At 42.1% G+C, this 60,948-nt stretch overlaps 1 protein-coding gene across 1 annotated transcript; it reads left to right on the top strand.

Annotated features, from left to right (window-relative positions):
- The first annotated feature begins 278 nt into the window (after nt 1-278).
- On the top strand, nt 279-40,544 carry cyribb (CYFIP related Rac1 interactor Bb). Its single transcript, XM_085418973.1, has 12 exons — nt 279-420; nt 14,950-15,038; nt 24,855-24,937; nt 27,029-27,150; nt 27,864-27,969; nt 32,160-32,299; nt 33,718-33,795; nt 37,428-37,544; nt 37,686-37,765; nt 37,846-37,972; nt 38,050-38,120; nt 40,337-40,544. The coding sequence occupies exons 3-12, from the start codon at nt 24,865-24,867 to the stop codon at nt 40,398-40,400; spliced, it is 978 nt and encodes a 325-aa protein (XP_085275099.1). The 5' UTR covers nt 279-420; nt 14,950-15,038; nt 24,855-24,864; the 3' UTR covers nt 40,401-40,544.
- The last annotated feature ends 20,404 nt before the right edge of the window (nt 40,545-60,948 follow it).

Raw genomic sequence — 60,948 nt, 5'->3', positions numbered from 1 at the left:
TAGAGGCGCTATGCTAGTTTATTGCCCAAGGGCACGTCGGTAGAAAGGCTTCAGCTTTGATGTCCGATTGAAGAACTAAGTGCAAACACTGTCTACTGTCTAATAAGACCTAACTTACGCGGCGGTGGGTTCCATTAAATCTATTTTAGTAGTGATAAGTGGAGGTGACCGTTGACACAGCATCGCGCGTGTCCGCTGACCGGGCGCATCTATTTTCAGTTCTGGAGGGGGAGGAAGGTGTGCAACTCACCCCCATCCGCGCTCAGAGGTGGGACAAACCGAACTCCCCTATCGTTTGACGCTGGATAGCTAACCCGGAAACAGCGGCAGCAAATCGCTGTTCCCTTTCTTTGAGCCCGTACCGCTGCTTGTAGCGTGGTGTCCAGCCGACGGTTGCCGTGTTTCTCCGCGAGCATCAAGGTAAAACACAAAGAAAATACTACTTTATTCGCACTCTTTCTTTCCTTTCTGTTAGTCACCTTCGCTGTCCGCCGTATGCCATTCATTGAAGCTTGCTCTGAGTGTTAGACTTTGCTCCTCGAAGGCAAAACTGTTGAATTAAAAAAAAAAAATCAGGTAAAATCAAACCTAGGTAGGGTTAAGTTGGCGTTAAAGTAAAAGGAGGGGTAAATGCGAGCATGACGGTGTTACATCCTCGGTGTACCGTTAACTTCCCCTTTCAGAACAACGGACTGGTTCTCAGACAGGAGGCATTAGGCTCCGATGCTTAGCAGGATTTCCCTTAATTTATCCACAGACGCTGAGCGATACATGCCTGACCCACAGCACTTCACCGATGACCAGGCTATCAGCTGTGTTTGGCGTGTGTGCACAGTTTTAAACGGACCGTATGGCTGTGGATTAGGACTGCGCGCTTGCAGGCAGCAAATGAAGCTTCATTAAAGGAAATGCACACACAGTGACAGATGGGGCAGCAGGTTCAGGGCTGGGTTTGTCTTCGGTCATATTTTTATTTTAAAAGCTGTGGCTTGATTTCAAAGCGCTGGGAGTTCATATAAAGTGTCAGCAGTAGCAGCCGCAGAGTATACACATACCTGCAAAAGTCCGAAATTAGACCTGCTGTTGGTTAATTGAAGTCACCGCATGCTTTATATGCTCTTTATAGAGGTTTCTTACATGAATAGTTACTACAGTTGCCAAGTAATATCAAGTACCTGAAAATGAGGACCCTTTTTTTGCAGTCCAGCACTGGGATTTCTGTAGACTGCATGCTTAATCTTTGCATCAGTGTTTCAGTATAACCACAGTATATAATTTCCTGTCTGCCCAGAAGTGGAAATGAAACATCCAGACGATTTGTTGACAGTGTTTGGAAAGTGCAATGTCCTACTTCAGATTCGTCTCAAAGGTCTCAGGCTCGCTCCTGCTGCAATTTAGGAACCCCTGAGTGTAGTCAGACATGCACAAAGTTACTCCACCATCTTTAAAGATGGCTCAAGTCACTTCAGTGCGTCGCCCGGATATTGCAGACTCATACTTTATTTCACAATTGCTTAGTATCACTTTCCCCTCCATGTGTGGCTCTAAAAGGGAGTGGAGATGGGAGTGTTAGGGCTTTCTCAATAAGGCTTTTTCCAGTGTGTATTAAAAATTTAGGCCTTCAATGTGATTTATTTATTTATTTTAAATGACAAAGGAAGGAGTAACCTGCACAGACTTCTGTATAGTAACGTTTTCCTACAGGCACATTTTGAGACAGAAAAAGCCCTTCAGCCCATTTAGCTGAGAAGTAAAATATTTGCATCCATTTTTCAATGCCGCCGCATATAGAAAAGGCACTGATAAATGTACAATTTCCTTTCCGCTCAAAGTCTACCGAAAGTGGAAGTGAAACGTGTGCAGACGGATGCATTTTAAATTTATCTCAAAGGTCTCACTCCTGCTGCACATTAGAAACCTCCAAGTTTAGTTAGACATGTAAAACGTTGCTCCACTATCTTTTCAGATGGCACCAGTCATGCATACCAACCGGATATTGCAGACTCATACTTCAATTCACAGATGTTTACTGTGACTTTTCCCCTTGTGTCAAAAGCACCTCAGATGTGGCTTAAAAACAAGTATATGATGTCGAGAAGGGATGGAAACTGAATCAAGTATCGCCTCTTTTTATGTTTTAGACCTCTAAAGATTGACTGGAGGACGCAACAGTACCCAAGTGTTGCCACAGTCAGTTGTGAGATGTTAGACGAGGTGAAACTTGTTGCGCCCTGTCTCCTTCCCTTGCTGCTCTTGTGTGAACAGCTGGGATCATCGCCAGTTCCTCCTTATTTTTATTTATTTATTTATTGTCTTGATCTTTCTGCTGTCACAAAAAGTGTAAAAGCGGGGAGAAAAGACTGCTTGCGATAACAAAGTGAAATGTTGTGTGGAGGAAGTTGTTTATGTGAGCTTTTTAATTTTTTTTTAAATGCTCACAGTCTTGAATGAGAAAATATGGTTGACTTGGCCGCGTGTTTTCCCTCATAAATCCTGCAGGTACGGGCGTGCAGGTGCGCTTAGGCATGACCTTTTCTTAGAAATCAAATGTGGGCTGGATACTGTGACGTGTCAGCAGCAAATCGAACAAATGTTAGGAGCCCTGGGGGTGACTTTCGCGGGTTTAATCTTGTGTTAATGGAACAATAGGCATTTGGAAAATAATGTAGTTTTGTAGTCAACAGCAGCAGATAGCCTTAGAATATAATAAGACAAAGATAAACAAAGCCTGCATAAAAGAAGTGCACGTTTCTCCCGTGAGGAGAGATTTTCCACGTTTTCTCCGGCAAATGTTGTTCGGATAGTTGTACACGGTACAGCTGGTAGAGAGAATGTAATGGTGGTCAGTTTTAATTATTTATAATGTTTCCAGGAGTCTTCCCGAGCTTTTCAGTCATCACACAGACCGACCTGCACTCAAAGCCAGGGCAATATTATATATTTTATATTTACTGTTCTGATAGCTTTACATTTCCCCACATTGTAGAGCTCACAGGACCCACTCCCTCAAACACACCTGTTGGCTTCAGCTTGGGTTACTGCAGTTATTCTCAGTATGCTGACACTCGGTCTGTATTATATAGAGTGTCTCTGATGGTGAGTGGATCGTCTCACGCTGAACACACTGAACATCTCCTCATCTTTGAGTCATTGTTGTAACACGTCCAGCTCATGTACCATTGTGTGGTTTTTGCAGCAGTGTTGTGACATTACAGGCAGCCCAACACATGTTTATTTACTACACAGTGACAGCTTGGTCCGAGCATTTTTCATGTTTGCTGTGGCCACGTAGCCAAGCGGCGCAAGATTATTTTCTGGTTTGGTAACGTAATTTAAGCTTAAAGGAGGCAATGACCCAAGCACTTGTGCAACACCACACAACCCAACGCAGTCCCCTCAAATAACCGCCAAAAACAGTCCCCACAGAAAAGATTCACGAGTATTTGCCTGTTTGCCGTGCTGTTCGTCTTATTGTGTCCAGCACTCGTTTTTAAAATAGCGCAGCGAGCACGGTTGGCAGAAAAGCGTTGTATTGATCCATTTCTCTGGCATTAAGCTGTTTGTGCAGTTTTTGGGATTAACTTCCTCAAACTCATCTGGCATGTTCAGCATTCAGCTCTAACACCATTATCATGACATGGCCTTAATCCAGAGGAGCCACAGACTTCAGCATTTCAATTTTAAGATTGTTCCCCCCCCCACATATGTGTTTAAAGACACTTAAATTATAAATCCAACATTCTTACACCATGCACTTTGTTTAAAAGTTGCTCGGATCACTGCGTAGGTTGGTAACCTGCCTAACATACGATATTATCGCAGTTTTTGACATCTTAAAAAAAGCTGAGTATTGCAGTAATATGTGTTGTAATTTATCAAATTTTTGCAAATGCAAATTCTCCTCAAATTTAAACTTTGTCAGTATTTTTAGTCCAATAAGCTAAAGTTATTTGCTTGAGTTATTTTTTTGCTACAAAATAAGACTGTCAAGCACACCAACACAGTGTTACTGTTGCCTTAATACGAGTCAGTTTGCAATTGGATAGGCTTAGTTAGCAATTACATGCAATGTGTTTCTAATAATAAATCATAAATCATCAAATATCACGTATCTGTTGCTGTCTTCATGGACAGAAGTTCACATGTAAATATTAAATTTGCACTCAGTAAACTTCCTGTTCTTCAGGAACCTAACCAGAACGCAACCAGCTGGCAACTGGTTTAGTCGAGTTGTGCTTGTTCGCAAAGACTCATAACATGTTGGCAATCCGTCTGCATTTATAAATTAGAACGCATGTATTCGCAAACCTTCTATAATCGCTCAGAGCGACTGCAGTCGGTCCAAGTCAGACTGTGACTGTTTGCAGAAAGGTTGCCGCCCAGGTGACCTGTGCAGCCACCTTGCGATAAAAGTGGTTGTCAGTGCGCAGCACCCTCAAGCTCTGGGCGAGCATTTAGTTACCACAGTCTTTCAGAATGTGAAAAGATTCAGTAGAAACACCAATCAGAGGCAAGGTTGCTGTCCTATTTTTATTTGTGTGACTGAGCTGTTAGCTTGCTCTGAATTAGGAGGTAGCTTTGTTGAGTTGAGTGTGTCCAGTGTTGGATGGTTTTCCGGTTGCGCTGACTTAATGTACGTTTGCTTGGCTAACATGATCTCAGGATGGCGGTGCATGAGATGGGCCCTTTTTCTTCATCTTATTCCCAGGGTATTTTCATTTATTTAATAAAATATCAATATTTTGTGTCCCTTTATCAATACAATATCGCCACGCACTGTATTGGCCCCATTACACTCAGTGTTTTCCTCCATGCAGCTAGAAAAACCTGACACCCTCTAAAGAGTTTTTGCTCTTTCACTGAGGGAAAATAGTCAGGACTGCCATTAACAATATATTTTTGAATATGCATTTACTTACATTTACTCAAGCTTACAATACATCTTTGTTTATCAAATGTTCAAAGGAATATCAGAAAAAGACATCAACGTCTTTTAACTGCAGTAACTAGCACCTTTTGCATTAATTACATGTGGGGCCAATTGTGGTTGTGTGCACAGGCACCTCCTCACGCAGGCCACATGGAGCCAGGAAAAACCCAGACTGTTATGACTAAAATGGGTGAAACCTTGTGGTCCTTCATGCTTCTGCATCAAATTTGGTAGAGAATTCTGACTTAGCTGACTGGTATTCATTCTCTAAAAAGTGTAAAGGTTTTTCCAAATCTCACACCGTTCTGATTATTCTTTTTATATATATATATATATATATATATATATATATATATATATATATATATGTATATGTATTTTGTTTGTTTGTTTTTTTACAATAACATAGGTTTAAAGGATTTTTTTTCAATTTGGGAATTAACAAAGAAAGGACTTTTGTGATAGCGGTTGTCTAATATACCCTCTGATCACACGTGATTGTATTCCTCCCTTTGCATGCCGGCTCATGTCCTTAGATTTGAACTGTCGACTTATTTTGAGTCATTTACTAGTAAATCCTAACTGTAATGCCCCCTCATTCAGAGCAAGATCTAAATCTATTTTTCTTGCAGTTGTTTGGAACTTTATCTCTACTGTTTTGTGGTCTGTTCTTTTGAAACCTCTTTGTTTCTTATGCACTTCCTGCTGCTGTGTTGGCCAAGACGACCTCGGCGAGGGACTTCTCCTGCCTAAATAAACTATTACAAATGATGTTAAAGGGCACTGCATGCTCCCTGCTGTTCAGTCTGCAAACGGATATATTTAATAGTTTACTGATTAACACACGCTGACTGTATTTCGCATTAAATGAGCACAGAAAGGTGGTCTGAGGCTGCGGTGGTCCTCACTCTGGTTTGTGTTTGTAGCTTTTGGCGGGGACGAGTAATATGCTTTTGATATGTGGCTCTGATGTTTATGAGTCAGTGTGTGTGTGCCAGTTTCTAATCTGCAGGGCTGGCTGTGCTGGTAGACTTGAGCATTCCTCTCAACTTTCTCACTTCCGTCTGTGATCCTGCTTCATCTGAAGCCCAAAGCGTGCACATAATGAGAAAAGAAAGCAATCTTGTTTCTTTTCTTTTTCTTTTTGCTCTTGTAAGCAGGCATCTGACGGCCTTTAATGGGATGCTCACTATTTCCTGCTTGGTGTATGCACCAGCAGCAGCATCTCCAATGGAAATATGAAGCGAGGTGGACTTTGCCATGAGAAACTGCCGTTTAAGTGGTCAAGTCTTCTCAGTATTCTTAGTTGTGTTTTTGGACACAGACTTTCAGATGTATGATTTGTTTCCAAGTAAAATTTTCCACTGTTAAAGGGCAAAAAGGTCACATTTGAGGCCTGAGGGGGACGGTGGTGTGTGATAGCTTTCAGTGCTCAAACCAGAAACCACAGTTTGAGTCATACAAGGAAACGATTTTTACTCTTAGATTTGTGTTATTTTAAGTGTTATTGTCACCGGAAAGGAGTCGGTTAAGTTTAGGGACTAAAATCGACTCAGGTTTAGGAAGGAAAAACTACTCGTTAGGTTTAGGCACAAAACAGCTCGGCTAGGCTTAGGCATTAAATGGTTGTTCTAGACTTAGACTTAAATTGCTCAGTTAGGTTTAGGTTTTATACTACTCAGCTAGGGTAAGGCATTTAGGAAAGGAAAACTATTAAGTTAGATTAAGGCATTAAATTATTCATGTTGGTTTAGGCATTAAAATAGACTTGTTTAAGTTAAGGTATTGAAAATGACTTTAAGTATAGGCACTCTGTTGGGTTTAGCAAAAACTAAAAGTCAGTTAGGTTCAGGTATTAAATTATTTGGTTAGGATTAGGTATGAAAAACTACTGTTAGGTTTTAGCAATAAAAATGAAACTAGCTGATTAAGTTTGTAAAGAGCTCGTGGTTTGGGTGAGACTACCGTGGTTCTCACTTTTTCAAAGCTAGTTTCATCGGTTGCCATGGTGACAGGACCTCTCTGAGGAGTCTGGTGTCTTACATGGTGCAGAAGCGATAGACTTCCCCTTACAATACATTAGTTTCCTAATTGACATCTTGCCATGAGACTGGGCTGTAGTATACCACATTAAGACAATAAATATCACTGCTCACTCAATGAGAAGGAAAAAACACTGTGCTCCTACCCCCACACTCATGCACTGAAAACCCCTTCAGGCTCACACTAGAGAAAATCTACTTTCACTTCATCCTGCTGCATTGAGAGAAATATTCACTCATGACAAAAGCCACAGTGGGGATTTTTATTTTATTTTATTTTTTTGTGATAACATGTCAGATTCAACAGGCATGAGATTCTCATGCGGCTGCCTACATTTTCAGCAGACGCTCAGAGCAGACGTGCTACCACAGATGGCAAATCAGCATGGTACAAATCCAGTTTTTGCATGAAAGTGTTGCTGTGCTGCCCCCGCACCAAACCTCCCATTTCACATAGTATTAAAGCTGTTATATAAAAACGAGTCGCTCCCACTTTCACCCCAATTGCCTGTACATTGTGTAGTCAGGTCTAGAATTTCCTGCTTGCTTCAACCTGATGTAGTACATCTGAATATACATCCTTATGTGAAATAATGTAATGGTGCTTAATATTTTGTTCAGCCAAAATACTCTATTTAGTCCATTAGTCAACAAAAATGATTTTCTCAGTTTTATGGCATTTTAAATTGAATATTTGTGGTGTGGGGCTTAAAAGGAGTAATTGGAAGATGTCCCCTTGGATTCTGGGTAAACTGTAATGGACATTTTAGAAATTTTATGACACTTTATTGATAATAACCAGGGTTTAATGGGATTTGGCATTAAACCCTGGTACTTAGAAGTACGCTTAGAAGTATATTTTGTTAGGTATACCTGTTTAACTGCTTATTAATGCAAATATCTAATCGGCCGGTCACATGGCAGCAGATTTAAACTGAGCATCAATTGGCATGGTTGTTGGTGACAGATGGGCTGGTCTGAGTCTTTTCAGAAACTGGTAATCGCCTGGGATTTTCCCACTCGACAATCTCTCGGATTTACTGAGAAATATCCAGTGAGCAGCAGTTCTCTGGGTGAAAGTGGCTTGCTGATGCCAGAGGGCAGAGGAGAAAGGCCAGACTGGTTTGAACTCAGTTGTAACATAATGTTTAAACCAAGGTATGCAGATGAGCACCTCTGAACACACAGCACATCGAACTTATAGCAGCAGAAGACCACACTGGGTGACCCTCATGTCAACTAACAGGAAACTGTGGCTACAGTTTTCACAGGCTCACCAGAAATGGTGCAAAGGACATGAAAGCATGCTGCCTTTGATCAAAAGTTCAGGCTGGTGCTGGTTGGGATGTACGCAGTCCAATAGAACATCTCTGTGATGTGATGAGACAGAAGATTCTCCTCCAGGATGTGCAGATGATGACAGCAACTTTTTAAAATTTTTTTTATTTTTTATACCATCTTGTACCACCAGCTTTTTTAAAATTAAAATTCTGGCTTTCAAGTATTATGTTTAACAGTTCCCTTGTTAACTCTTTCAAATCAAATCTATGTTATTTTAAAAAAAAAATCACAATCTAAGTATCTTCTTAGTATCAAAGACATTTATAATGGATCTGTGTGCCAGCGTCTGGTTGCGTGATTGACTGTAGATCCCTGGCACGGTGTAAATATTCCTGTCCAGCAGAGAGGAACGAGCCCTAAACAAGCATTTGTTGTGTCATTTCAGTTCAAGCATCTCCGGCCCGTGTAAGCGATCTGTGGGAGATTGCTTAATGAAATGATTTTCCACAGAGGCTCCGCTGTGCTCTGCGGGCTTCAGTAATTTCAGTCACACAGCCGATATCCCTCGTCAGTCCTCAGCTCTCGCTCGCCAGAGGGGAAAGGGGAATACAAGTAGTCATGACAACCCAAGTTTTTATGGAAGATTTATTCAGAGGTGTCGAAACTAACAGCGTGAGGGACAGTTTTAAGTCCCAGTGTCACTTTCTTCATTTTGGTTCTGGAGATGCTCACAAGTCTTTTGCCGCTCTCTCTCTCTCTCCTCGACTGCACAGCCAGCATTTTCCATCTAGGCTCCATCATCACAAGAAAACATCCGCCTTTGAAGTTTCATTCATACAGCTGCAGTATTGTAAAACACACTACACAGGTGAGATTGGAGGTGTTGTCAGTTTTGGAAAGAAAGTTGGAGCTTATGATCACATAATGTCGGTGACCCAAATGTCATGTTGAGTGTAAATGTTTAAAATCTCTAGGTTTCTAAGCACATCACAAGTTGTGTGTTTTGTTTTTTTTTTGTTTTTTTTTTAATCACTCTGTATTTAAAAAAAAAAAATCCCCATTTAAGTCCTTCAAACAGCTGTAAGTATTTAAAAATCCATCTACACCTTGTTAACTTTCCATCCAACTTCTTAAGCACTTATTCAGTTAAGGGTTGCAGGAGTACTGGGGCTTATCCCCGTATGTTGTTGGGTGTGAGGTGGGGTTACCCAGTACAGGTCAACAGGCAATCACAGGGCCAACACACTCACATTTGCACCTACAACCGACTTAACCATTTAACCTAACATGCATTTCTTTGGTCTGTGGGAGGAAGCTGGAGTACCCTCATGGAGCCCATGAAGGCATGAGGAGAACATGCAAGTAGAGCAGGGCGATATGACCAAAAATATTTATCATGATAGACATTTGAAAATTTGTGATAACGATATAACTGACGATATAATTGACACTAGAAAAAATACTTTGCAACTCCACAACTTTATTAGTGCACCCCCCCCCCCAAAAAAACCCCCATCAATGTATTTTCACTTCAACAAGCAGCTGTTTTTTTATGTGCATTAAAGTTATATAAAAATTTAAGAGTGAAAATGCAAATTCCTCGCTGACAGTTCAACCAAAAGGCATTTTCAGTGGAAATTGGCCGACATATCCTCAGCATAACCATGTATAATATCCACAAAACTTAAAAAGAGGTTATACACACACAATACTGTAATACTATATTGAAGCACAGTACGTATCACTCCGAAGCTCCTGCCTACGACAGCCGTAATGCTCCGACAATCCATCAAGCGGTGCGGCTTCGTAGCTTAGCAAAGTCGTACTAAAACATTTGACAGATTTTCGAGCGCCGTGTACATAAAATCGTTTCGAGGTCAGTAAACACAACCAGAATTCATACATAAGGCACACGGGGTTATAAGGGGCACTGTCGATTTTCAGAAAAATCAAAGGATTGATTTTAAGTGTGCCGTATTTTCCAAAAAACATGGTAATAACGACGGCCCGCTAGCATGCTCTACCAAAAATAGTGCTTTGTTGTGTATCTGATGGACGAAAGCCAAACCAGTTCCACATCACTGAAGTTGGAGCATTTTTACAAACCAATTCTGGTTCATCCGTTTCATTCAACGATCCGCTTTCGCCCTTCTCATTCTCCGCCATGCTTTTTCCGCCATGTGCGTATGAAAACAAAGATACTGCGCATGTGCGTTTTACCCATATTCTATCGCGATATTTCATTTTCTTATCGTTGCCCAACATTATACCGGTATTACCGTGAATGGTATGATATGGCAGAGCCATACATGCAAGCTCCACACAAAGGCCTCCGATGGCTTAGGCAGTTCAAATATTCTTTTACAACTGAAACATCTGAAGCTTAAAATTGGTTTTATCCATGTGGATGACAACCCGATGTGCTCCAAATCTCACTGATTACCTTATGCAGCACATGTTTTAGTGTTTGTAGTGCACACAGCATCAGGGCCACACACGCTGTCCCACATTTATTGAGTCCTTCATGTGGCTGAGTAGAATTAAAGCCAAACAAGTGTACACGGTGTGTTAGCTTATTGCTCCTGCAATCCGAGAGAGCACAGTCCAATATGAGTTTGCTACACAAGCACTTATTGTTGGAGCTTTTGTGATCCAACAGCAAAACTGTAATATTTTATACACTGTGCAGAACAGACCAATCCAGCTCTGGTATGCAGCGACCCTGCCCCCCTTTTTTGTTTTTTCATAATCAAAACAAGGAAATAAATGAAGGAGCAGGAAGTGAGCACATGGTTAGGAGAAAGCTCGTTGCCATGCCACTCCAGCATGTAGTTCGCTGGAGTTTTTGTTTATGTTTGTAACTGGAGTGTAATGAAAATTGCATTTAGCCGCTCCTTCTGTCTTGGTTTTATTTAGATTGACCATGTTCGGATGAAGTACCTGTTGGGAAAAGCGTAGCTGCCTCTGAGGTGACTAAAACCCCAAACTGTGAAACGCCCACATCGGTTAACTGTTAACTGTTTTGTCTCTGATTGCTTTGATTTTTTTTTTTTTTTTTTTTTTTTTTTTTAAACGCTGCTTGGAGGAGTGAGCAAAGTTGAATCACCGCTCGCACACATGCTCACACACAGCCTGAGTGCGCTGAATGAGCTCATCGTGTGGGTCTTTTCCTGCAGCAGCACTCAAGTGAATGACTGTGTACTTCTGCACTCACAGGTTGAGCCATGCACCTCAAAAGCATGGTGGTGGTTAGAAGAACTGATCTTAGTCATTTGCCCCAGGATAATCTGATTTAATTTACAGGCGAGAGAGAGAGAGAGAGAGAGAGCGAGCTTGGGCAGCCTCGTATTTATTGTATTAGCTGTAACAAAGCACTATGAAGTAGCATCTAACCTATGTGCTTGACTTTTTAGCCAAGCTAGCAGCTCGCCTGCACTCCAGTGCTTTCTTCACATGTAAATGTCTCATCAGTTGAATGGATTCTGATGAAGTTTTGTACAGTCACAACTCTGGCTCTAACACAACCACAGTGATATGTTGGATGATGCCTGGTTCTACTGGAGGTTTCTTCCTATTAAAAGGGAGTTTTTCCTTCTCATTGTCACCAAGCACTTGCTCAAAGAGCATCATGTGATTGCTGGGATTTTCTCTGTATTATTGTACAATGTCTACCTTAAAATGGAAATGAATTTCCATCCACTAGCACGATCAGACAATACAATCTGTGTTGGGTTAAGCCCCTCTGCACTTTGTGTTTAGTACATGGACTTAACAACTACGTGACCCACTGATTTATCATCAACATGTGGCAACTCCAGTATCAAGGTTGTGAAGTGATTTAAAAAAAAAAAAAAAATCACTTCACTAGAATTGTTATGAAGAGAGTGGCGATTATAACATGAGTCTATGGCAGGGGAGGGAAACTCCAGGCCTCGAGGGCATCCTTGAGCCAACACAGCTGATTTAAATGGCTAAATGACCTCCTCAAAATGTCCTGAAGTTCTCCAGAGGCCTGCTAATGAACTAATCATTATGGGGTGCAACAATACTGGTATCGAACAATAAAATTTTTTTTAATTTATTTTATCAACTTTTCTTCTGACGATGCTGTCTGTGTTGAGAGCTAAGTGGATCTGCGTTCGACTACTCCGCCTAGGCTGCACTGTCGAGCGCAGATCCACTGAGCGCAGCGCAGTTGCAACATGGCAACTGCCTCAACAACCTCCCCCACCCTCATTCAGATCTGGCCTTTGGAACTATTTTGGTTTTCATGTGAAGTATGACCCTGATGGTAAACGCGTCATGGACAAATTTAAAACAGTATGTCTGATGTGCCACGCAATGCTCAATTACATGGGTGGCAACTAGTGCGTTAGCTCGTTAACGTGCTGACGCCGTCCAGCCCCACGCACAGGGCGATCCGCGGTAACTCGTTAACGGAGATTTGCTGCGTTATGGCCACGTTAATGTCATTTTAACGAGATTAACGCTGACAGCACTAGTGGGAATATGACTGCACATTTACACTGACATCATCATTGGAACGAGCCATTTCTCTGTAATAAACTCTTTTCCAAAGATGAGTGATTTCTCGATCAAATTTGTTTTTTTTATTACTTTATTTCAGCAACATTCAATTTAAAAACTGTACTTTTGAGTTAAAATATATATTTATAATTTCAATAAATTAAAATGGCATGAACATTTTTTTTGTATCGAAAAAATATTGAACCCTGACACCAAAGTATGAACCAACCCTGAATTTTGTGTATCGTTGCACCCCTACTAATCATGTGATTCAGGTGTGTTGACCCAGGGTGAGATCTAAAACCTGCAGGACACCAGCCTTCAAGGCCTGGAGTTGCCCACCCCTGGTCTATGGGGATCACTAAACTCACTTATGGGGCCGGCCACATGTGGCTGTTAGAGGAACTGCAGTTTCAGGCACTACAGATTTGTCTTCATTTTCCAGCCCTGGAGGACGTGGCTTGATTTAGTATTAAACAGACTTTAAAGGAAGCAGTAGACTTCTGAGTAGTTGGATTTTCTTATTCCTCAAGTATTGTTTTAATATTTTTAATTACATTTTGCATGAAAGTCTATCTACAATGGCAAGACTAATGGAACTTTAATTTTAATAGTCTGTGGGACTTGTGCAGAATCACAAGTCTAACAGTATATCAAGTATGAATGGTATGCTTTCTGAAAACTCAATAAAAACACTTTTATTATTAACAGTATATCAAAATGCTGTCTTTTTTTTACTGCCACGCCTCTCTGCTGTAATGTAGCTGATTAAATATCCTGCCATGCTGTGTCTTCAGCAGCTGACTTGCACTGTTTGATATTACAGAACCAAACCTTAACTGTAGCACCACAGCTGACATACTGCTCTGCATGATGTAGGCTTAAATGTAACCTCAAGCGATATTCAAGCGATGATTTGGCTGTATGTTGTGACCCCAGCTGTGTTTGAGATGCATAGCGGACTCCCATGATGCCCTGCTACAAATGTTTCCTATGGCATGTCAGCTCTGTTGGATTAAGAGCAAGTCACATTACATTAACGGGGAGAAAAGTAAAATAGGAGAGGCTGTTACACCCCCTTTTTTCAGGTTCACAAGAATGTATCTTCCTTGTTTAGTCTTATTTTCTTCTTCTCTGGTTTCTCGTGTGTAGCTTAGCCCTTTGACAGTGTCTTATTTCATCACGTTTGCCCTCTGCTCAACAAGTCTCTCTCAGGCTTCACTGTTCTTGTGGTTCTGGGGTTTGAAGTCTGATCACATTCATGCATGACCAGCACTGATGCCACCGCTGTGCATTTGTATGCAGGCTGGCGAGAAGAGAGCTGCCTCGGTCCTAATGGTCTCACAGTCTACTGAGCGTGCACTCTCAATCAGGGCTGCATGACTTGTGAAACGAGCTTGTGGCTTGCAGAGACTGTTGAATCTTGAAACTGAGAGTCGTGAGGTTATTCTCTTCTTATTTAGACCTAAGAACCAACCAGATGCACAAAACGTGTGCTAAACGTTTCAGTCGCTTCGATTTCTTATTAATGTGGCGGGTTTAGGCGTTTCCACATCTCAATAAAAGGACTCAAACGTGAGTGGGGTGAGTGAGTTGTGCTGTAGTCCTCTTACAGGAGGAAGCGTGGAGTCTTGTAGAAAACCTGAAGTGAATCAGAGGAAGTGTTACACAATAGGAAGTGGTGTGCTTTTTTCATGCGATTCTGTTTGTTCCATGCTTCTTTTTTTCTCCTTTCTAAAAATTCACTTACTCTGGCCCATATTTCTCAAGGTAGTCGCATTAGGATAGAACAGGCCAGTTATTGCCTATTGTTTGTGTTTGCATTTTCTCTCATAGTGCTGTGTTTCCTTTTTTGTGTGCTACAGCTCATTTTAAAAGGGAACCCAAAGACAGGCAGTCATTTCTAAAGGGTGTAACCAGTATGTGTGAAGTGTGCAACAGTAGTGTTGTCCAATTTTGGTAAAGTCAAAATGCACAAAATAGTTGCTTAGCTGTGGAGTTTTTTTTGTTGTTTTTGTTTTGTTTTTTTGGTGCATTTCAAATAATTTAGTTGAACTTTGTCTGCAGGAGGAGCAGTGATGCCACGTCTTGTTATCTTGTTTTTTAGGATTTTTTTCAAGCTCTAGATTGTAAAGTTTTATGTTTTGTTGCTGTTGATCTTTGTTTCAGAGGCTGACCTCTGCTGGAGGACTGTGACCCCGGGGCCACCTGCCAGGCCGGGCCTCCCTGCTCCTGCCAGACACACAGCTCCACTGCTGGTAAGTCCTAAAAGATGCTTTTCTGTTGATGTGCTAATCAAATAGGGAAAAAACTGGAACGGTTCATAATAATTTAAACTTTCAATGACAAATCTTTGTGCCGTGTTGTGGCAACATGTAAACACAAAGCAGGAAATTCACTCTGCAAAGCAAATGCATGTCCGGACAGTGCTCACTAAGTCAGACTGCTCAATGATTATATTAGCTTTGAACCTCATACTGCACGCTAGTCTGTGGTTATTTCCATTGGAACAGTATAAAATTCCCACTCAAAGTCCGCAAGTTGCACACGTGCATCATTTTCATCAATGCAAAAATTGAAGCTATTTTTATCCTCAGCATCTTTCTTTTCCCACCCCTGATTACCATCTGCTTATCTGCTGTTATTTTGTTTGCATGTCTATTTATACCTGCACATATTCACAACTGATATGTTTCCTTATTTGCATTCACTGCAGGTGCTTAAAGGCTTTTGAGATCATCATAAATACTGCCGTCATTCATTTGTGTAACTATATTTTTCCAGTTGTTTAGGTCATTGGCACATACTGAAGCGTGTTGAATTGAATGGAAGCATTTCCCTAAATAGAGGCTGAGTCAGTTCATTTTGCTTTCTTTCCACTGCTAGTGTTTTTTTTTTTTTTTTTCCATGCTAATGTGGGATCAGTATAGGTGGGAGAAAATTCAGTTAGCTGCTGTTTCTATTACAAAGTTTGGCTTCAATCACAAACAGAAGTGGCATACTTTGCATTCTCAGGCCAGATCTCAGGGAAAATTGGTTATAAAGCACATTTTTAAGGGAAAATTGAGGCCAGGTCACTAGGTGCTTGAGTTTCTGTGTCTTTTCACCTCAGACTATCCCAATTTAACAAATCTCTGAGCATAAAAGTGCATTCACTCGTAAAAATAATTAGAAAATCTTCACCATTTATCTTCTTGTCGCTGGTGGAAGAGCTACTGCTGTAATGGCCCGCGTTCATAAAATTTCAGCCTACTTTTCTGACAACCATCACCTCATCTCATTGACGTTTAAGCATTAGTAGCTCTCTGTGCACAAATACAGACATGTCATTATGTAAGACCGCCTGTGGTGCACCTATGCCTGTTATAGTCCTAATGTGCAGTGCTGTGGGTGTATGTGTAATGCTGGCACAGGAAATGAAATGCATTGTGGGCCATAAAAAGGAGTTGAGTAATGTAGGTGCTCCCGGCTTCCTGTCCCCCCCATCAAGGCCAGAGTGTTTATGTAACCACAGGGCACGGGGTCACGGCTCCCGTGATGAGCTGGCAGCTCTGGTGGTGGACGGTGTTTAGTAGTTGGTCAATTGTGGACTCAAACTCACTCCTGGTGATTTTAGACGAATATTTTAGTGCTGTGTCGTTCATCTCTCCCTGCTCGTATGCGTGCCCATCCCTGTTGTATTTTCCTCTGTGTCTCCTTGGAGATTGTTACCATGCCACACAGCTATCATTTGATTGGCTCAGCTGTGGAGCTGGAATGCTAGGCTTCTTTGACAGCTAAGCCTCAGGTGGTTCATATATAGGATTGCTAAGTCAGTGTGTGTCCCCATGTGAGGCTTGTAGTGTGTATGCGTGTGTATAGGCTAATGCTTCTGCAGTGCCTTATTGAGACTCAAATCTATTCACTTAAATCGGCCTGAACGGTTGCTGTTTTGGTTGCTGTGCAGTATACGACCCTGCAGCGGTGCAGGGGAACAAACATGTGATGGACTATACGTGAAGAAAGGGAATGAGTTAATGCAGCAGCCTGAGGTCTGTGTGGAAGGGCGGATTAACCCTGCTTAAACCAGGGGGAAGGTGGCAGCCATAGATGAAGCTGTTCTTGGCTCTTATAATTGGATCAATACTGCCCCCAGCTGGTGAAGCCTTGAAGTGTTATTGTTATGGACATGAATGCAAAATATGTGTAATTGTCTTCTATATATAGCTCTAAACTTGCACTAAATTACAGATAGAAGCTGTTTTTAGACCAGTTTAAGTGATTCAGCTGGTAGATCACATAATAAGCTGTTATTTATTTTTATTTATTTATTTATTTATTTATTTATTTATTTATTTATTTATTTATTTATTTATTTATTACTAAATGAATATCAGTTTCTCCACTCCTGACTCAGCATATGGAAGCTGTTCTGGCCTCCTGCTCTCAGCCAACCCCACCCTCTGACTAGGTCATTTGAGATGATGCGTCTGAAAGGGTGTAATATGTAGAGTGGCTCGTTATGTCAGTTAAAAGCCCCCAGCTTCTCCTAGGTTATCTATTATTTATGCCGCTGGAGGCTTGACGCCGTGTAACTTCCTGCCCAGGTTTTCCGTCAGGAAGCTCGCAGACTGCGGCCATATGCGCCAGAAAAACCGAACATGTGGAAAGCTAGTTTTAAACTTGGAACTGACATATATTATTTCTATTTCTTGTCAATGGAAATAGTGTCATTTTTCCCCAAGAGATATGGGAGCGTTTAGCCTTAAATAGTTGTTAACACCGGATGGCGCTGTTGGATCTGGCATCAGACCTTCTCTCCAACTTAGTAAAATGAAATTTGCAAGCCTTGCAGAAGTATTCTGCAGGGTTTCCATCAAGAGACAGTTTACAGTAAAATCAGTTTATTGTAAATATTCCCACTTCCTGTTTGCATTTGTAAAAGTAAACAAAAAGATGCATAAATGTGCCGGTACAAGCTTTGGGAGTGGCTCTCATCCTTCCTGCCTTCTCTGCACAGCTGCTTTCCTCCTCCAGATGGCACTCGCCTCCTACTCAATATAAATGTCAGTTCTCTACAATCTGACACTCATCATCACTCCCAAACCTCCTCTGTGCCCCACCCAAAATCCTGTTGGGGTAATATTCTGCAGGAGGAAAAAACATGCAAGGATTATGTTTGATTCTAAAATTGAAATTAGGCTTAAATTGGAAATTCATCTCTTCCCGAATGCTTTTGTAAGTAAGATTAAAAGATGCTGCTGATGTTGGTGAGTCAGTCAAAGGTCAGGCAAGTAATGATGGTTTAGGGTGGGGTGGGGGCGTTGTTTCTGCAGAGGAACGAGGGAGAATGTATGTGAATGGATTTAGGAGGCAGATGCCCCGAGGGAGGTGGCACTTAGAACAGGACAGCGAGTCAATGCTAACCCCACTCCCTGTTAATGATCTCCTCACACATACCAGGAAGAAGTCAGAGGACTCTCAAGGGCAGAGTGGGAGGGTGTGAAGGGCCTGGCTCTGAGGTGGATGGAGCAGAAAATGAAAAAGTAAATTTATATGAAAGATGATGTCACTGAGCCTCCTGATTTGAATATTTTTAAAATAAGGAGGATTGATCTGAAATTAACATCATCCAGCCTGTGAGCCCTGCTCTCTCTCTCTCTTCCCTGTCTGTTGGTGTGACTGAAGAGCGGCACTAAGAGCCTCTCCACAGAGCTCAATGAAGCCCGCGTTTTAGCTGACTCTGGTGCATCTGCCTGTTGCCATGGTTTCCATCTTTCATCAGGTGCCGTCCAGAAAGCAGCGCTTAGCAGAGGATGAGGCGCTCCCGCTTTCATCCTTCCTCTCTGATCTGCTTCTCTGGACAGAACGGCAGTTTTCATAACTGAGTTCGTTACAGCTGTTGGCGACAGGGGATGTTTTTAGCTGGAGAAAGACGAGACGGCCGATACCGGATGTCACCTCAAGTGACGCCGTCTGTCTTCCTGTAGGTTTGTTTTGATTTGCCCCGAATCTGGGTGAGTGGGGTATTAGCCGATGTTTACGCGGGTGCAACAATACAGAGGCGTGGCTACGAGTTCAGAGAGTTCACCCACATAAACAAACAAATCGTAGCCTGCCCCCGCTGCTCCTCCCTTTTTCTCGTCACCTTGCACCCCCCCAAGCAATTTTTAGTCAGCTGGGTGAGATCGGTAGGAGATAGTTGGGGTGGGTGGGGGGTGAGGAGGAGATGAGGGGGGGGGGGGGGGGGGTTAGGGGGAAATGGGGACGCATGCCAGTCCCATTTGGGAAGTGCTCCCCCATTTTCTGCCTGTCGAGTCAGGCCAGTGTCAGCGAGCTCCGGCGGGTCCAGGTCTGGCCGAGTGGGCTAATGCGATGTGGCGTGTCACCCGGGGAATCTAGGTCAAGTTTAAAGCTGCCTAGTTCTGCCCGCCTCTGCCGCAGTGTGACGCTTCAAATCCCTCCCCTTCCACGCACGCAATAATATTCAGCACGCGTCCATACCTGCACTTTTATTTTGCATTTGTTTTATATTTTAATCATTTCACCCTGATCAAAATGAGCTCTGCATTTCCTGTTACAGGCTGTGTTTATTGCAAACATAAACACACTCATCTCTCACACACATGCCTTGCCCCATCCGACCCCCACTCCTACCCCTATCCACACACACAAACACAGACAGACACCCCAGGCAAGCTCTCAGCCCGTCCACGGCAGAGCCCACGTGACGCTCCGCACGGAGGCTGGGGAAGGGAGGGCGTTGTTTTTCCCTCCATAGTAAAGCAGCGGGACACGTGGATTCTCATGCTGCAGCCGAGTAGTGGAATGTCAGCACTATCCCTCCCTCGCATCAGCCAGCTTTCCAGTTGCCCCGAGCCGTTTCTGCAAGGATGGCCGCGGCAGTGCTTGGTTTCAGCCCTGTCCCGCTTTTTATTAAATGGAGAGGCACAGAGCTGGGAGATGTTTTTAAAAAAAGGCAGTGCCATTCTGAGGTCAGGCTGCTGCATGGGCGTGGCACTGTTTTGGTCTCTTCACCGAATGGGCTTGAACCTCCCTCCACCGTCTGTAATCTGCACATATTTGTTTTGGATTGTAGCTTCAGTCGGATGACATTTTCCTGGAATAATGGCAGGGTGTCAGTGTGAAAGTCCGCCTTTATCGTGTTTTTATTGCAACGATCTGCACGTGTTCAGCAGTAAAACTAGATTTTCATCTTTAATAAAAATTAGAGAATTTGCTGAGCTACACAGAAAAATGAAATCACATCCAATCCAGTCACTAACAGATGGGTTCAGACACTTCTCCATCATCTGTAGTTGATTTTACTATCCTGCTAATCCGCTGTTTTTGGCGCATTACCTCATCTGTATTAATATATTCGTGCGCTTTCAAGTCTTACTACTACTGTACTCGCTCTTCACCGGGAGCTCGAACCTGATTGGCTGCTGCATTCTTTTCAATGGCACCAAATTTTTTTCGACTCCATGGATACAGCGAGCTGTTGGTTAGGCCGGCTCAGCCAATGGGAGAGCTGCGCGGGCTCCAGCTTGTCAGATTCTGCCCCCTGGCCTTGGAGGCAGCCCTCCCCTCCCTTCCCACCCTCATTGAGAGCACGCGATGTCTCAGCGGGGGGGTTCAAAACAACACCAAGATTGTCGTCGGCTTCTCTGTGGTGCCCAGGACATGCCAGGACTGCTGGGTACTGCTCAAACTCTCTTTAATATAGTGTCTGCACTTTCTTCACTACGCTATCACTAAGCAACCAGTTACACTTAGTTACACAAATTGTTGGAAATACATCTTTAAAGAAAAAGTCCAAATAAACAGCAAAGTCAGTTATCTGTAAGTGGTTCTTTTGATGAATTTTGGTGGAAGAAATTTGCATAATGGACAGATTTAATTTGCTCTTTTTTTCTTTTCTCTGGACTTTAAGATTCTCTAGTGGACTTTGAAACGCAGCCACGCAAATCCCCGTCCTTTAAATGACCTCATTTTAAACGGCACAGGGGAGCAGCGCCGGGCCTGCAAGGCTGCCAGTGCCCTGGTTGAAGCGCTGCAAGCCCAGGCTGCTCTGCCCAGTCAGCGAGCAGCTGAAAGGTGGCAGTAGAAGATAATGATGATGGAGATGGTGTTGGGGTAGTGCCCACATCATCCAGCAGGGTGAAGTCGGTGACAGCTCTCATCGCTTTCCGAGGCTGCATCAGGTGCCGCTTTCCGACAGCCAGTGAGGTGCTGGCGTTGGCACGGTCAGACATTCAGGTCACATTAGAGGAGGGTAGTTTGATGAGACCGGACAAGGCAGGTGGGGCTTTGCAGGTGGTCTGTGGATTTGGCTGGTGACACAGTTTGTAGAGGCGCTTTTGAAGTAAATAAAAGTTAAAAAAAATATCACTGTTCATCCACTGATTTCATGCTGATGCACAGGAAATCAGAGAGAAGCTCATTTTAAATGCACACCAAATATTTATTAGAATATATTCAAGTTAAATTTAGGATTCCTACTACCAAATATTTATTTTTTGATATAATCTATTACTTGTAACAAAACAACTAAATAAAAACAAAACAGGGCAAATGACGACTTGGACAAATTCAGCTTCAACTCGTCATTCAGTCATTTAAAAACTGTCTGCTCATCGCACTTCGAAAAAAAAAAAAAAAAAAAAAAAGGGACATGACCCAGTGCTCGGTTTTCAACATTCAAGAATCCTCCCTACACGATGCATCTCATGCATTTTAAAAGCGCCCCGTCTCAACCTCTGCTCCTGACTGCTGAGTGCGTACTTTGCTCTGTCGCAGCACCTCCCTGTCTTCCAGAATCACCTGCGCTGGCGTGATTTGCCCCCGTCTCTGCAGACCCTCGCTCGAACGTTTTGGCTCTTCACCTGCCACTCATCTCGGGTGACATCTGCCTGCCAAAATTGAATTGCGTCACTGTTCTGCCCCGACCCCTCTCTCGCAAAGCCCGTCCATCTCCACCCCGTCACCGAGGGCTAAGGCTGCCACCGTTTCTCTCTCTACAAACTGTAGCAGATCTCTGACTTATCAAATGTCTGTCAGCCTCTGTAGCTCTGCGCTTTCGAGGAGTCGGAGGATTGACAGCAGAGAGCGGCGCAAGGGTGTCGCTTTTCATTGCACAACTCGCAGCTGACTTGTGAGAATGTGTGTGTGTGTGTGTACATATACAGTATATATACTGTATGTGTGGGTCTTCGTCGCCTCCTCATACCTGCAAAGCACTTGAAGATCATCATAGCCACAAAAACTGGGTCGTTTTCACAGGCCCTACATAAATAACCATAAATCATACTGGGTGGTAACAAATTCCAGTTAACAGTGAGTGAGGGCACACTGGTAAATTTGTGTGACTTTGATTGGCCTACCTGCAGTAAAGTTAGGAGTTTGTTTCCAGAAACACACTTGACAGAAATCTTTTCATTGTCCTGCTCTCCTTTTTTTTTTTTTTTGCCCATTATAGGCAAACAAAACTTAAACATATAATTGTATTGCAGTGCTCTGGTTTTCCTACGGGTGTGGCAAAAACATCTTCCTCCAAGGATCAGAAACCCTGGTGCTGTAGTTGTATAAAAGTATGACTCACTTCTGGTAGCAAGTCTCTAAACAAATCTCAGCTCCTGTCTTCAAATGTGTCTGGTCACCTATTTTGGGCATATTCATTTTTTGAGCAGAATTAACATTTTCCTTTGAAACTTTAAGTTAATAGAATAACCAGTAAAATCTGGTTAGCTAGCTTAAAAAGTTTGTCTCTAAATGAGATTTATCTCCTGGAAGTTAACCACCATCCTTGCTGGTGCAGAAATCTCCAGCTGATCTCAATTCTGGATAATTGGACTGCGGTGTCTTTATGTCCCTGCAAATACAGATTCTGTGCTCAGGCTTTGCTTTGGTTTTGGTGCTGCTCTATCTGTACTCCATTTAACATCTGTTTACCCAGTTAATCTTAATAGTTTAAGGCACTTAAAACAAAAAGCTCAACACTGACCACGCTGACCATTGATCAGTTTTAATGATATCAATGATGTTATTATTTCTGCTTACAGGCCAAATTCTTTGACTCTCACTGATCAGCTTTCTGTACAGCAAGAAATTGGCACACCTAGGTTTTAACTCATTCACTGCCATTGACGTCTATAGCCGTCAATTGCAGTGAATGAGTCAATGGGTTTAACTCATTCACTGCCAATGGCTGGCAGTGAATGAGTTAAGCAGGAACTCGTTTGTTTTATTATCAGAGTACATTTAAAAAAAAAAAAAGAAGCTTGCACGTGGCTCAGGTGTGCAGAAGCTCCACTGAAATGAATTTGAGCTCATTGTTGTGTAATGTGACTGTCAGAAACACTGCTAAGCAGCATTGATCACAGGAAGAGACAAACTTGGAGGGATGCTGTTTGGATTTGGTTCCCGTTCTTAGCTGGACCACGATTGTGATCCTGTCTGGTTCACTTTCTGTTCTGTAGAGGTTTTTGAAGCTTTTTGCTTTAGTAGACAGTTTAGTAGAGAGTGGGTCAGGAAAGCAGAGAGAGCAACTGAGGTGAAAATGCACGAGCTTCTGGTTGGTCTGCTGCATTTCAGCCTTGGGGCGTATGGTCGCCTGCTCACCTTGTGAGCTAAACTGGTGCCTGTCCTGTACAGTTTATTAGTCTTAGAAACCATGAAGAAGATGTACAAATGACCTGTTGTGCTTTGTTTGATGGAAGGATGGATTATATGGATCATGTTAAACAGCTGCTGTTCAAACCTTAATGGGGAGCAGCGAATCAGAAGAAACTTAAAGGGAGGAAAGCTAAACCAGCTCGTTTCAGACTGACCCAAGGATTATTTTGAACCACGAATCATGCAAAGCTACTCCAGTGGAGTCCAAACGTGAAGCTAGAAATGAGCTTAAGAGGTCCACTTTGATACCCTATGCCAGGGGTGTCCTGCAGGTTTTAGATCTCACCCTGGGTCAACATACCTGAATCAAATAAGTAGTTCATTACCAGGCCTCTGGAGAACTTCAAGACATGTTGAGGAGGTAATTTAGCCATTTAAATCAGCTGTGTCGGATCAAGGACACATCTAACCTGACCTGCAGTACACTGGCCCTTGAGGCCTGGAGCTGGACACCCCTGCCTTATGCTCTAAAAAGGTGCAATGGTCACTGGTTAATAAATATTAAAAAAATATATGCTTTAGGTTTCTGTATCATGCTGCTGTCTTAGGCTGGGATTATAGCTACACTCTCTACAGACACCACAGACAAGTACTCGATCCTATTGTAGTTTTCTTGAGGCTGTGGTTGGTGCCTTGTAGCATAGCATCTTGTGGACAAATCCAGGTGGTCCAAACCTGGTAGACACGGAGCCTCGCAGTCATCGTCTGATGAGGAAATTCACTCAACTTGCAAATTTATGGATTGCAAAACTGTAACTCTGGCCTTATATTTACTGCTGTAGCACAGTGCAAGTGTTTTGTTTACTGTACCACATTCATCGTACATGTTTGCATTGCCAAGGCATGTTTAATATTAATGTGATGTTTGGGCAGCTGCATTATCTGATTGTGCAGAGACTATTAAGTGAATTTCTTAGTACTGCTCTAAGTCTGATTCACTTACAGTAAACAGAGAAGGCCTTTATGAATGTTTGATTGGATGCACTGTGCAGAAAACAGTTACATACTTCATGCATAACATAAATTATGAGCGATATCCCTGCGGACGATGGTAAAATGGATTAGTTTGCATGCGGCTGCCCGTAAAGGTTTGCCAATGCTGGGAAGAAGTTTAGCAAAGCAGAAGTCAAACTGTTTTTTATTTTTGGGGCCTTTTTTTGGTTTGACATCTGGTTGGTGAGAGCCTGGGTGCAGGAAACACACACTGGGGAGTGTCCGAGGGGAGTGCTGGTGTATGTGAACGGTGGGCACATCTGGGGTATCACTGAGTTCATACAGGCACCAGAGCAGTGAAGCAGAGCGGGAGTGAGGTGCATGGATACAACAATGCATCACCACCTGCTCACTTCACTGCTGCACTCTTCTTCTTCTTCTCTTTTTATTGATTTCTCTCTTCTTCTTTTTTTCTCTCTCAACAGGTATCATAACATGGGGAACCTACTGAAAGTTTTGACATGCACAGATCTGGAACAGGAGCCCAATTTTTTCCTCGATTTTGAAAGTGAGTTTTCTTTTTAAGTAATTTCTCCACATCTCTCCCAATATGGATCACATGGATATTTTACCATAACATTACCAGCTCCAAAACTCCAAAACTTAAATCTTTTCACCACCACTTATCTTTTACACTGTTCCTCCCAGCGGCAAAAGGAATCAAATCTACCACTAGGGCTGCTGCTCTTTTCCATCAACCTGCCTTTTCCATGCTGGAATGTGTGCAGAATATCAATCAGGGCAGAGGTGCAGCAGTGCCCCCTCCCCAAATATAAAGCACTGAAGTCGGGCTGTGGTGTAGCCTAAGGGCCCTCAGCGTGGCTTGAACCTGTGCAGTGCTATTCTCACACTTGGCAAACCCAGAGAGTCAGTCATACCTTCAGAGGAAACGGCTTCTCATAGAGCTCAGAGTGTTTGGAGGTGGTTTTTATACTGAAAGAATACCACCGTTTTATATACAACTAATGCTTTACAATACTGAGCAATGCTGTATGAAGTTTTTCTTTAATAATGCTGTTAGAGGCTGAAATTTTATTTCTGAAGAGCAAATAGAAATAACTACTTTAAAATAAAATGAATAAAAACTATTTTTTAACTAGTTTCATGTTTAAAAATAAAATGTATCCTTATGAACAGTTCTCCAGATCCATGGCTTGGTTCATATTCACTGGCCTCTTCACTATTTACACCTCTTTAGCTGCATATTAACACAAATGTCTAATGAGCCAATCACATGACAGCAGCTCAGGGCTCTTGGACAAGTAGTCAAGACAACCTAAAGTTCAAACCGAGGATCAGAACAGCATCTCTGAACGCACCCTGAAGCAGCAAGCTACAACATCTGGGTTTAAAATGAAGTTAGAGATCACACAGGCTGGAAAAATGTTTCCTGGACTGATAAGTTTTAAAAAAAAAAATTGTCATTAGATGTTGATGGTAGGGTCAGAATTTGACATGAACAACATGAAATCATGGATCCAGCCTGCCTTGTATCAACAGTTCAGTCTGGGCCGGTGGTGTAATGGTGAGGGGATATGTTGTCGGCACACTTTGGACCCCTTAGTACCATCATTTAAACACGACAGCCTCCCTGAGTGTTGTTGCTGACCATGTCCATTATGACCCCATTGTCTCTCATTATCTTTTGTGCAATGTCTGCTTCTATCAGGAAAACGAACCATCTCCCAAAGATCAAATCATCTCAAACTGGTTTCTTGAACATGACAGAGTTATGTCCTCAAATGTGCAGCTTACAAATCTGCCGGAACCATTGACGTGATGTTGTCACATCAATATGGAGCAAATGCTCGGAGGAATGTTTCCAGCATCTTGTTGAATCGGTGCTGTGAAGAATTAAAGCAGGTTTGAAGATAAAACGGGTGTAGCTCCTTCTCTAAATGATAAAAGAACATGGCACTGGCCTGTAAGTCTGCCTACTTCTGACACCTTTAACTCAGTCGGACTGCACCCACCTACGAACTCTACCATGACTTTGAAGTCAGCTACACACCTGTGAAGTCTTGTGGCTGGATCTTGTGTGGTTGCAGCACTTTTGTGTTGGTGGGGGAAAAATAAAACAAAACTGTCTGCCGGCAGACAAACACCTGCCAGCACCTGCTTAAAACTGCTTTTTGTGGTAGTTCCCACTGCAGGCTGTGTCTCCAGGACTGCATTTTCCCACACTAATACAGACACACACTCCATGCCATGCTGTTACATTTGGTAATAATGTTAGCCAAAATAAAAACCCTGAAACTGTATGGCTGGAGCTTTTACAAATTTTGAGATAACTCATTCTGTTCGTCTTCTCTTATCTTCCTCTGTTTCCCTGCTCTCGGCCGGGAAAAGTGGGTGGTGTTAAAACTTAATGGGAAGCAGTGGGAAGAGACGATTATTTGACTGAACTTTCATTTGCATAATTGAAAGTTGCTCATTAAACTTTCTGTGATATTGAGGGTGTGGTAGATGTCCTAGAGCTGTATTTTACTTTATGTTGAGTCAGTGTGAATATGGATGAGATCCCAATCAGATTTGCCCAGCTGACTTTGTTGTTGGTCCTTTTTTTTTTTTTTTTTTTTTTGGTGCGTGTCCTCTGCAGATGCCCAGCCCACAGAAGCAGAGCGAGAGATTTGGGAAGAGGTGGATGTGGTGCTGAAGGACGCGAAGGCGATCCTGGACGAGTTGCAGGCCTACAAGGGAGCGGGGCCGGACATCCGAGAGGTACGTTCATCCACCCCTTCATCGCAGGACACACTCATCCAGAATTACAAGGAGACGTGCATTTATGAGGTGGTGGAGGTGTCGCTTGTCCTTTATCAGGTGTTGCTTTAGGAATTTGTATCATTTTTTTCTAACACAAATGAGCAGAATAAAGCAGATGATCAATTTTGGATTCAAAGATCAAAGGAATGACCTTCATGGGCCATTAAATCAGTTCTGTCTTTTAGCCTCAGTCTGTTTTTAAAGACTCGACCTACAAATGAACCGTTAAAATTTATTTAATTTCAGCTTCTCGTATCTCATTTTGGTGTTCAGCATCTGTAACTGCTGATTTCATCCAAGCCAGAGCCCTGATCAGTTTAATTGTCTCCTTACTGATGAAGACTTTACCTCTGGCCTGCTGTACCACACCAAAGTGGTCTGTCAAGGACCTGTTTTGTTTCTATGTAATGACAGAAAATGGAAAATATGAAAAACACAGACTCGTTGAGATTGCTCTTATTTTTCTTAAGAGGCATCAAGTAATTTGTAAATATGTGACTCATTTTCTTTTAACATTTCGTTACGGTAAAAGAAAGAGGGTCCCCCCCCCCTTCTTTTCTTTTTTACATTATAATCCAGTGGTTTTTCTGCTCCAGCCCAGAGATAAAACTGGGCTGTATGTGCCCCATGAGCATAAATGAGTTTGACACCCGTGATGCATTTCTTTCCAGGCGATCCAGAATCCAAACGATGAGGCGTTGCAGGAGAAGGCGTGGGCGGCCGTGGTCCCCTTGGTGGGAAAGCTGAAGAAGTTCTACGAGTTCTCGCAGAGATTAGGTATGCGTCTGTCTGCGCCGTCTCTACAGTAACCGTGTTATGTAGGCCAGGAAAAATTACATCACTGCTTCTGAGATCTTCATCACTGAGCCTCAGACACGCACCGTTTCAAGTGGAGCGAACTCAGGTGTCCTCTGAGATTTCTTTCAGAGCTAAAACGATCTTGTGTGCGACACCGCGCTTGGAATTGTAGATTAGTGTGAGCTGCTGAAACGTCTGTGCAGTTTTGTTGTCTTAATGACTAACGGGGAGAGCCGGTGTCCTTCATGTGCAAGGCATTTTATAGCGACCTCATACCGATGTAAGCGCGACATTAATTGTCCGCTTCTGCATCGGCAGGATTTGCTGCTGAGCTGCACAAGACGTGCGACACATACTTATACACGCGTGCTTTGAACCCCGCCTACATGCTACCGTCTCAACATGCTGCTTGCGTTGCACTGTGCATCGACCTCTGTAGGGTCTTATTAGCATGGATTCAAGGTGGGGGTGTAAGCTCACTGCTCCCTGATCTTCTTATGACCCTGAGGCTTGAGGGGAGGGGACCCGGCATGCGTCAGTGCCCTCAACCCCTTTGACCCCATAATCCCAGTGGCGGTGGAGAAGGCAGTCAGTGGGCGACAGTGGCGGCGGCAGCCTGGTGATGGCTGTTATGTAACAAAGTAGGTCAAATCTCAGTCTCGAGCGCTGCTCTATTTCCCTGCCTGGATTTTAGGCTTCAGGCGCCAGGATGGTGATATCCAAACAGGACTCCCTGAAAGAGGAGAACCTATGCATTTGGAATGAGCGGACACGTTTTACTGCACTGAAATCCAGACGTATACATGGGAAATCCTAAAATTTGTCACAAGAATAGATAATAACATTAAAAAAAAATCACAAATTTTGTATATCGGGGACAGTAATATCCTGCTACACCAACACTAAAGTTGGCTTCAGTATAAAAATGTACATTTCTTAGAACAAACCTTTAGACTCAAAGCTCATATCTTTATACAGATTTTGACCAGAAGTCAAAAATTTAGGAGTGGCAAAAGTTGGACTGTGCATAGTTGGATTAATTTTTATTATAATGCTGAAACTTAACAGGTAATTAGCTTACCTAAGCTCCAAGGTGACATCTTAATATTACCATAGAAAGAAAACCATGTCATAGACCACAGATTATGCATTATTAAAGACTGAAAAAAACTTCCTATGTTTATGGACATGCTTTTTTTATGGATCCAGTAATTGTGAAAAGTAGCACTCCATTTATTTTGAGTGTGTTTTTAAGCCTTTTCCAGCATGAGAGTAACGATGATGGAATGTTTGGTCCACACTTAGGGGGCCTGGATAGTTTGAAGACATGAATATGGCACCTGCAAATGCGATTTTTAAAAAAAAAAAAAAGGGGAAAGTGTAAACATGGATAAAACATCAGACAAAACACGTAAATTTTAGCCTTTAAAAATGGAAGAAAACAGAAACAAAAAAAAAAAGTTGATCTTGAAGGACAGAAGGAGAAAACCTGCTGATAGCATCCACCACAGAAAAAGCAGTATAGAGAGAATTACAGGAGGATTACAAGAAAATGAAAGACCACAAAAAGAGGTGTTGTTGCTTTACCAACTGCTGGCTGTTACTTCACTCAGGAGTTCCTGTTTGCAAATGCAAACACAAGAACAGGACTGGGAGGAACCTGGGGACTTCCCCAGACCCTCAGGTAGTCCCCAGAAGCTGCACCCGGCTGTTTAATACACTTTAATTTGATTAATCGCTTAATTGTTCAGTTATGTCAATAGCTGATGTTTTCTTTTGTAGAGCTGAAGACCTTGTTCGGGTAGCAGGCTCTGCATATGGCATAGATGAACATTTATCCCCTTCCAGCTTGTTCTTTCATAACAGCCACGTAGCTTTGAGATACTGATCTTCATAGAACTTTTGTCGATACCTAAATTTAGATCTGCTCCTTTTAACAACGGTGAAAACTTCTCGAGTCTGTCCCCTAGGAAAAAGTAGGATCTAGAAAAGTCCTTGAGTCCCGCTGTCATCTGGCCCCGCCCCTCTCAGCGAGTACAGTCTACATGCCTGCATTCTGCTCGCCTGCTCCGCCGTGACCTGACGAGATCAGACATCTCCCAGCGCCCCGCCCTCGCACGACTTCCCAACATACTAGAGTGGCTCATTTCTGGGGGCCTTTAAGCAGCTCCATCTTAACTTCTGTTTTGACTAGGATTGGGTGTGTGTGTGTGTGTGTGTGGGGGGGGGGGCTGCAGTGCTGAGGCCATTTTTAATCAGCTGCTTCGCTGCGAACGCTAGCCCAAGCAGATGGGAGTCATTACTGAATGGCAGACGTGCTCAATTTACCGCACTGCACTGCCAGCTCTGTGTCCTTCGAAAAGTCATCTTCAGATTATTTTAAGTAGACCGCTGTCTGAATCACACTGATCCTGGGTTACGCTGACATGCGCATCGTCATTTGTAATCAACAGTAACTGTAAAATACACAAGTCTATTTAAAGTGCCCATTTGGTAGCTTATTGCATCAGATGTTCAGCTTGTCTGGGTTATATCATTACTAAAGGCTCCCTTCGGCTTCTAGACTGAATTCTAAGCACTGTCTGCATCTATAAATAAAATTCCCTCTGGGCTTCAAAGCTCTTTTAGTTTTTCTTCTTCAGAACTATGTGTCTGAACAAGATCTGTTTGTCTGATAACTTGACTTGCTTGGAAGTTGTTCGCCACATTTCCCTCTCCCTGGTTCCCTGCCGGTGCTCTTCTTGCATGCTTAATCATTGGTCCGTGGGTATGCTATGTCACGGCATGGCACAGGCTTTGTATTTACTTAGTGTCAAAACAATGAGTGTAATCCTGCTTGAATGAAATCTTGCCCCCACCCATTTCATGCCAATGAGATAATTAGTCCCATGTCTCATTTGCATGTGAGCAGGAAAGCCCCCCCCCCCCCCCCCCCCCCTCCTTTCTCCTTTCTCAAAGGCCTCCCCACCCTTCCCCCCCCCTTTGAGACTGGCACTGGGCCCTGGGCAGTTTGGGCACCACCGCTGCCTCATTATTTGTCTATGTCTTAATCAGGATGCTACAGCCTGCCGACACCCTGCACTGGTCACGTATCAGGCTGCTCCTTGACCTCCTACAAGGCCCAACAATAAAGAGACAAAGAAAGACTCGAGTTGTCTTTCTTTTTTCCACTTATACATGACTTAACTCATGTAATTATGTAATTGTATTACTTTAGGACTCTTTAGGTATTTTTTTTCTATCATTTAATTGGAAAAATGTTTTTCCACGTATTAGCTTTTTTTAAATTGAAGAGTCACAGAAGCTTGTCATTTTCCCAGAACTGCAGGAAATTCAATGTTTTTTTTTCCAAGTTCTCTAAAAATGTGAGGCTATTCAGTTTACAGTGATATAACACATATAACGGAATCAGCAGAGCAGAAACCTCTCACAATATAGAATGGTTTGCTTTATAAACCATTCTATACTTGGGTACTCCGACTTTCTCTCACAGTCCAAAGACATGTAATTAGTGGTGTCAGGTTAACTGGTAAATTGCCCATAGGTGTGAATGGTTGTCTGTCTCTCTATGTTGACCCTGTCTGCAGATATTTGCAAATCTTCACCAATTGTTATCAACCTGTGTGACTGTATGTGGTTCCCCAGAGGTTGACAGATGTGAAAAATCTCTGGGCAACCACAGTTATTATTATTTTTTTTAAATGTTAAGCACATTGAGTTTACATGCAATTAAATGTATCTTGCCAATAAAATTACTGTGGCATCCTCTTTTTACTTTAGTGTAACTGAGCTATTAACCATTACTATACAGTGAATATAACTATTAGCTGCAGCTGCATGTTTTCCTCCATTGTTCTTGCCCTGCTCTCCTTTTCAAACCTGAATATTGATCACTCTGCCATGCTACATGCAGCACTTCTTCTTTCCCCTGACCTTTGCATTTTTGCATATAGTGCTGCCTGAGCTGTTAACCTGGCGCTTGAATGGCAAAAACCTGAATGTAAAACTACTCAGTGGCTCTGACTGATGACCTGGAAGACTACACACATCAGCTAAACTGTCTCTGTTCAAGGCTTTTGTCAGGCTCTTCATTAAACGAGTAAAAGCCCAATCGAGGTCCTCTGACAGCGATGCAGGTTCACCACAGATGTCTGTCTTTTTTTTAACAGAGGCAGCGTTGCACAGCCTCCTGGGTGCTCTGACCAGCGAGACTTACAGCGACCCGACTCAACACCTGGAGCGGGAGCAGGCGCTGGCCAAGCAGTTCGCAGAGATCCTCCACTTCACGCTGCGCTTCGACGAGCTTAAAGTATGGCTCTTTATTTCTTTAAGTGTCAAATTTTAGCTGCTTCTGTAGGCTTTGCTCTCAATCGTCCAACAAGCTACTGATGCCCCTGGATTGATTTTTTTTTTTTTTTTTTCTTAGCTCTGTGCAGTTTTAAGCTGCCGCCAGTGAGCGCATGATTAGCATTTAATTAGAGCCCTGATACTGCTCTGCTGTTTATGATACTGTGGATGTCAGTGAAATGGCCAATAAGGGTTATTGCAAGGGGAAAAAGGTCTGCAAATTGTTGTTGCCCGAGCCAAGTTTTTCACAGCGTGGCAGGTTTTATATAAACGACAGGCAGAGGGAACTTTAAAAGTCTGATCTGGTTTGAATTCGGACACAAACTGCTGAAACGAAGCCGCGATTGAAGCATGTTTGTCGCTCAAATGCCCATTGTCAGAAACATAATTGTGTGAGCACTCATCTTGTAAGACACTGGGCCCACATCCCTGCTCCTTTGACACAAAAACGTAAAAAAAAAAAAAAAAAGGCTCCCCGACTCCCTGAGGCGGTTTGCAGCGACGTCCCAATTAGTGCCCACTACCCAGGCTGGCAGGATGAAAAACATGAAGGTAGGGGGTGCAAGGTGGCATGCCAGGCCCATTCATCAATCTTTCACACCCATGCACGGGCTTCTGACCTAGTTAAAGTGTCTGAGTGCTGTGCAGCCCCTCCCTGGCGAAGAAGCCTGTCTCTCCTGGTGGACGCGGTGGACGCAGACTGAGTACCAGTCTATTGTAGCAGGATTAGCATGCTGTCAGCGCAGCTTTGACTGTGACAAGCTCGTGCAGGAATGAGGATAATTAGCCACATGACGAGCACTCGCTTGTGGTGACTTTTGAAAAGAAGCTCTCTGGTTGGCCAGCTTCCCTTTAAAAAAAAAAAAAAAAGTGGTCAGTTTGGCTCCACACTGAAAACCAGATGATTCATATATTGTAGGGAGTCATGTCAAAGGAGCTAATGGAGCCTTGTGGCTTTTATCTGAGGCTTTGAGGGTGCATAACGTCAGAGAATAAGCCTGCGTATATCCTGTGCTCACTCTAACCTCGCCTCTCCTTAATGAGACCCACAGCCAAAGCTCACGGCAGCAGGAAAAAAACCAAATATTTGCTGACAGGGCGAGCAGGGATGTGGACGTAAAAGGGGGCAGAATGAGTGTCAGACATTCAAATCCAGTTCAGCACATAAAATAGTAATTGTATCAGTGCTCTTTTTATGTCATTTCCCCCCCAAAGCTACATTTCTGCCTTGTTGGCTAAAGCTTTCTGTCATGACGATGGTGTGTTTGATCCAGAGCTGAATGTCCGGCTGCAGGCTGTCTCTCTCCCCTCTCTCTGTATTAGATTGCCTCCAAGCTTACATATATCTGTATATATAATATTTATATTTCTGTTTTGCAGATGACAAATCCAGCCATTCAGAATGACTTCAGTTACTATAGGAGAACACTGAGTCGAATGCGGATCAACAATGTACCGGTGAGCATGTTGCGCCCATCTCTGACATACAACTTCTCCTTTATCTTTTTTAGCATCTGTTAGCTCTTTGTTTTGGTTTAACAGCCCATTTATCTGCTATTAGAGCGTAGCAGATGGTGTTATTTTTGAGTAAAATTTTATTTAATTTTTGTCATAATTTAGTCTGTAATAATCTTATAATTCTTTTAGTTTTAGTCGACTAAAAATCGAAAGATTATAGCAGACTAAACTTGATTCAGTTGACTTAAATATAAAGTGTGAAAGTTTCTCATGGTTTTACTGGTGAGTGCCTTATTTTCTTTGTGAAATGCATCCATATGTCTCCTCTTCTCTTCCTCTTAGGCGTTGACATTTTGTCGCACTTTTATGAGAAACGGGGAGCATGGCAGATTGTACCCTTTCCCGTGGGCACATAAAATTGTTCATATTTAACCTTACTGTGCAAGGACATTACTTCTGATTGGATCACTTTTAAACTTGTCCCACCTCTCTGCACCACTCGGTTGGTTCTGATTGTGTCTCGCTTCTCCAGAATATTTAGGTTTTTTTAATATTTTTATTCACTGACTAAAGTGTCAGTGCATTTCATCGTCTTCTTTTCCATGAGAAAAAAAGAACGATGAAAACTATGACTAAAATGACTGGTGTGTGATGTTGCAAGAACTTTTTATTTAAATCAAAATATGACCCACAAATTATATTTTCTTTTATTTTACACGGACCACACTGACTTTACTGACTAAACAGTTTTCACTTCAGCTTTTAACTGCTGCAGAAACTCAACACACGTGGTGCTGTGGACATGGTCAGCATCAACTGACCATCAGCGTTGGCCTTACTTGAGAATCGGTGTCGGTTTGAATGTGTGTTATATTTAGAACATTATCACTGCTTTTGCTGCTGACAGATGGCTCTCTCTGATGAAGAAGGGAAGCTGTTTCACTCCACCAGACTCCATTGGCAAAACGAGTATTTTTTCTTTGCAAAACATGGGAATGGTTCATCTATTGCTGGCTTGACCAGATGGTTTGTCTGTGCTGTTGTGCATTTATGGTTATTAAAGCAGTTAGTTTGGGTGTGAATTGAAAAAAGTCACGCTAATTAAACTAACAACTCCCATGTTCTGTCAGGTAAAACTCACTGTTTGTGTCAGTGGTGGTTTCGAAAGGAGTGGTTTGGGTCTTAATGTTCCTGATTTTGGTGTTAACACTTTTATTATGATTCAGAATTATATTTTGAAATACCAAAAGCACCCAAACAGACTAACCGGCTGATGCAGTGGTTAACCAACTGTAAGATTTCTGTTTTTGTCAGCACAAACTGGTGGCTTTGATGACTTCTGTTCCTCATCAGAGGAAGACATCTGTGGCAGCTTATAGCTTATTTGCTATTCTTGCATTGAATCAATGTATGACATAAGTCGCCTTTATGGTTTGCATGTGTAGCTCTGCAGTTTTGCTGCTGAAATACTGGTTGTTGTTATTGTGGTTTCCCTCTTCAAGTTAAGCCATTATCTTCCAGTATCTTTCATAAATGGTGGCAGAGTAAAAAGTTGAAGGAAACAACAGTATTGAATGGACCAGTCACAGTGATGCCTTCAGCACAGTTATTTTTCTAGGGAAGTGCACGGCAGCTTCTGGCATAAGTTGTGGTGGAGGGTTTGTTGTTAACGCAGAAGCATAAATCCCGGATAAGCCCCCAAATTACTTTAAATACAGATTAAAGTTAAACTGACAGTAATTTATTTATTTTTAAACTGGCATAATACAAACGGCGTACCAAAAAAAGCTGATGTTGTTTAAAATGTAAATTTAAAAAACAGAATGCAATGATTTACAGATTTTTATGAACCAGATTTTATTTACAATAGAACACAGGAAATATCGAAGCATTGGAAACGACTGTGGCATGAATTTTAGCTCAGCATTTATTGGTTAAATACTTTCTTCTTGGAAAGTGGAGTAGTATTTATACCTGGTATTAAACACGTGTATAATCATTTCTCCTGTAATTTACCTTTTCTTCACTTTGATAATGAAGGCCAATGCCAGTGTCAGTGCTGCGCATTGTGCTTGCTACCTCGCTGTTATGACTGACTGTCCATTAAAGCAGCAGAGCCGCTTTAATGGACTTTGTTTCGCTTGTGCGTTTCCCGGTAAAACGGTCAAAATGTCATGATTTCTTTCTACCTGTTCATCACTGTGATGAGTGAGGTCCAGGTGCAAATTCAGTTTATGAAGAAATGAGATCTCTTCATGTAGGTCTATGTGTGCCTCTTACTTACATGCAAGGACTTCCCATGCTGTCCATGTGTAAGGAGACCAGAGAAAGTCAATGTCATTCAGCACTTTGAAGTGAATTAAGATAACCTTGACCGACACATAAAGGGGTGGTAAATGCATTACAGAGTTACCCAGGCAACTGGAGCCTGAAATCTCCAATAGAGTGACCATCAGCTACAAAGAGATGTCCTATGTGGATGCACCTTTAGGCTTTAGTTTACTCTGTGCACTTTTGCACATATGCACCTTGCTGTGTGGACACCCAACTTTGTGAACATAACTCGAGAATGAGGTGATGTACGGTTTTCAAATTGATACCATAGATGTGTTTTTTGTCTTGTCGTCCTCCCTTCAGCCCCAACCGGTCATGGCAGATGGCTGCACCTCCCTGAGCCTGGGTCTGCCAGAGGTTGAGGGAAACGTGGGGTAGTAAAATTGGTCATTTTTAGCTGCATATGAGGAAAAATAAATCAAAACTGCACTCAGTTCAGACCCGCCTGACAGGAGCTTTTATTTCTTAAAGCAGAACATGTCATTAGACAAATGGGCCCAGACAAGTTGTCGTTAGGACCTGTCAACGCTGAAAGACGCTCGGGCCGCCGTCCCTCCTCGCAGCTCCGTCGCACTCGGTTTAGTCAGCGCTCAGACGACTGAATCATTCAGACATCCGAGATGAAACGCAACTGTCCCGGCTCAAACATTCTTTGAGCTCATGTGTCATCATCGTTTGTTAAAAAACCCAAAGTGGTTTGAAAGTTTGGGGCGATTATTCATATTCCGTCAGTGCTCTCATGAAGGCAGGAAGTGTTGTTGTTATTTAAATACGCAGACAAATTTAGAACAGGCTGTTCAAGAGACGCCTTATTCTTTTGTTGTCCGCCAGGTGTTTTCAGCGTCTCATCTGAAACGGCAAAGCGGCAGTCAGCTGGGAAACCGGGGGAGGGAGGAGGAGGAGGGCTGTGTCACAGGGTTTATATCAGTCGGTGTTTTATTTAACGAAGCAGCTTTTCATCTGCACAAACAGTCTGTTAAAGCTGCTTCGCATCAAATAAACTAATAATACATCCTGATGTTCTCTCGCACCTTTTCATTCAGAGTTTTTTAAATAAAATTTCACAGCATCGCCACAGTGTAGAGCGCAAAGTGGCTTTAATGTCCCTCCAAGCGTGTCAGCTACACGGCCACCTTCGTGGTCGCTTTCTTTTCTCAGTCTCCTTGTAAAGTAGCTTTAACTGGCAGCTCTTCTAATAACAGAGATAACCACGTTTGAGTTTGATTATTTTAAGATCAGAGGTCCAGAACACTAAACATGCAGTCAGTGGATTCAAGCTTTGTTTTTTTTGTTTGCAGGCAGAAGGTGAGAATGAAGTCAACAATGAATTGGCCAATCGGATATCTCTCTTCTACGCCGATGCCACGCCCATGCTGAAGACGTTAAGTGACGGCACAACGAAGTTTGTTTCTGAGGTGAGACTCAGAAACAAAAATATTGGATACTTTATTTTCTTTTAGTGTGTGTGTGTGTGTGTGTGTGTGTGTGTGTGTGTGTGTGTGTGTGTGTGTGTGTGTGTGTGTGTATCCACTCAAGTCATTCCTCCCTCCTTACAGAACAAGAACCTGCCCATCGAGAACACGACGGACTGCTTAAGCACGATGGCGAGCGTGTGCAAAGTCATGCTGGAAACACCGTAAGTGACCTCCTCCGCGTGTTAAATACGCCATTCACGGCTTTGCGTCTTATCCCTCCTCTTCCTCCTCCTGCTGTCAGGGAGTATCGCAGCCGTTTCACAAGCGAGGACACGGTGTCCTTCTGCCTCAGGGTGATGGTCGGGGTGATCATCTTGTACGACTACGTCCATCCCGTAGGAGCGTTCGCCAAGTCGTCCAAAATCGACGTGAGTGTAGACACGTTCACGCCAAACTTCTCACTCGCAGCTTCTTCTACAGCTAATGGTCTCTTTCTGTTCCACAGATGAAAGGCTGCATCAAAGTCCTCAAAGATCAGCCGCCAAACAGCGTAGAAGGCCTTCTCAACGCTCTCAGGTCAGTTCTTGTTCCGATTATTAAAAAAAATAAAAATCCCTGCTGCCCAGCGTGAAATGTGATTGCAGCCCGTGAGCAGGCTTTTAAACTGAACAGGAGCAGGCTGCTCACGCTGTGAGTTGGATGAGTTGGTTCCTGTTCACAAGCAGCAGACAGACCTCATCCCCTTCAGCGCAGTGACTCATCCTCCACGCCGTCCAGCGGGGGATTCGGTCAGCTGTGAGCCTGATCCGGGTTGGGTGTCAAAGCCTCTCCACAAAGGCCGATTACATGTGACACCAGGTCCCCTCGCGCCCTCACAAATTTCACCCACCTCACCTTGCTCTCGCAGCTGCTGACAGCTTTGAGTCGACCTTACATCTGTGTGTTTGTGTGTGTGGGGAGCCCGAGGCGGGCCGGCTCTACCGGGCCACACGAGGTTATTTTCATGCGAAAGCTGACAGATTTTCTCTCAGTGATTGCCACACTGATGTGACGGAGGATGATAGTGTATGTTAGACGCATGCAGTGCTGGACAGTAATGAAGTCAAAGTTCAAGCTCACTTTACTGCACTATTTATCTGACATTTACTGGAAGATTTTCTAATTTACCGTTTTGTTTGTATCAAAACAAACAACACAGCCAAGGTAAAAGGAAAGTACAAACTCTTTCATTTCTAAGATGGGCTTAGACGAACAACATCATGGCACATTACACTGTGTCGTTATTTGCAGTCAGTACATCCTTACTGCTTCCTCAGGAATTAAGAGGGCAAGTAGCAGCCAGCTGCTGCTAATCAAATGCAATAGACTAACGATCATCAGCAAGTGTGAGCAGCTCTATAAGAACAGAGGTTTTGACAGTTTGCTGGTCTGAAGCATTCAGATAAGTGCAATGTCAGTCTTAACAGGAGTGGACATCCCAGCTAATTCACTCCAGGATCAGATCAAGCAGCGCTCAGAAAAACTGCAAAAAAACCCAGAACTCAGATCTCAGGCTGTATTGACCTCGTTTTAAAACCTGCTAATGACCAGATAACTTTTATGCCCCGATAGTGCAAACCTTAGAATTGACAGAGGGTGTACTTTCATTTTTTGCTATCAATGTATAATAAATAAATACAGTAATACAAACACTGGGGCTCTTTGCCATGTTTCAGCTTCATTAGCAGCCGCATCAAAGCAGGACTGCAGCTTCCTGTTATTTTCATCAATATTTAAACTGCAGATCGGGCCGGTGTGTCAGGTTGTTGCAGGAGTTCTCAAAATCTTGCGGGCAGATTTACATGAAAATTTTACCACCAGCATGGCCCAACTTGGAATTGATCCAGATCTGGATGATTCTTCTTTTTTATTTAATTGTAGCGTTTTTAAAAATATGGCCTCAGAGCAGGTTTCAGTATATGGGGCGCCTGCTCTCCCACGTGAGCTGCAGACACAACACTTTTGGAGTCTTTAAAGGAAGCTGCTGCTGCTGCTGCTGCTGATCATGATGAGAAAAATTAGTAGGAACTGGAGTTAAAGAAAATATCACAAACTGAGGCAAGAATTCAATGAATGCATCATGTGGTGGCTTTGGCGTTGGTACGCAGCCTCGGAGCGCTTCTTTTGATCGATAAGACGTGGAAATGCTTCCTTTTGTTAACAGTGTCGACTCATTCTCATTCAAATTAAGCTTCACGTGAAAACACACAGCCTTCAGATTTAAAGAGTGTGAATCTTTTAAAGGTACAAATACTGCAGAAACAATAACTCCTTACTTTGTAATAAGAGTTCCTGGCAGAGCAATAGTTCTTGTTTCTGTGTAGTCTATAAAGTCTATATTAAAAAACTGCTTCAAACTTCATTTTTAGCAGAACAAACCTTGAACATGTTACAACTCGAGAAGCAGAAACCAGAGCATTCACAAGTGTGATTTCCCATCGGACGTTTTGTTTTTAGTAACAGTTTAAATCTTTACATATAATCCAAAGAGGCTTAAGTCGGATCAAAAGGTTAAAGGAGAAGAAAGCTGCCTTCTACTGTTTGGAGGAGATTGACACCAGATCAGGAACCAGTGTGGACGAAAGGAAATGCTTCAGTATTAACATTTACCCCGTTGAAGAGGACGTTTTCAGCTAAACGAGGACTTTCACTTTGAGAGCTCGAGCATATTTTGTTCATAATACTTCAGTATTTTCACTCTTTGTTCTTCTACTGAAGTGCACATTTGCTTTTTCTCTCTCTCTCGCCTGCAGGTACACAACCAAGCATTTAAACGATGAATCAACCAACAAGACTATCAAGAGCATGCTGCAGTAGGACTGAGCTGCTAGGACTGCTGAAGGGAGACGCCGCTCTCTCGAATGTCGCTGCACAGAATGTTGTCTTTTTTTTTTTTTCTTCCTTTGTTTGCTTTTTTAAATGGAAAAGAGCTACTGCTCCGCCCTCTTTTATACTGCAAAATGCTACTGCCATTGTAAACGTCTTTTTTGGTGCCAAAAAGATGTCGCTGATATGTAATGTTTTCGATAAAAGCCCATGCCGCTATGGCAGCTAATGAAAGCATTGTGGATGCTCCGGTTTTTATTTTAAACATGTCTTCTTTTTTTTCCCTGTGTAAGGGGACGGGAGTTCTGACTTGAAAATTTAATACAGAGAGATATATAGAGACGTATATATTATTTTTGGTTGATTTGTTATTTAATTCCATCTTCTGCATGATTACGAAACAAAATAGTCTTTTCCTTGTATTTAAAGTAAAACAAAACAAAAGCAATGGTTCCTCTTAATTTGTCTGCTCTTTTGTGCTTTCATAATTAAATGTTTTGTTATTGAAATGGTACTTGTTGAATTGAGATTAAGAGTACTGTTTTTATATTTTTTATAGGTTTTAATTTGTGCATATGTCTTTTTTTTGTTTTTTTTTAGTTGTGTTGTATTTTTTAGTTGAAAACTTTAAACTGTGATACGTTCAAAATCAAATTAAAACTGGGAGTGTGTACTGTACATGCACAGTATGTTGTGGCTGGAGAAATTAAAAGGAGAACTCTTGTTTTCTACGACCCCGACTCGTCAGGTTTGATCTCTTCTCGCCGTCTCCGGGCGGCCGGAGGGGAAGATTGAGAACTCAGTGACACACAGTTTTTTAAACTTAAAACCAAAATAAGCAACTTTAACACTTCAAAGCAGTCCTCTTAATCTAATTGCCAAATTATGTCTGTTCACCTTCATGTGAAGGTCAATAACGCTCTCAGGGTTGATGTTAAGTAATGGTAGTTACAAATAACTGAAACCAGCCGAGCGCAGCAGAATATTAATAAAATGGATTAAGTGAAATCCACCTTCACTACCTGCAGGACTGACTTAACATTAATGCATTGATAATTACAGCGCAGAAAACCCTTTTTTCCTGTATTTCGAATGTAATTTAAGCATGATTTGATTTATTTACTGATGGTGGGTCTTGACAAAGCCCCTCAGTTCAGTCTGACTGAAACAGGACATTTTTGCACCCCTATGCCTGCTTTTAGGAAGGAGGGTGGAGCTTCTGTGCTCGCAGCCCTAGATGACCATATTAGGTATATCCACTCTTGCTGACATCACTCAGTCAACAGCAGTGTTGGTCAAGTTACTTGAAAAAAGTAATCAGTAACTAATTACTGATTACTTCCCCAAAAAAGTAATCCCGTTATTTTACTGATTACTTATTTTCAAAAGTAATTAATTACTTAGTTACTTTTTAGAAACACGATTTACAACCTGAAGAGGTGATAAAGCGATAGATCTTTCAGCCCAATTCTACTTTTTCTGCATAATCTATCATACAAAATGTAATCAAATGGAAAGGTCTCTTTTTTAACTTGTTTTATCAGTTTTAATCTTTTAACTTTATGCATCAAGCAAAAATTAAATTATATGCAACATTCTCTGACTTGAATAAATTAGTTTAACATTTAAACCTATTTTCTGCACATTCCAGAACATAAAATAAAATATTTTTTGTGTTTACACTCAGTCTTTCAAATAGATGCAAGTAAAACGCAGCAGAAAATAAATAAAGTCAAAGACTCAGCGGTCCTGTTGCTCTATTTTCACCTGTAAAGCAGGAGTGGAGTAGGCGGAGGTTTACCCTGGTGCAGGTGTGCCGCGGTCAGTGGAAGAATCCGCGAGTTTCTCTGTGAGTTTCCCATTATGTTGTTGCGCACTCGGTGCTTGCTCGGAAGTTTAGGGGGTTTTTTCGCTGTAAAAAGAAGTTTTCTTCCCACGCACGATGGACGCTAATGTTTTTGTCACTTTTTATGGAATCAAACTCAAAGTAAGGTCAGTACTTCCACGCTTTAAACGCTGCACACTCATACTCTCTCCCACAATCGATATGTGATCCATTGTTGATCTGCACACAGCTGTTGTCACTAACGGCGCACTCGCTTACGTCACTGTCATGAGACATTCTAGCAAAAAATCACAGTTTTAGTAACGCAGTAACGCAGCGTTCCTACGGGAAAGTAACGGTAATCTAATTACCGTTTTTGCAATAGTAATCCCTTACTTGTTACTTGAAAAAAGTAATCAGATTACAGTAACGCGTTACTTGTAACGCGTTACTGTAATCTGGTCAACAGTAGAAAAAAAGAGTCTGGTGCCTAAGCACCATTTAATATGAGCATCCTTCATTGTGATACTTTATATTTGTGACACTGTGAGTTCCCATGGAAATCGGCTTTTAACAGTCCCTAAAGTGATGGCTCAAAACAAACTGCAAAAGCACCTGATGATCAACGCTGATGTTGTTGGAGGCTAAGTAGATGAATCACAACCCGGGCTTCCACAGCCAGTCAACACTAAGGATGAATGACGACAGAGCAGGTTAATAAGGATGACAGAAAAAATAATGAGTGAACTGTGGATGTAACAGCTGATTATAGGAACCTGTTGGCAGTTTAATCTGTCAGCAGGTGCAACAGAGCAACCATTTTTGGGCCACCCGATGAACGTGAGTCTCTTATAGTTATGTTGTTGGTCTCCACCACCTGTTGAGGGATGTATTTTTCTTTTTAGCTGCTAAATGTTGCACTGTGTTCACTAGTCAGTCTCTGATTTACAGTACAGGCACAAACTGAGAAGGGCCCCCTCTTTAAGGTTCATTTAATGTGTTAGGCTAACCTGCACATATAGAGGGAGGTGTGGCACTCTCCTCCAACAGCACCAAACCTACACCTGTTTTCTTTTAGGTGCCTGTTTGTTTGTTTCAGCTGATTCAGTTTGGCCTAGAATCTTGTGTTGGGTTTTGCAGGTAATTGTTTTTGCATTATTAAACTGCAGCAGGTTGGAGCATCCCATTTCAAATGGGCTCTGTGAGCTATACATTTGGGGGTTTAATAATAGTACCCCAATGTAACCACATGTCCACAGTTCAGTTCCTTGACATTCATTCAGTTTCCTCTTTCTGCCCGTGATTATTGTCTGTCCTCTTCAGACCGCCGGAAGTCTGATAGAGGTACAAAAGCATTAAGAGCTAGTACGAGGTTGAGCAGGCAGTACTTTCTATCCACTTCCTGTGTGTCCTTTGCCCTGCTTTCTTTTCCTGATTTGTCTACATTTACACTTTACAGTTGTGGTCTCATCACTCATCATGGGCATTAATGTTTGTGGTGATTTTTGTCTTTTAATGTTTTCTTTCAACTGTTCCTTTTCCAGGGTGGAATGATCTTTAATGACTTTAAAAACAAGGACTGGGTGCACAAGTTTTAATCTATTTTAGATATTATAATCCACACAGTGTCCAAAGTGTACACACAGGCTCAAATATATACATACAATCAAGTAAAACTTTTAGTAAGCTGTGCTGAAGGTTCTACAAGGTCTTTTAATTTGAGAAGGCCAAGGCCCATTAACCTCTGGTTAGTGCTCATGACTTACTACAGCTGGTAGTTTCTCTTTGGCAGCATAAAGAGGATTTGTTTGACAGCTCTCATTGAACTGACCAATACTCATTACTTCAAACAACTGAACATAAGTACAAATTATTCAGCTTTCAAATCCAAGACTGTACCAACTATCAGGCATGGTGGTGGTAGCATCATGCTCCAGGGCTGTTTTGGTGCGAATGGTAATGCTACATTACACATAGTGGATGGAATAATATAAAAAGGAAACTTGGACACAGTTGGATGTTCCTGCAGGACAATGATCCCAGACATATAAAAAGTGGTTTGGGATGGATAAAGCAGGCATTATTATGACATTAAGCTCCTGGAAAAACCTTCACAAAGCCCCAAACTCAACACTTTGGAAAATTTGTGGACTATTTGTAAAAATTTGACCAATTCTGTCCAGAAGAGCAGTCACAAATCCAGCCAGAATTATGCCACCAGCCTGTTGATCGCTACCAAAAAGGTACAACTTCCTAAGGGACATTTAACGAAATATCAGTGTATATATATTTGAGCCTGTGAAATGAAAACCTACAGACCCAATTCTTGTTTTTAAAGTTATTAAACATGTATGCTGTACAACCGATAAATAAATCATTAAAATCCCCAAATTACCATGACATTCGTGCCCAATATGAGTGCACGTAAACTTCACATCTGCACAGAGGGTTAATTACCGAGCACTAGAGATACAAACAGGCCTGCTGTTGTGCACAGTTTCCACCTTCATGCCGAGCTAAACTAAACGGCTGTAGTCTGTAGAGTCATATTTAGTGTACACATAAACAAGCAGTAGAATAATCCTCTCCTCTCTCCTATGCAATATGAAAATAATAGTAACAAGACAAAAAGTACTGTTTTGTTTGTCTGCTAATGAAAAGCATCCATTTCCCCCAGTGACACCTTTGTTAAATGAGCTTTTCATTTGCCCTCTTTTCGCCTTTTACGACCACTCAAAGTCTGCTATACTTAATGGCTCACTAAGAAACATAATTACACGATGTCAGTGACAAGTGGTCATCTCTCTTTATCTAAAACCAAAAAAAAGCTTTTCAGGATCCATTATTCCTTTCCTCCACATTAAAGGTTTTCTCCTGTTCCATCCATGCTCCGGTAAAAAAGAAAGATCCTTTCTAATCATTCTCACTCTCCTAACCTTTTTATTTTTCCTCCTCTTTTCAGTCGTGACACACAGAGAGAGGGAGCAAAAAGAAGGGGGCCACTCTCGTGTGGCCACTGCAGCAAAACTTCTCAGGGTCAAAGGCAGACAGACAGCAGAGCGTGCATGGGTGTGTCCTCTGCAGCATCGCTGCACTAACAGACTGGGGGGAAAAAAGGGAAGGAAACGAGAGGGAGTGAAGGAGGAGATGGGAGGCAAGCGGAGCGGTTTAATCTTGGGTGGGTTTAAAATCCTTGAGGGAGAGTTATAGAAAAGCACGGTGGGGGTGGGGGTGTATAGCTTCTGTTGCATTTTTTAAATGCAGCTCAAATGTGGTTGCAGGGCATGCGACGCGCACAGAATAGCTGCCTTTTTGTCACCGTGACTCCTTCTCAGTGGGGAGCGTTGACCTTGTTTCCCACCCACCGTGACCCTCCATGCAGAAGCTTTCACTGCATCATCGGGGCTGCAGGCGGAGACGGCGGCCCTGCTGTCCAGACGAATGAAGCCTTTCTGAGCTGTATTCAATCTAATATCAAAGTCAACCTTTCCTCTCACCTGAGAATGATCATAACGGAGCAGCGTGGAGGCGTGGAAGCCAAAAAAAGAAGAAAAAGACTGAATTAATGAAGTTTTTAAAGTGTATTAAACCTCCAAATGTTATTACAGATTGATGCTTGAAGCTACAGGATCAGATCATGTGTGAATATCGGCAAATGCTGATTACACCCACAGCATCCCTGCTCTGTCACTAGAGCCACAGACTTAATAAAAGAAGGAAAAAAGGGAAGGACCATGTCTATGGTATCAGATAAGAGCAGCAAGCTTGGGAAAATGACCTTCACGCAGATTAAATCCTGCAAACACAGATATCAGCTAATTAGTGCAACACACAGAATCTCACCCGCTATAACTGGAGTTCCCAGATTCAATCTATATCATCAAATTATGAGAACTTTCTTCTCACCTACCTTTGATCTGCCTGAAAATGTTTTTGTTTGACCATTAAAATGATTGCTTTGAAATCTGAGCTTCTCTTCTACATGCAGCTGATTGGAAACCCCGGGGTCCCAAGGAGAATCAGCAGTGCTGAGAATAGTGGGAGGTGCTTAGGTAACAAAAGGCCACGCATCAGGTGTGGCAGTCTTACTCGGTGAGGGGTTTGATTCAACACGCTCCTCCATGATATGTATATGCAGTGAATGTGCTGGTGTGTTATAGGACATCCATAAAGTCCTAAATGGTTCTTCTATAGCACTTTATACAACTTGGCTCGTTCACCCAAGCCTTTCTAATATTCACACTCCGATGGATGCATCGTAGAGCAACTTGGAGTTTGGTATCTTGGGATGAAAGCTAGAACAGCCAAGGATCAAACCACTGACCCACCAATTAGTAGATGACCTGTTCTACCTATTGAGCTACACCACTGCCAGATCTTTTAAATAATTTTGTCATTATCTCAAAATTTCCACTTATTAACTCCATATTTCTTTTTTCTTTCTGCTGAAGTTATTTTCTCAGTGTTTTAATTAACAGCCTGAAAAAACTGTAACATGGCAAAGAGCAGCTGGAGACAACTTCTAAATCATTTATAACTGTATTTCATAATAATGCAAAATGAAACGTACGATTTTTAGTCACAAAAATTCCCCATCAGTTGACCTGGAGAAGCTTGATAATTCAGGTTAAGTTTAAAATATATTAAAAGGCATAAAATGTAAAATGGTCTGTATTTGTATAGCGCTTTACTTAGTCTCTATGGACCCCAAAGCACTTTACACTACATTCAGTCATCCACCCGTTCACACACACGCACTGACAGAGGCGAGGCTGCCGGACACTGGCGCCACCGGGCCCTCTGACCACCACCAGTAGGCAACGGGTGAAGTGTCTCGCCCGAGGACACAACGACCGAGACTGTCGGGGCTACAGGAAGAGTTCTCCATGTTTCTTGAAAGAAACATTCAAAACTCTTCTTTGGATGTTTGCTGCATTTTGTTCTGTTCTCTGTCGAGATGATGACACACTGCTTCATTACGTTGAAGTCTGGACTCTGGGGAGGCCAGTGCATAACTGATAGTTTTACATTGTGTGTTTTTCTATCCAGGTGTGCTTTTGCTGCATTGTCAGTGTGTTTGGGATCATGCTAAAAATGAAACCACTGCAAATCCGATGCTTTTCACATGTTATTGCAGGTTTTACTGTACTTTAACAACGCTGGCTAAAATGCAGCTTAAACCATGACGGCACCTCCACCCTGTTTTACAGATGGCTGTAGATTCTCACTGTTGTACCTCTCTCCTGACCTCATTTGAATGTACTGTCAATGATGTAAGACAAGAATGTCAAATTTGGGTTAATCACTCCATAAGACCTGTTTTCACAGAATTTCAGTGCCTTTTCTCCCTGTTTGCTTTCCTCTTTGAACTGAAGAAGCTTCTCAGATGAGCGGTGAAACATCTTCAAGAAACTTAAAGAAGCCTAGTTGCTTTTCTCTCCAAACACAGATTACCATGACCTGGACGACTGAGAACCTGCACAGAAATATTCTTGAATTCACCTTAAAAAAAGGACAAGAAAAAAAGGCGGCTTGTTCAAGACTTTTGCACAGTAGCTTTGTAGCTGTTTATTTTATGTTAGCACTCACCAGCAAATCTCATCCATCTATTTATTACTGGTTTATAGTTGTTGTTTTATGTCATTGTTGTAGCCTGTATTTCATTATTATGTTCATGGGTGATTTTTATTCGCTTGGCTGCAGCCTACAAATGTTTTATTATAGGATTAAACTTTGTAAAGCACTTTGAACTTTTGTTTTGAACAGTGCTAAATTTATTCAATTTGCACACTATTCATACTTGATGAGTTATGTCTGTGTGCACTGATGCTGTGGATGATTTGAGGGAGAGAAGGCACACAAAGGGGAAAAAAAGAGATAATCCCGAAGCTGTTTGAAGGTCAAGTGTTGCCACATTAAATTTTAAAGTATTTGTCAAGCAAATATTATATCACATCACACATATTTCCTGACGGGGATCTTGGCCTCGAATGTTTGGATTGCTGCTCCTTTGTCCTTGAAGTTTATAGCCTTCAAAATGTTTTCTTGATGTGACCGACTGAATTCGTTTGAGTCCTGCTCGTTCAGCAGGAATTCCTCATGATAAAAATCTCCACGCTCGTTCACGACCACGTTGGGATTGTTTCTGTGGCAGTAATTAAGATGTAGCCTGACAGCTTATTCTTCTTAAAATAAAATTTATTATATTTTCTGTGTTTTTTTCCCTGGAAAACAAGAAAGGAAAAATTCAGTGCCAAGAAGTGAATTTTTTTTGTGTGTTCAGTTGCAGACAACAAGAGGCAGACTGCCAGAAATGAAATATGTTGCACTTCTGATCACTGTAGGTGCATTTCTGATCTGTTGTGTTATGCACCTTTCCCCTCTTTGCACCTGCATTTCTGCAAAAATCGTGCACGCATGCTAGGTTAAAAACAGAAAGAATTTTCCCTGGAATTTGAAAAGCCTCACGCGCTGTTTCCATGCAGATTTGTTTAGCTTTTGTTAGAAGATGTTAGTTTACTGATACGGGGCAGTTAGTTTTCCTTTAACGCGAGCAGCTGAAGAATGAATTAAAAGTAAAACAGATACAGTAGAAGAAGTAATGATTTGATCCAAAACTACAAAATAAACAAACTCACAAATTCAGCAGGGGATCAAATCATCATTTCCCCCACTGTATCCCCTCATTTGTGTTTGTTTGGGATGATACTTGCTGGATTTTATCCGTTATGTCTTCTGTCTAAAACACACCAGAAAAACCAGCCAAACACGGGCGGCCTTTCATCCTCAGTGATCCTGTGAGGCTTCCCACAAACGCCCGAGGGTGAAATCTTCCTGTGTCAGGGAACTTTGTGTTATTTACACAGTAGGCCTTGGAAGATGAGCTAACATTTGGCCCCTCGCAGGGGAACATGGAGCTATACAGCGGCGTCCAGAGGAAGTGAATTATGTTGTTGGTCACACCTCACAGAGAACATCTCACCATGCGGTTTAGTGTTTTAGAGAAAAGTGAAAAGGAGATTCGCTTTATTACAAAACACTCGACTTTTTGGCTTCGTGGAGGGCAAAGCCGCCTCCTTTCCTCCTTTCTGCTCAAGTTATAATTATTTTTTTCTGAAGACACGTGTAAGTGATGCTCTACAGTTTGACATTTCCACTCCCGTGTGTCACAGAGAACGGGCACAACTGTCAGTTTGTTTCCGAGTAAAGAGTTTCTTCTTTTATTCCAGTGAAAACCCCAGCAGCCTGAGAGCCGTGCTCTGTCCATAAACCACAAGGCCCTAACACATTGCTCATCTGTCTCTTGGGTGAGACAAGTTCACTTTTCTCAGAAAGACAACGGCTATCCTCTGAGACCACCCTGCCACCCTCACAACCACCCCTTTCACACACAAACACACTCACAGATGCAGAGACCCCCCCGCCCCTGCTCAAAAATCCCACTTCCTCCTGTACGTTGCTTTAATCGGGGGAGTCTTAGTTAATCAGTCGTGTCAAAACATTAACGGCTCATTGAGGATCACGTTTCATGCCAGCCAGACTGAACCAAGGGTGCCGTAATCTCGGTCCGTTGAGCAGATAGGACTATTTGCTTGGGCAAAGCTTCAACGCTTTATCAGGAACTAAGAGTCAGTGAAAGTATTGCTACACTTCAGTAAGAAGGCACAGGCCAAGTTCCTCTTAAACACTCTCAAAGAAAGTGGACGTTTTATACCAAGAAGCCTGTTTTTTAGAGAGGGAAGCATAGTCCACATCTGGAGTAATAATAATAAAAGAAAATGCCCTAAGTCCAACTTTAAGAAGATAAAAACTTTCATTTAGCTTCTTAGTTCAATAACTGAAGAAGGCGTAAATCTTCGATTAATATTAACAATATTTCAAAGCAGAATCGTGAATGTAAAATTTATATTAGTGACAATTACATGTCCAAAAAGAAAAACAAAATTATGAATATTCAATGTGGCAAAAAACATTAACTTTAGTTGAACTTTTTTCAACATTTAATCAACAGAAAATAAAATTTCCATGTTCTTGGGACATGACACAAACTAATCCAAACAAGCCTTCAGTCTAACGTGCAGAAACACATTTACTTGTTATATTTTAAGCTGGAGAGTTCCCTACAATAGCACATAGGATATCAGAATCAGAATACTTTAAGATCCATAAGGATATTATGTATGTGATATGTGTTTGTTTGTCTCCTTACCAAAACTCCCTACTGAGAATCTAAAAAGCTGTGACGTAAGAGCAGAGCACTCGTCTATTTTAGCAAGAAAAGCTTCGGTATCCGGACGGTGTGAGGAATTATTGGGGTTGTAAAGAGGAAACACACCTAATTAACCTAACGGTCTCTTCTTATCAGGAGTGTAGAGAAACTGTCATGATTTGGATTGTGGAGTTGTTGAACATCCAAAATCAATCTTTAATTTGCCTAATTAAAAAAACAAACAAACTTAAAGAGGTCTCCAGAATACTGGCGCTTTTTTTTTGGTAGTCTTTCTAACGCTCTTGTGCCGTTTGGTGTCAGACCTTTTACATGTGAATCATCTATTATCCTGTCAGCACAGATGCCACTTAATTGATGGTTACAGCAGTTTTCTTCATAGACCTCGTCCGTGTTGGCTTAAAGAGCTCGGAAACATAACGTGATGAAACCTAAATGTCCACGTAGCAGCTGATAACCTGATTCTCTTTTTTTCATGCGTGCCACTGATGAGACTTCAGAGGGGGCAGTGACGGTCTGTTAGGCTATCCACTGAACTGAGACCTCTCAACAATTACTGTCTGGCTTCAAAGAGCTCACACATGTATGGCTAACTGCATTAATAATTAGATCTAGCTAAGGATTTCAGTGAGGGAACTTTGTTTTTATACCCTCCCTCCTGTGTGGTAATCCTGTCGTCCAGTTAAATTTTTTTACACGTGCTCACACTTTTTTTACTTCACACATTGGTGTGAAAAGACACCAGAGGAGTGTGAGAGTCTCCCTCAGCGGCTGTCACTTCCTTACTAAGAAACAGAAATGTATAGAAATTATGCAGAGCACGCCAAACCTCGCTGACCTCCAGCAGCAGGCTCCAACCATTCACGCAAGCTGCAAACAGCAGCATGTCAGGTTGCTGCAGCGTGCCACCGAAATTTCACTTAAGTTTCACTTTCCACAGAATTTTACTTTATAAGCTGTTATGTGCAAAGACTTCTACTTATCTTCACTTTTATGTACAAGTCTAAAAAAAGTTATTGAAGTAGTGACGTGGGGGAAGAAGCACTTAAATGTTAATTTCATTGAATTTTTGACATATTTAAGTAATATGACAACATATAGCACATTTAAAGGGGATAGTTAATACATTTTATCTGCTTCGATATTACTGATGAAATTAACAACAATGAGACTACCCCAAACAGGTCTGATTTTACAGCTGGAGGCCGCTCACAAATATGCTTTTATTTCACTAGTTTTGTAGTGTCAGTGTCCCTGCTGGTAGCATGAGGCAATATCTGGACCCTACAGAGGTTGCACAGGTAGTCCAGCTCCTCCAGGGTGGTGCCATTGTTACCCAAGGAAAGAAATCACAGTTTTAAGAGCATGGAGAAGATTGAGGAAACAGGCATTTACTCTGGGAGAGCTGGACGGGGCTGCAAAACGCCCTTAACCCATCAGCACGACCAGTATCTGCTCCTTTGTGCAAGGACAACCAGGATGAGCACAGCCAGAGCACTACAAAGTGACCTCCAGCAGGCCACTGGTGTGAATGTTTAGATGTGATGTCTTTTCAAAGTGTTCCTTTCATTTTTGTTTGAGCAGTGTATATAATACTGCCAAGCTAAGCTAACAGGGGCTTGTTTGTGAGATTAAAGTAATCAATAAAATCTTATTTTAACTGCAATCTGTGATGAACCACTGCTGGAGAGAATCATCTACTAATTGGAAGTTGGTGGTTCGATCCCTGGTTCCTACATGTTGAAGATAATGAACCCTGAGTTTACCCTGATTCATCTATTGGAGTGTGTTGGGGTAAAGGTGCATAGGCTTAGAGAAAAAGGGCTTGCATGAATTTGTATGTGTGTTATGAGACTCAGAGTTACTTACTAACAGTGTCGTTACTGGAGCACAAAAGGCCATGCTTTTTTTCTTTTTTTCTCCCCCAGCTTTACCTGTTTTGTTTAATCACTAAAACACAGCTTAATCTTCAGTATAAAGGACTAAAACATCTGATTCAACGTACTTTAACTGTAAAGTATTTATTATTCACATTTTTCAGAGTCAGAAAGAAATGGCATGTTATGTTAGAAAACAACTAACTAAATAGAGTTTTCCAATCTGGCAACCCAAAGACTAACATGAATAATAATGGTCAGTAGGTTTTTTTCTCTTGTTTCATCCAGGCTAAAGCGCATTATTTCCAACTGATCAACTTCCCTTAAGTATGTTTAAGTTTGACACTTTTGAGAGAAGTTTTTCAGGTGTTTGTGACATGCCAGTCACAACACATAAATTCCAACTTAAAACCAAGATTGACCTCAAAGCTGCCTGCCTTGGACTTCTTTATTTTTTTGTCTGTATATACAAAACTGTCACATTCACTTCCACTTGCAATTTTCATTCACTCTGCCTAATGCAATTTCCTCCGATGGAGGTCCTGAAGGGAGTCGACCGTTTTCTGTCTTTCCATCGGTCCATAAATCATGACCCTGAGTCCTGATGACGATGCAACTGTGGTCACGGTTTCCACCATCAGGTTGTGCTTCCAGCCATCCTGTCACTGAGTAATATCCGACAGAACAGCACACGTTCATGTGAGAAGCCCGGCCGTGTGGTCTCACTAAGTTATTGTGATGGTGTATGGTGAAATAGTTCTGTTTTTTTTTTAATTCTCGCAAGTATTTCACATGACGGTGTGGAAATGATGGAGACCCTCGTACATTGAAACTCATCTTCTTAAGCAATACGAAAGAAAAAATTCATTAAAGAAATGACACAGGACCTGAGAGTGATACATCTGGACCTTCGGTTGGACCACTGGTATCTGCGGTGAAGCTTTGACCGTCAGTTTTGGCTGATAACGGTGTTGCTCCAACCACTTTTGCTGGGACATCCTATCAGTCCTCTTATCGCACTCTAACCAAGCAAACGGATCAACATTTTCCCTAAACTGTAAACTATTCCCTTACAAACCCTCGCAGTGTGTGTGATAGTCTGCATTTAAACAAACGAGTTTATTTGTCACAGGTTTTACTCCTCTCACATGTTCTGTTACATTTTGATCTCATTGTCATAGTTTTATCAGATGAAATCGAGCCATCATCGCTGTGTCCTCGCCACGGCTTCGGCGGAAGAGGTTGTGGTGCAGAAAGCCTACCAAATCAATATAAATTATATATTTGCATCAATTCTGATGAAATTTATGATATTAAATTGCTTTGCTGTGCTTTGAAAAAAAGAAAATCGATGCATATCACTATGACAGGCCTGTGGAGCTGCAGAGTAAAGAAAAAAAAGAAGTATTGATTGGAGAATATCTCTGATTATGTCCGATTATGCCACTCATAATCTCTTTAATCCATTTAGACTAGTGTAAAAAAGAAAAAAATAACACATACACAGTGTCTTTAAAGGCTGATAGAGTGTTTTTATATTGAATTAGAAACCAGGCAGCGTGTGTGCATGCTGTACTCTGCGAAGGGCATAAAGGGAAGGGAGTGTCAGCCGGTGCGCTGCGCTGCTGACTTTAGCCGAGATGTTCCAGCTGCTACTGAGCATTCACATTACTGTAATCAAGCCCTGCTGGCACTGGTTAGCTGTTCTTCGCCGCCTCCTCTGTGCTACAGCGTTATCTTACGTTACTAGAAAGGGAACGGTGAAACACTGTAAGCTTAAAAAAGACTCTTGTCAGGGGGAGCTTTGAGAGCTGCTTTTGAGAAATAACGCCGCACATGAATCCAGCATTTTGAAAACATTCAAAGACTCAAATAATTGGCTGCTTTATGTTTATCATAAGCTAGAAGACACCTTCTTTTAAATTTTAAACGCAGATCGTCCCAAAATCCTCTTGAATGGCGAGATGAACTTGGCAGAGAACTTCCTAATATCAAGGCAGCTTTTGACCTGCTCACACCCACTGCGTAACTGTGCACGCTTGATCTGATGGTGAGCCTGCAGGTGGTGCAGTAGCATCAGCTTTGGCTCGCAGCTCTGTGCGCCGGCCTCTCCCCGACTGGGAGAGAAGAGCTGCTGACTGGAACACATTTGCCCGCCGCACAGGGAAAACACTGATTCAGCTCTTATGGGAGAGCCCCCGTCTCTGGGGTTATTGAGGTTGGGATAACACCACCGACGCTAAAGACATCCCGTCCTCATCACTCTCTGACACGCCGGGAGCGCCTGTGAAGGTTTTTAATCTGCAGCTATTGATTTACTGTTCAAACGAGAGTTGGCTTCTGGTGATGAGCTGGGATGAGATATATTTTGTGCTCCTTTTCTTTTAACTTCCTTCTAACTGTCTTCATGCTCTTGCTCAACTAATGTGTCAAAACACATAAAGTGCTGCGAGTGTGTGTGAGAGAGAGCGGCCTCAGGGTGACGATAACAGACGGAGCCCAGCGGCTGGGTGGACGACCTTCTCTGGTTAGAGCCTGGCAACACCCTTACAGCTTCACATACCCCTGCAGACCATATCTACCCCCCCTTAACCTCCTCCTTTTCCTCTCCTTCCTCTTTTACTACACCCCTCCTCAGCCCCCTCGTCTGCTACTCCACATGAATAATGCAGGGGCCCTCCTCGATCGTTGCTACCAACATGCCACGGCATGTTTTATTCACGCTAAACTCAGGCAGATCCCCCACCCCACTATCACCGCCACCACCCCCTCATCGCTGACCAGATCTGTGAGCAGCCACCGGCCTCAAAGACATCAGCGACAGCTCGCTGTGTCTGCTCGCAAGGTCTCCTTGACCCCTGTGTCCCTGCAGGAGAGCGACCCCGGTTTTTCTTGGAAGTAAATATTTGCATTTAATTCCTGAAGCCCTGTCACACCCTGCTGAACATAAATGCTCCTGATTCGGTCCAGTCCTTTTCTATCCCATTATAACTCCCTTTCTTTTCTTTTCCTTTTGTTGATGAAGGTGGCTTTTTCAGAGATGATCCTCTTTTATCAGCGAGTCTGCTGCTATCACTTGGGATGCTCTGATACACCAGTGCCCTGTTTCTTAACTATAACCTTAAATCACTCGCTTATGGTTTATGGGTCTCTTTTACAATCTTTACACCCACCTGGTTACGTCAGAGCGATGCTTGTGGTTTGATTGCCTTCTAGACACAACCCAAACACAAGAAGGTATCCTTCAAACGAGGATTTGCGATTTTTCCATTATAAACGTCTCCATTTTTGCACGTCACATGAGTGGGTGACGAGCAGCCGGATTCCTTTGACTAATTGAACTACATGACCTCTGACCTCAAAACTGAAATTAAATTTTCACATGTTAATTAACGGATTAACGGCATTAGAAAAAACACATAACCTCATATAATTGGCTTATAATTGACCAATGAACACCTAAAAGACAGTACCCCATGTTTTACATTTAATAACTTGTCATACTTTACCTCGGTGTGCACGCTGTTTTATATTTGTATATATATTTGTATTTATTTGGCTTTGGCTCTGAGCTAAGCACAAAGCTTCCTGTGTGACCACACCCATATGTATGTGTGCAAATGGCAAATAAAAGATTTTATCTTATCTTTTTTATTTATTTTAAAGATAAATATAATCCTTTGTCCTTGCTCCACCTCTAAATTAAACTTAAAATCTGCCTTTTTATTTTATTTTATTTTTTTTGTTTAATCTTGCTGGCACTTAAAACACCTAAACTAGTGGAACAGGTTAGGTGTTATATATAACTGTCAAATTTAAAGCTAAAATCTTCTTATGACGACCAAAAGATGTGACGTCATAGCTGGTGTCAGTCTGAGTGCTGTGTTGTTTTGTCTTTGGAGCTGAGGAGCTCCAGACAGTGTTTGGGGTCCATCTGTAGGAAATGTTTACCTGGACCGTTGTCCTGAAGGTGAGACGTTGCACCTGTCCTGTGTATCACTTGAACACTCACGCAGCCGAGAGTAACCACCTCCGCTCGTGTTTTGAAAACAACACGCCTGCCTTGCTTTAACAGAAGCTGTTGCGAAATCAGAGTTTTTCACCCTTATCTGATGGCCCGATCACCACGCCTCACTGACTCTCCATGGCCACGCCGGTGGGGATGACAGCGCTCTGACGAGTCATTTGTTACCCTTCGAGACTCATTCCTTTGCCCCCGTCTGAAATGCTTGATTGATTATTCATTTGTGCTCTCGTGAGGGCTGAGCACATTAGGAAGAAGGTACCAGGTTCAAGGCCTTGAGCGCAGGTTCCTCCTGCTGTCTGCAAACATTAATCTTCATGGACTTGGAGGTGGTTTCAGCATATACAGCAATTTTAGCCCCTCCACAGGTGAAGGTAAACGACAAGCAGCTGGGGGGTGTTAAAGCCGAAACCCAGCTCTCGGCCTGTTTTTGTTTTCACCAAAAACAATCTCTTGCATCATCTTGTCTCCTTACTATGCTTCCCCTGAAATATGATCCCTCACCTCCGAGTGGTGAAGCGTCCAGAGTCCAGATGGCCCGCCACGACAGCCTCTTCATCCTCGGAGGTGTCGTTAACAAACATACTGCAAATAGCACACATGCTTTTTCACAAAAAAGGAAACCTTGGCATTATTTCTGATGTGTTTACGGAATAGCTTCCTTTTCCCTAAAGTCTCCTCATTTGAACCCATGTTATGAAGACAACTACCCGACCCGCATGCAGATTACACTTTGTTTTGTTGTGCAACAAAGGTCCACTGTGCAAGTACGATATGAGTCGCACCTGATAACAGGATGACTCCAAACTCAGAAACAGGTCAAAGGCTAAACAACACCTTCATGTAACAGAGGAGGAAGCCTCTGTTACTGGAAATGTCCCACTCTAAGACTACGTCCACACTAGCCCGGATAGATTTGAAAATGGCGTTTTCGTCTGAGAACGCTCTGCGTCCACACTAGCGTTTTCAGTCGTTTTCACAGAGTTGTGCGTCCACATTGAAACGCCCGAAAATGCTTACATTCCAGTACTGTGCATGCATGAAGCGCAAGAAGATTCGGCCTGCCTCATTCTGTCTGCCCTTTATTTACTTTCTGGCAAAATGGCGAAGAAAAGCACCAAGTTTTTTAAATGGACTAACAATGAGGTGGAGTTGTTGCTGCGAGTAACACAAAAGTACAAAGTTGCCAAAGTGAGTGAGAATTAAACAATTTGAAGAAAAGCTATCTGCAGCATGTGCAAACTGATATTAATCTTTAATAGGGCTGTCAAAATTGAGAGCAAACAAAACAACTGCTGTATAATGCCCTCCGCTATCTTTTTTAATTGGTCACATGACTGCATCACATGACTAAAATAAGATAAGATAAGATAAGATAAGATAAGATAAGATAAGATAAGATAAGATAAGATAAGATAAGATAAGATAAGATAACCTTTATTAGTCCCACACGTGGGAAATTTGTTTTGTCACAGCAGGAAGTTATGCATCATTGTTTTCAAAAGTCTGCGTTTTAATTTAGTAATTTATGTCTTTTGCCCCCTTCATGAATAAAAGAAAATGACACTGCCAAGTTCTATACTGTGGTGATGCTTCCTCACAACCCTAAAGGGGCATCGACACAGAAAGTGATTCATGCGTCGCTTTGTTACTGATGGTAAGCCTCTAATGCAGGGGTAGGGAACTCCAGGCCATAAAATGAGGCATGTGAGCCATAAATGAGGGATTTAAATAGCCTCCTTTAAACCCCTGTCCCATTACTTCATATACAATGAGGAAGTATGCAATCTGTTTAAAAAGTCATATTTGTGTGACGCATTTAATAAAGATGCTCAAATGTCTGTGTGCCATAACGATGAGGATTTTTCTGCTTGTTTTGACATTTTTCTCTCTCGTCCATAGTTCTCGTCTGGTATTTAGTTTTAGTTTTCATTGTCTTTGATTTTTGGTTTTGGTTTGGTTTTTTGGTTTTCTTCTCGACTTTGAGCATTACTTTACTCGTGTATCTTGTTTTGGGGTTTTTGTTGATTGTCCGACCCGCCCTCATTGTTTTTCACCTCTGGCTGGCTGCCCCCTCCTTTGGCTCACTCTCACCTTTGTCATGTTTCATGAAAAACTCCTTCATGTATATCAACCTGGTCTCATGTAAAAACATTAAGTACTTACAACAGGTCTGTTTGCTTCTGCTTTTTCAGGTTTCTCTGGGTTAGTCAGCACAATTTTGAAACTGAAGTGGTTCAAAAACCTGTCTGGGCTCCAAACAAAAAAGTTGTAAGACTTGGCACCAAATTGATTTATTTCCTAACATAACCCAGCAGTTTTCAATGATACGAATGTATTAAAATGATTTTTTTTAAAAATTAAAATTGCACAAATGACGTCTAAAAATAGTCTAATTGCGGTTTCTAATGTGGTGCACAGATTCCTTGTGGGAAGCAACTTGTCTCCAAACAGTCATTGTCCATTTCAGATTGGCTGCCAAAGTTTTGCAAATAATTGTCTAATTTATGAACACGTTGCAATCGATCTGAGTCCTTCTGCAGTGATGAACGTAACTAGTCTGAATGCTTCTCTTTGCAATAGATGACTCGACTGAACTGGTTTCTATTTATATTCCTGTACAGAAGCAAGGTTGGCAGGCGCCTTTGTCATTTTCAGTTAAATTGCAACACTTTATGTGCTGGGATTTCTGAATTCTTTTTTCAGATCTATGAAGTTCTGAACTCTGAATGCAAGAAGTTCATGTAGATTTTTGTGTATGTAGAAAACAGACCTCCTGTTTATCTGGTATTATCATAAACAGGATGGCGTGTAATTGCCAACCTGACTGGTCGCAGACTGATAGCAGACTGACTCCGTCTTGTTGCCGTTTTATCGCCGTCTGGATGCACCAGAGTTGCTTTGAACACAGCAGCTGATAGCAAGAGGCTGCAGATGTGGTCCTCGTTTCTAAAGCAACCATTAGAAAGGCGCGCACATCCTCAATAACTTTAATTGTGTCGTCTCCGATCACTCTTTTCACTAGTGTGACTGTAGCTGCTTCAAGTCTCTAAATCTGAACTTTTTCACCTTGTAACAAAAGAAAAACACATCTGAGAACGGAGAGACGAAAAATGAAGATAAGTGGTGGAAATTTGTGTTGATGGTGGATTAGAGGTTGTGACTATTTCTATTTCTACTACTGTGAATTGTCTGTTTTCCCTCCTGTGACCTGTCTTGTTTCCTGGTTTGTGTGTTTCACATTTTCTTCTTTAGTTTTGGACTCAGTAAATCTGCCTTTTTGTGGTTTTTGTTGCATTTGTTCCACCTGGTACAAAACCTTAGTAACGACAGCATGCGTCTGCTCAGGGTGTTTCATCCTCCAACAGCAGAGTTATTTTTTTAAACCAAGCTTAACACACTGACAGCATATTTACACCCATGATTTTGGGCAGTGTTTTTTTAAAAAAAAGGATAAAAGGTACCAAAATAAAATGTTTAACTTTAAATATTGACATTGTTGACCTGTTGGAGAAGCTAATAATGCAGATAACCCTATTAAATAACTAATCAAAAGACCTAAATAGATTTCACACACCAGTTTAATAGTGAGTATAACTGTGACATTAGTACTTGTTATAAATGTCCAATTGTGTGGCAGTCTTAAAAGCCAGGAGCAAAAATAACAAATGTGTCACAGCACTACTTTAGGAAATCATGACCAGAGGTACTGCTTGCCACCAGGCAAGCCAGGATACGGCTTCCCCGAGGACTGAATCCTTAAACTGCAAAGTGCAACGCTTGCTATGACATAAAAGTGAGCAGAGCCTCTACTGTATCCAATCACTCCTGCTGCAAGCAGAGAGTATGATTCTGTTTAAACAAAACTAAAAGCCACTCAGTGAAAATTAAGAGGAGTGAAAGAGGAGGGGAAAAAACAAGACAGTGGTGAGTGGAGCAGATAGGAGCGATTAATCTGAAAACTTTAAACCTCGCCTTAACGTCCACCATCAATCACATTGTATCTTTTTACTCTGACATTTAAGGTTAGTTAACTTGAGCAGCTTTAAGTGTCCATTCAGACTTCTTAGAGCTTATTTCTCAGGCTTTGTAAACTAACATCGTTTCACATAACCATTGTTGGTTTCAGTTATACGAAATGGTGCAGCTATAGAATCATGGCAGTATTCTCAGTAACAAAAGAGAGCTGAGTGGCATCAATCCTGAATAAGATGGAAGCCAGAGTTCAGAGTCCAAATTTAAATCTGGAATGCCCCCTCAAATCGGATTTACTCGGCAAGCCGAAGCTGCCCCACCAACCCGGGTATAACAACCCAAGATGGTGGCAGTAAATGAAACAGTAATCCAATCTTGCATAATTGTGACAAAGTAAATAAGCGATTCACAGCAACATGTTGACAACAGACCAAAGAAAGTCGGTCACATCCAGCATTTTAGATCAACTCTAAACTTTTCTCACCTTCAACGCGAGCGACTGAAGAAACTACCAATGAGATCAAAGAAGGTTACAAGGTGGTGAATACATTAGAGCAGGGGTAGGGAACGTTAGTCCTCGAGAGCTGGTGTCCTGCAGGTTTTAGATCTCG

Source organism: Rhamphochromis longiceps, linkage group LG9, assembly GCF_057381845.1.
Source record: "Rhamphochromis longiceps isolate RC_006_pf linkage group LG9, R_longiceps_female_GT1.1, whole genome shotgun sequence".
Taxonomy (NCBI): domain Eukaryota; kingdom Metazoa; phylum Chordata; class Actinopteri; order Cichliformes; family Cichlidae; genus Rhamphochromis; species Rhamphochromis longiceps.
Note: the sequence above shows the minus strand (reverse complement) of the source record. Positions and strands in the feature narration are given on the sequence as shown.

Coding starts and splice junctions, on each gene's coding strand:
- cyribb (XM_085418973.1), top strand. CDS start 24,865: ATGGGGAACCTACTGAAAGTTTTGACATGCACAGATCTGGAACAGGAG. Junction 33,796..37,427: donor TGCGGATCAACAATGTACCG/GTGAGCATGTTG, acceptor TTTTGTTTGCAG/GCAGAAGGTGAGAATGAAGT. Junction 37,973..38,049: donor CCAAGTCGTCCAAAATCGAC/GTGAGTGTAGAC, acceptor TCTGTTCCACAG/ATGAAAGGCTGCATCAAAGT.